The 72,089-nt window shown below is 38.1% G+C and overlaps 3 protein-coding genes across 4 annotated transcripts; 2 read left to right on the top strand and 1 right to left on the bottom strand.

Annotated features, from left to right (window-relative positions):
- The first annotated feature begins 25,903 nt into the window (after positions 1–25,903).
- Positions 25,904–32,073, top strand: LOC149939261 (uncharacterized). Its single transcript, XM_090179083.1, has 14 exons — positions 25,904–26,141; positions 26,781–26,939; positions 27,056–27,498; positions 27,563–28,111; positions 28,564–28,743; positions 28,816–29,019; positions 29,083–29,343; positions 29,413–29,625; positions 29,712–30,150; positions 30,739–31,016; positions 31,098–31,335; positions 31,391–31,641; positions 31,724–32,007; positions 32,052–32,073. The coding sequence occupies exons 1-14, from the start codon at positions 25,904–25,906 to the stop codon at positions 32,071–32,073; spliced, it is 3,759 nt and encodes a 1,252-aa protein (XP_090035209.1).
- Positions 32,045–37,666, top strand: LOC149939260 (uncharacterized). Its single transcript, XM_090177892.1, has 7 exons — positions 32,045–32,773; positions 32,835–33,044; positions 33,659–33,890; positions 34,563–34,639; positions 35,063–35,183; positions 35,256–35,363; positions 35,494–37,666. The coding sequence occupies exons 1-7, from the start codon at positions 32,075–32,077 to the stop codon at positions 37,362–37,364; spliced, it is 3,318 nt and encodes a 1,105-aa protein (XP_090034018.1). The 5' UTR covers positions 32,045–32,074; the 3' UTR covers positions 37,365–37,666.
- Positions 37,667–45,975: 8,309 nt separating this feature from the next.
- On the bottom strand, positions 45,976–63,545 carry Usp30 (ubiquitin specific protease 30). 2 transcript variants are annotated; one of them, XM_090177985.1, is made up of 11 exons: positions 63,455–63,545; positions 61,305–61,442; positions 61,062–61,238; positions 60,356–60,456; positions 58,731–58,835; positions 58,524–58,664; positions 57,102–57,161; positions 56,672–56,824; positions 55,425–55,627; positions 47,046–47,144; positions 45,976–46,406 (listed from the first exon to the last, which is right to left on the bottom strand). In XM_090177985.1, exons 2-11 carry the CDS (start codon positions 61,417–61,419, stop codon positions 46,184–46,186), a joined length of 1,377 nt encoding a protein of 458 aa, XP_090034111.1. In that variant the 5' UTR covers positions 61,420–61,442; positions 63,455–63,545; the 3' UTR covers positions 45,976–46,183. The 2 variants fall into 2 exon arrangements, with proteins under 2 accessions (XP_090034111.1, XP_090034112.1); XM_090177986.1 differs by having other exon boundaries at positions 61,212–61,238.
- Between the last annotated feature and the right edge of the window lie 8,544 nt (positions 63,546–72,089).

Raw genomic sequence — 72,089 nt, 5'->3', positions numbered from 1 at the left:
GGACTCGTAAAGATCTAAAGGAGTGTTAGACTTTACAAAGTAGAAATCTCAATACACTACAGTTTCGTAATCATTTCAGCTTAGACAAAGCTGAAAGCTATGGGATGAAATTGAGTACAGCGTTTGGTATCAATTGATTAATCTTTAATAAGTTTCATAATCACTATAGTTCAGTCAAATCTAAGGGTTGCACAGGGTTGCACATCGATTTCTGCGAGTAATTGGACCTTCTAACCAATCCGAACAATTCGCGAGGGCAGATTTGAATTAAAATGTCGTCAAAGTGCTGCGCTATGAAATCGCGGAACCAACGAAAAATACGCACCTCGGGTGAACCTATAATAAAATCGGCAATAAAAATGCGTGAAAATGGAAGCCAGAATATGTTAGATATAGAAAATGGCCCCGGGAAAAGGAGCTGAAATACAATAGTACGTTTCATCCGCTCTCTCGAAGACTCGATATCATTCCTCGACAGACCAGCGGCCACTAATGCGTCGATAACCGGTTTGGGAGTATGCGGCATCCATTAAGAGGTCGTGCGGGAAATCGACAGCTCTTCTTTCCAATTATTGGTGCTCGCTCTCTTTCCCCAAATCGTCACTAATGACATCCATCTCTTTCTGTTGGAGGATATTTTTCTTGTCGTTAATTACGAATATCGATAACCCATTAAAATGGATCTTATTATTCGAAGTGTCTCTGCCAAGTACTTACGTTCAAAAGTATATGACGAATTTCTTTAGAGTTAATTCGCTTCTGGTCATCATCTGGTTACTCTTATTATACTAAGTAACGTAATGTTAGAGTTTGACGCTATTCCTATTATCCGGATGCTAATTTATTTAATGCTAGCCCGTTTCGTCAATGACCATATAAATTATTACGTTAGACCCACGAGCAATCTAAATTCCAAAATATGAAAATATTTTTGGTTTCGCACAAATCCTGTTCCGAGAAATCGGACTATCGCGATAATCTCCGTACAAGCTTTGAGTAAAAATCCAATAAAACCCAATATTTAATTTTCTATTACAAAATCTTTATACGGAACATCCTTAACAGAATTGACAAAAATTATTGTCACAAGTGTTAGTTTTGGGCAAGTTTGTCCCTGTTAAAATTTTTACGAACTAATGATTTAATTGTTTTTGCTTAGACCAATACTTTACTAACCGAGTTGCCCAATAAGCGTGAAAACGCTCGTAGCCAGATACTTTACTGCAGTGGGCTGTAGCTTTCTGTAATGGGGCAAAATCGTAATTCAGAAATACTTAATGAGAGTATGAAGTTCCATATTTCCTGATTTCTCATTTCTGTAACCACGTTTCACAGAAGATAGTGAAGGGTTGGTCATTCACAAAAATTCCGTAATGCATGTTTTTATTAAAAATCAAGAATTTGAAACCAATCCACAACTATTCCAAAAGATATAAATCTGTTGATTTTCTAAAATACATTTGAATTTTTGAAAATTGCACAAAATTCATCAAGAAATCAACAAATCTTCCAGATATACAAAGCTGTGAAATTTTCAAAACACAGTTGTATTTTCGAAAACATCACAAATCCGCAAAATCCAAGAAAAATTAACAAAATCCAAGTGAAAAATTCATAATTCCTTAAAATCAAAGAGAAAGATTACAATAGGTTCAGTTAATGCTTAAAAAGAGGGTGCCTTGTCGAATTTACGGGGCTTTTCATAGTAAAACGTCATTGATACGTCACCCGTGACTATATAGAAATCAGAGATTAATATGCACAGTTCCCCAAAATCAAAGATAAATATTTAAAATTCCCTAAAATAAAATATAAATATTCACATTTCCCTAAAAACAAATGTAAATATTAACAGTTCCCTAAAATCCAAAAGAAAAACTCACAATTCCCTAAAATAAAACTGAAAAATTCACAATTTCTCTATAAATCCAATAAAAATACAGAAATACTCGTGAAAAATCTACGCGACCACCAAAACAATTCCCTAATTTTTTAAACACATTTGGAATTTTGGAAAATTGGGAAACATCATGCACTAGCGTTGCAAAATCCGTTTTTATTTGGGTGTCGGACCACCTGGAAACTATTGCCCGAACCTTGGGACACTAGGCCGCTAGTTACTTTAAAAAGAAGTTGTGGTTAGCAGATGATTTTCGCTGCGGCGGATTGTCTGAACAGCTTCTTAGTAGCCTAGGGGCCCGGAACTAAATTTTAAAAGAACAAAACGTCTACTTAGCAGACGAAAACCCAGTAGCTTATGAGCTTCTCGCGTTGGCCGCTATGTGGCTCTATGTACACTGAAAAAGGCTAACCAACGCCTTTTTTTTTATTTTTTTTGCGAAGACTAAAGGATTGCCAGCAATCTTTTAATTTCATTAATTAATTTAAATAAATAATATCAGATACAAGTCGTACCTAACATCCCAAAATTAAAGGCTCCGGAGTCTCTAAGGACAACGTCTGATAAAAACAGGCTTGATATAAGCAAGCCCAAAAGGTTCTAAGTCTGAGACAGTACCGGAAGCACTTTGATTGTTTGTTCGAAGACCAACCTACTAGTTTACGGCGAATAAACAAAAAAGGATGAAGGGTAAATTAAATGTTTGACGGGGCACATGGGGCCAATGCGAAATTTTCCTGTAATCCCGAAAACAAAGAACCAGAGTCGAGTTCCCCTCGTCTCCTCGTCGCGAAAGGGGAAACCGGCGCGTGTTTCAATCGCGTCGTAAGACGTCAGCTTCAGGCAACCAATGAGATGTCGGGCTGATTTTATTTTGATTTCAGAGGAAAGAAGTAGTGTTGTAAGTCGGAAAATGACCGAAAAAAAGTTTTAATTCCATGATTATTAAATCTATTAAATTGTTAGCACCACCTTCGACCACATAAGCAATGTAATAAGTAACAGGTGGCCGGGTTACAATGCGTAGGAGGGTGGTGGCAAACCCTTCATGCCACGCGAGCCAACAGCTCCCTACACTAACTATTACCGTTAACCTCAGCAAGTTTTTATGGGAAGGGGAAACCGAAGATCTCGGGGGAAAACCCCTTTAACCAGTGGGGAGATAATTTACAAACTCTACGCAGAAGGAGTGGTTCCGGATTTTCACCCAGAGCCACAAGCTGGGATCGAACCCGGCTGCGAGGCGAAAGTGCTAACCACTCCGCTACCCCACCATATATTAGTCTAATATATTGTTTGCAAATTTAAATGAAGCGTCATTTTCGCCTCTTGACTAAACCTCTAGATTAGGTTAAGCTGATTAACAATGTAACACTATTTATGTTTTGTATTATGTTTACTGCTATTAAACATTTTATGTCGATAAAAAGATAAAAGCATCAAAAACCCTTAAAAAGTTATTTATGTTTCAATTTTTTTTTCCGTTTTGCGGAAAATTTTCTGGAAATTTTTCCGGAAAATTAACAACTCTAGAAACGAGCATATTGTTGTCTCAACCAAGTCATTCTCCTTAAGTAGAAATAAATGAATTTTTGGTATTATATATCAAAGAAAAAGTTGTTTGTTCGCTGACATGATAGCTTACCCAATCCGCTAACGTCGATACATAATCTTCTTTCAGTACCATGAATGAATTAACGTTAGCTGAGAATATGCAAAAACAACTATTCCTCTTTGATATTTTGCGTCTTTTGACTTCAGTTTTAGTAGAATGTGCGTTGAAGTTGCTAATCGTGAATTTGCGTGTTGCAGTTTGAGCTGGATTCGGAGGCGGAGTTGCTGTCCAAGTCGAACAAGGCGCTGTTCTTGGAGAAGGTGCATCAGTCCAACGTGGCCTGCCAGAATGGAGACTTCAGCACGGCCATCCAGCTGTACACGGAGGCGATCGTCCTGGACCCCACCAACCACGTCCTCTACAGCAACCGGTCCGCCGCCTTCATCAAGGAGGGCAAGTACGCCAAGTCCTTGCAGGACGCCATCAAGGCCCGGGAGCTCAATCCCAAATGGCCCAAGGTAACCACAAACACTTTTTTCTTTTTACCCCGAAAATACAATCTCACGGTTATAAAATCCAGCGCGGCTGTTTCTTTGTACAAAATTGTACAGATCCAAATTCGACTTGGATCAAAAATTACAATCCAAAACTGTACAGACTAGGGATGCACCGATATATCAGCCGATATTAATAAAGTCATCTATCATAACAGTAGTGTAAATGATAAAATCATTGTAAAAGACGACTCAGTGCACTGTCATATACCATTTATTTCTAATTTTTCATTAAAAGAAGTTTGCAAGAGCATATCCGAATATGTTTCTTTTCATTTTACTTGAAACATAGTATCTATAACAAATCGATTATCGTTGATTTTATTTGTTTACCTCCTGTCTGAAAATATGGTCTAACTTCTGAAGTCTGGCGTACGGGGCGCGGACAATCACTCTTTGGGCCTTTTAAAAACGTTCTTGGTCTTACGCGCTTTCAGTGGCGAAAAATTCTAAGACGAGAAATGTTTTCGAATGGTGGCGCGCCAATAAAGAATGATTCCCAATTTTTGCCAGCCTTGCTAGAATATATATCTCGGCATCCAGTGTTGAAAGTGAAAGGTTGTTTAGTACAACCGGAAAGCTACTTACAAAATTAAGAAATAGAATAAAGCCAATCCTTATTGAAGAACTTGCCTATTTAAAGGGAAATGTCTGGTTGTGGCAAGAAAATATTATCATCAGGTAGTTAATCGAGTATTTTATTATTTTTAAATGTTTTTCCTGCAAATATTTATCTAATAACGGTATCGGCCAATATCGGTCAATACCGATATTGATCGATACCGATATTAGAAAAATAAGCCGATATATCGGTGCATCCCTAGTACAGATCCAAATTCTACATTGCTTGAAAATTACAAACCAAAACTGTAAAGATCCAAATTCTACTTTGATTGAAAATTGCAAACCAAAACTGTACAGATCCAAATTCGACTTTGATTGAAAATTACAAACCGAAACTGTACAGATCCCAATTCGACTTTGAGTGAAAATTACAAACCGAAACTGTACAGATCCCAATTCGACTTTGAGTGAAAATTACAAACCGAAACTGTACAGATCCCAATTCGACTTTGATTGAAAATTACAAACCGAAACCGTACAGATCCCAATTCGACTTTGAGTGAAAATTACAAACCGAAACTGTACAGATCCCAATTCGACTTTGATTGAAAATTACAAACCGAAACCGTACAGATCCCAATTCGACTTTGAGTGAAAATTACAAACCGAAACTGTACAGATCCCAATTCGACTTTGATTGAAAATTACAAACCGAAACTGTACAGATCCCAATTCGACTTTGAGTGAAAATTACAAACCGAAACTGTACAGATCCCAATTCGACTTTGAGTGAAAATTACAAACCGAAACTGTACAGATCCCAATTCGACTTTGAGTGAAAATTACAAACCGAAACTGTACAGATCCCAATTCGACTTTGAGTGAAAATTAGAAACCAAAACTGTACAGATCCCAATTCGACTTTGAGTGAAAATTACAAACCGAAACTGTACAGATCCCAATTCGACTTTGATTGAAAATTACAAACCGAAACTGTACAGATCCCAATTCGACTTTGATTGAAAATTACAAACCGAAACTGTACAGATCCCAATTCGACTTTGAGTGAAAATTACAAACCGAAACTGTACAGATCCCAATTCGACTTTGAGTGAAAATTAGAAACCAAAACTGTACAGATCCCAATTCGACTTTGATTGAAAATTACAAACCGAAACTGTACAGATCCCAATTCGACTTTGAGTGAAAATTACAAACCGAAACTGTACAGATCCCAATTCGACTTTGAGTGAAAATTAGAAACCAAAACTGTACAGATCCCAATTCGACTTTGAGTGAAAATTGCAAACCGAAACTGTACAGATCCCTATTCGACTTTGAGTGAAAATTACAAACCGAAACTGTACAGATCCCAATTCGACTTTGAGTGAAAATTAGAAACCAAAACTGTACAGATCCCAATTCGACTTTGAGTGAAAATTACAAACCGAAACTGTACAGATCCCAATTCGACTTTGAGTGAAAATTGCAAACCGAAACTGTACAGATCCCTATTCGACTTTGAGTGAAAATTACAAACCGAAACTGTACAGATCCCAATTCGACTTTGAGTGAAAATTGCAAACCGAAACTGTACAGATCCCTATTCGACTTTGAGTGAAAATTACAAACCAAAACTGTACAGATCCCAATTCGACTTTGAGTGAAAATTACAAACCGAAACTGTACAGATCCCAATTCGACTTTGAGTGAAAATTGCAAACCGAAACTGTACAGATCCCTATTCGACTTTGAGTGAAAATTACAAACCGAAACTGTACAGATCCCAATTCGACTTTGAGTGAAAATTACAAACCGAAACTGTACAGATCCCAATTCGACTTTGAGTGAAAATTACAAACCGAAACTGTACAGATCCCAATTCGACTTTGAGTGAAAATTACAAACCGAAACTGTACAGATCCCAATTCGACTTTGATTGAAAATTACAAACCGAAACTGTACAGATCCCAATTCGACTTTGAGTGAAAATTACAAACCGAAACTGTACAGATCCCAATTCGACTTTGAGTGAAAATTACAAACCGAAACTGTACAGATCCCAATTCGACTTTGATTGAAAATTACAAACCGAAACTGTACAGATCCTAATTCGACTTTGAGTGAAAATTACAAACCGAAACTGTACAGATCCCAATTCGACTTTGAGTGAAAATTACAAACCGAAACTGTACAGATCCCAATTCAACTTTGAGTGAAAATTACAAACCGAAACTGTACAGATCCCAATTCGACTTTGAGTGAAAATTACAAACCGAAACTGTACAGATCCCAATTCGACTTTGAGTGAAAATTACAAACCGAAACTGTACAGATCCCAATTCGACTTTGAGTGAAAATTACAAACCGAAACTGTACAGATCCCAATTCGACTTTGAGTGAAAATTACAAACCGAAACTGTACAGATCCCAATTCGACTTTGAGTGAAAATTACAAACCGAAACTGTACAGATCCCAATTCGACTTTGATTGAAAATTACAAACCGAAACTGTACAGATCCCAATTCGACTTTGATTGAAAATTACAAACCGAAACTGTACAGATCCCAATTCGACTTTGATTGAAAATTACAAACCGAAACTGTACAGATCCCAATTCGACTTTGAGTGAAAATTACAAACCGAAACTGTACAGATCCCAATTCGACTTTGATTGAAAATTACAAACCGAAACTGTACAGATCCCAATTCGACTTTGAGTGAAAATTACAAACCGAAACTGTACAGATCCCAATTCGACTTTGAGTGAAAATTACAAACCGAAACTGTACAGATCCCAATTCGACTTTGAGTGAAAATTACAAACCGAAACTGTACAGATCCCAATTCGACTTTGAGTGAAAATTACAAACCGAAACTGTACAGATCCCAATTCGACTTTGATTGAAAATTACAAACCGAAACTGTACAGATCCCAATTCGACTTTGAGTGAAAATTACAAACCGAAACTGTACAGATCCCAATTCGACTTTGAGTGAAAATTAGAAACCAAAACTGTACAGATCCCAATTCGACTTTGAGTGAAAATTGCAAACCGAAACTGTACAGATCCCTATTCGACTTTGAGTGAAAATTACAAACCGAAACTGTACAGATCCCAATTCGACTTTGAGTGAAAATTAGAAACCAAAACTGTACAGATCCCAATTCGACTTTGAGTGAAAATTACAAACCGAAACTGTACAGATCCCAATTCGACTTTGAGTGAAAATTGCAAACCGAAACTGTACAGATCCCTATTCGACTTTGAGTGAAAATTACAAACCGAAACTGTACAGATCCCAATTCGACTTTGAGTGAAAATTGCAAACCGAAACTGTACAGATCCCTATTCGACTTTGAGTGAAAATTACAAACCAAAACTGTACAGATCCCAATTCGACTTTGAGTGAAAATTACAAACCGAAACTGTACAGATCCCAATTCGACTTTGAGTGAAAATTGCAAACCGAAACTGTACAGATCCCTATTCGACTTTGAGTGAAAATTACAAACCGAAACTGTACAGATCCCAATTCGACTTTGAGTGAAAATTACAAACCGAAACTGTACAGATCCCAATTCGACTTTGAGTGAAAATTACAAACCGAAACTGTACAGATCCCAATTCGACTTTGAGTGAAAATTACAAACCGAAACTGTACAGATCCCAATTCGACTTTGATTGAAAATTACAAACCGAAACTGTACAGATCCCAATTCGACTTTGAGTGAAAATTACAAACCGAAACTGTACAGATCCCAATTCGACTTTGAGTGAAAATTACAAACCGAAACTGTACAGATCCCAATTCGACTTTGATTGAAAATTACAAACCGAAACTGTACAGATCCCAATTCGACTTTGAGTGAAAATTAGAAACCAAAACTGTACAGATCCCAATTCGACTTTGATCGAAAATTACGAGCCAAAATTATCCAGGATGATAAAATACGCGAAAAAGGGATAAAATAGCTAAATCCTAAACAAATTTGAAGAAAATTAAAAACTTACTAATAACTCGTACCGATAGGTCTTCGAGCAACGCGAAACTCGGATCAAATAGATCTTCGCGTATTTTATCATCCTTCTCATAGTCCATAGGTGGTTTCTTCTAACCTGAAATTATCCAGGCTTGAAACATATACCTTCACAGGCTCCCGCTTTTTTTTTTTCAGAATGCTTTTTGGAAGAAAACATCAGGAAAATGATTTATTAATTAAAACATATTCCTATGCAGTGTAATTTTGACATTTGACCTGGGTAGGAAAAGTAATATGTGCGGTTAGGCGGAAAATCAGTGTTTAAAGCTGGTTTCACACTCGACGGAAAATTAGCAGCGTAAAGTTGAACGTTAGCGGTATATCGAATGGGAATCAATTTTCAGCTCGGCGTTTATTATCGTCTTTCCGGCATATTTTCCGTCGAGTGTGAAACCAGCTTAATGAAGTTCCCGTCGAGCCTGCGAAGGTTCAAGTTTCATTTTTATAACCACTAATAAAGCCTATTTCTAAAGTATAATTTAAGCCAGATTTGATAACATTATTTTTAAGTTTATTGGAAAATGAAAATTTGGGTTGTAACTCAAATTCTTTGAAATGTTTACGAACATTATTTTTCCGTTTAAACAAAAGACATTCAATTAAAAAAGAAAAACCAATTAGCTTTGACGCAACGACACCATGCTAAAAATGTTCGTCAATACCCCGTTATGTTTTCATTTCATTGTGGAATACGAATGCTGTCTTTTTCGGATATTATGCTACGATCGCTATATTCGGCGAAAATTATGATTCCACGGCTTTATTTAGTGGAAATTATAGTACGAACGCTTTATTTGGCGGAAATTATGGCATTACTGTTTTATTTGGCGGAAATTGTAGTACGACGTCTTTATTTGGAGGAAATTAAAGTATGACGTCTTTATTTGGCGGAAATTATGGCATTACTGCTTTATTTGGCGGAAATTATAGTACGACCGCTTTATTTGGCGGAAATTATAGTTCGAACGCTTTATTTGGAGGAAATTATAGTACGACCGCTTTATTTGGCGGAAATTATAGTTCGAACGCTTTATTTGGCGTAAATTATAGTACGACCGCTTTATTTGGCGGAAATTATAGTTCGAACGCTTTATTTGGCGGAAATTATAGTACGACCGCTTTATTTGGCGGAAATTATAGTACGACCGCTTTATTTGGCGGAAATTATAGTGCGGCCGCTTTATTTGACGGAAATTACAGTACGACCGCTTTATTTGGCGTAAATTATAGTACGGCTGCTTTATTTGGCGGGTATTGTAGTACGACCGTTTTATTTAACCGGTATCCTATAAAGATAATTTTGGTGTTTGTAAATACCAATTAAAGTATCAATATTACTTTCCATATCCATAATATGTGAAAGTAACCGCAGTAGCAAGTTTGGCCACACCACTTCGATTCTGTAATAAACTCCGCCGATTACGCGACCCGGTGAACTATTTTTAATTTCCTTAATTACAATGTAACAACTCCAGGCGCGGCTGTGACGCGGTTTTTGAGTAGAGGCCCCCCTCGCATCCACGCGCAACAATGCAAAGAGATTTCCGAAGTAGCTGCGCTTCGGTCATTGCGAGGTCCTCGGGGAACCCCAACGGGAAACAGAGCCAGATTCGAATTCCGTAAGTAATTCGTCGCGGATGAACAAACACCACCTTTCGTTATTGGTAATTTCAAGAATGTATTTATTTCAACTTAGGAAGAATGAGACGGTGTTGGACCATCATGCTCTAGTTTTCCCCTGACAGGAGCGGAAGTGACGTCGGTTTCGAGGCTTACACTTCGAGCGTGAGGGGGATTGTAAAGTCATTCTCCCCGAGTAGCCATAAATACTTTCCGCCACTATTTCACTTAAATCGCGTGAGATTTCGCCAGTTCGACAAACCGAAAGAAAAAGCTTAATTGCGTTTGGACGAGCGTTTCGTTCAGGAAGTTCTAAAAACTATTGTAGTCGTTTCGCGAGCTATTAAGCGCTCCTTAAAATACAATGAGAAGCAATTTGCCTAGAGAACAAATTAAGCATCAATCATGTATGTTCGAAATAATGATTAGCTATAAATACGGCGAGCGAACCGATCATATCCGAAGTAATTGCGTTTTTCATTGTTTCCAATGTTGCTAGTAGCAGAGTGAATTTAGAATGGCTGTTACAAATTATAATTATTTTCGAACATCGTTTATAGACGGGCTAATTACGGGGCCCGTTTACCACCATTTAAGAAGATTGGAATAATTCCGTAGCTGCCCTAAGAACCTTCAACCTATAGGGACGAGAAATCTATCCCAATAAATATCACTTTGAGGTTAAAGCTACAGAATCACAAAACTTAGAAGCGACCATTTAAGACTAGAACCGTATAATATCTACGACAAATATTGTATTGTCTCCCAAGACCTCAAAGGGAGCTGTTCACGGACGTTTAGATTGAAAAGTCTGTAAGAACCTTTATTCTGAACTTTTAACGACCAATTAGAACTCCTAGCTAACGAGGAGACTACCCGAGGTGATAATCACCGATTTGGTTGAAACTAGGTGGGTATGTAGACCTTATGGTAACATGAAATTTCACCAATGGGCATTAGTTTTGCCATGGCAACCGAAAATGTTTTTGACAACACAGTATGTATATTTTCTCATTGAAAATAACGTGGGAATCTAAGCACTTCTAAGGGTACCTACCCCCTGTTAAAAATTTAAAAAAAAATCAAATTTCAAAACCAAAACAAAATAGATCAAAATTGACAAATTAAATGAATTTTATGATGTTTTGACGAATTTTGGTCAATTTGATCAAAATATGTAAAAATTTATCAATTGTTATCTTCAATGGGACAATATACAGACTGTGTTGTCAAAAACATTTTCGGTTGCCATGGCAAAACTAATGCTCATTGCAACTTTTCCCTTGGTGAAATTTCATGTTACCATAAGGTCTACATAATTACCTAGTTTCAACAAAATCGGTGATTATCACCTCGGGTAGTCTCCTCGTAAGTGGAAGACGATTCGTTCTGACAAGATTCTTCCGAAAGATCCCCACCATGTAAATAAAAGGCTAGGTAGAAAATTCATCGCCGCCCGGGACTTGGATAAATAATGGTAGTTCCTACCTGGATATATCACGCTAACGTTCCGCGTGAATTTGCTAAGTGTTTGTTACGGGTTCTGCCTCGTAGAAGGCTACGTGTTACGGGAGTTTCGGAAATTCTCCGTTCACTTCTCCGAAGCTGCGCTGCTGTCGCAAAAGCCATTTGCTTGTCAGGTTTTTGTCCAAGTGATATATCCAGGTGAGAACTACTATTATTAATCCAAGCCCGGGACAACTCCGTGGTCGCCATTTTAGGGGGCAATGTTTTCTATCTGTTGCTGCACGAGTAAAGTCACGTGACAACACAGTGGCGCTTCTCTAGCTCCTCAGTTCCGAAGTCTGATTGGACAGGGTTAATAAATTAAGCTTTCCGGACGAGTTCTTCGGTTTTCCATAAACACTTGTTGAGGCTAGCGGGACTAGTAAGTGTAGACTGTGTAGGGAGCTGTTGGCGTGGTATGAAGGGCTCGCTACTTATTGTAACCCGGTCCCCTGAATTAATGGCATTAAAAGTCGCTAGATGACTTAGGCCTAGAGATACGAATCGGTAATTTACCCTGGTAATTTACGCGGTAAATTACCCTGGTAACAGTAATTTACAATTTTCTCAGGTAAATTTCGAAAATGGTAATTACCCTGGTAATTACCGGGGTAATTTACTGTGGTAAATTACCAAGGTAATTTACCATCGTATTCGTGTTTCACTGTTTCTCAATTTTCTTTGATCTTTCGGGCTAAAATGTTCCAAAAATACGTCGCACAAGATTACAAAACTCAAAACCTAACGTTATTCGCGTTTTAGTGTATTTTTGCATCGTTTAATAATGTAATTTCACTCCAGCAAACACTAGATCATAGATGTAAACCGCGTAACGGACTAACTCGAAGAGCTAGGCACCGCTGCGCCACCTAGATTCGTTTTGGTTGCGAATTTCCAAGGAGTCGAAGGCCGCGTGTTAGAATAGTTTGATACGTTTAATAGGAAGAATACTTATGGCTAGCCCTGTTTATCCCGGTTCAATTAACTATCGATGAATCTGACGAGGATGAAAACGATAGTGAGTACCTTGAGGAATATGATGATACTGATAATTCATCTCAAAATGAAGATAATTGAACATTTTTGGGCATTAATAACCTATTGTGGTAATTTATAAAATGTATAATACCTAACAAAAGCGTTTCTTCTTTGTATTCCTTGTTTTAATCGTAAAAAAATCATTTAAAAAAAATAAAATTACGGTAATTTACCGCAACACGGTAAATTACGCGGTAAAATACCGCGTAATTTACTGATTTCCTAAATTACGGTAATTTAAGAACTCTACTTAGGCCTAAGGTGGCGCCTCGGGTATTAGCCTAGCTGATTATTATTATTTTTATTATTATGAAACGTAGAGGCGTAGTTAACCTTTGAGCTATTTCCTAATACGCTTTAATGCCTTTCTAGCAGACGACATTCCTCTTAGCAATCAATTTTCTGAAATAACATTGAATTAGTTCAAATAAAATGCTGTATTTGAGGTTGTAATTTGAATTTCTCAATTTGTTTCCGCAGGCGTATTATCGGCAAGGGATGGCCCTCCAATGCCTGGGACGCCATTCTGACGCGCTGGCCGCCTTCTCGTCGGGCTTAGCCCAGGAGCCCAAGAACCTGCAGCTCTTGGCCGGCGTGGTGGAGGCTGCCATGAAGTCTCCACTCAGAGGTGAGCCACATTCTTTTATTTCGTTGCAAACTCCGCAACTCTTTATTTATCGGAATAAAAACATTATTTTTGGGGGAATAATGCAAAATTATGTTTTAAGTTTTAGGCTTTATAAATACGCTTTAAGTTCAAGGGTGTTTCCAAGATTTTTTTTTGAGTGATGATCAAACCCTTCTTGAACCCCAAAAAATTGCAAACTCCGCAACTCTTTATTTATCGGAATAAAAACATTATTTTTGGGGGAATAATGCAAAATTATGTTTTAAGTTTTAGGCTTTATAAATACGCTTTAAGTTCAAGGGTGTTTCCAAGATTTTTTTTTGAGTGATGATCAAACCCTTCTTGAACCCCAAAAAATTCACCCTAAATACGTCCTTTGCTAGAAGTATTGGTGAAATAATTTTTGACAAAAATTCCATAATTTTTGTAACGTGCGTATCATAAATTATTCTTGAACATCTTACAACGCTGCCCGTCAAAAATATACGTGGCAGAGTCTGCTCAAACTGCATAGCGACACTGTACTAACTTCAGCAGGGTTGCCACACGTCAGGGAAAACCGGGAAATCAGGGAAAAGCCAGGGAATTTAAAAATGGGCCTAAAAAGTCAGGGAAATGTCAGGGAATTTTAAGAATTGGTAAAAAGTCAGGGAATTCAATTTTATCTTGGCACTTTTTGAAGGTAATTTAACTCTAGATCTATGACAAATTCCACGATTATCATTTATTTGCTTGAATGTTTGGCTAATTTTTCAACATTGCAATAACCTTTTTACTGAAATATAAGTTAATCTAAATTTATTAACTTCTGATAAAAGTAAAATATAAAAGAAAAATTTGGCCTTAATCAGTCTGGGAAAATCTGTTAAAATGGTCAGGGAAAACAGGGAATTTGAATCTGAAAATTTTGTGGCAACCCTGTTCAGTGTCCCGGTGCAATTTAACTAGTTCACAGGACGTTTTAGACAATAAAAGTAAGTCACCCACAACGAAATATTGCATTTCTGTGGTAAGGTCTGTTACCAGGATTTTATCACAAATATTCGCGAAGATATCACCTTATTTGAAATGTTTGTATACCTTCAATATGGTGTACTCTTTCAATGATGTATTACGATATTTTTCGGAGTTACATGGTTTTTGCTTTCGTGCAACGTTTATTCGTTCTCATTCACACGATTAAGTTCATTGTACTATACTTAGTTTTTTAATTAAATCTCGTAAATCTTTAAATTCACTCGAAAATTCTTAAGATGTTAAACGTCTTAAAATTTACTTGAAAATCCTAAAATAAAAAAGATTTTAAAAATCTTAAAAACAACTTGAAAATCCTGAAAAGGTGAAAACCCCCGAACGTCCGCACGAATATCACCTTAAAATCTGAAATAATTTTTAAATTTCGGAAATTTTTCCGAAGTTTGGATACGTTTGTGGTAAAATAAATAACGAATAGTAATTGAAGTAATTTCGGTGAGGTAATAAGCGTGGTAACGTTATAAAACTAGTTTCATTATGTTTGTTCTACCTTTCAATGAAACTCGGGGGAACAATACAATCATGTAATTGGGACTTGTTGAGCAAATTGAAGCCGACGCCCTGTTTAGGAACACGCTTGTCGTCTCATCCTCCCATCATTCAATTTTTTATTCTGTTGATATCATTAAATAGCATTAGATAATTGGACGTAAAACTTTCGTCACGAAAATTAAATTTAGAAATAAACGACTACGTTTTAAAAGGTAAATGATCTCAGACAAGTTCAAAATGGAGTACCTTAGAACGACTCATTTTTCGTTCTTTAGTTTTACTGTTTTAGTATGGAATAGTGACTAAATTCCGTTAAAAATGGTGGAAAAATCGGAAAACCTACATCGGGGTGCAAGTGGGTTCTTTCAACTAGTGTTACCAGAAGTGGATAATAAAGATCCTTGAGATAAATAGTCATTGACCTACTTTGGTAAATCTTGTTCTTCGTTTGAACCATAGATATATGAAATAGTATAGATCCAAAATTCTACGAGGGACTGATACGGAAGTGACAATTAGCAGAAAATGGTTATTTGCTGGATGCGCTACTTTATAGCGCCATCTTTCCATCAAAAGCAAAAAAATGACATTTGACTTCCAACTCCACGTTGCTATAGGGCTACCAATATTATTAGGCCTAATCTACCGCGTTCTTTTTTTGGGCACCAATAGATGGCACTATTACGTAGCGCATCCGGAAAATATTTTCCACATACTAATTTTGGTCACCAATAGAAGGCACTATTACGTAGCGCATCCGGAAAATATTTTCCACATACTAATTTTGGTCACCAATTGATGGCACTATTACGTAGCGCACCCGGAAAATATTTTCCAAATACTAATTTTGGTCACTTATCGATGGCACTATTACGTAGCGCATCGGGAAAATATTTTCCAAATACTAATTTTGGTCACCAATAGATGGCACTATTACGTAGCGCATCCGGAAAATATTTCCCAAATACTAATTTTGTCACCAATAGATGCCATTATTACTAAGCGCATCCGGAAAATATTTTTCAAATACTAATTTTGATCACTAATAGATGGCACTATTATGTAGCGCATCGGGAAAATATTTTCCAAATACTAATTTTGTCACCAATAGATCACTAATAGATGGCATTATTACTAAGCGCATCCGGAAAATATTTTCCAAATACTAATTTTGATCACTAATAGAAGGCACTATTACGTAGCGCATCGGGAAAATATTTTCCAAATACTAATTTTGTCACCAATAGATCACTAATAGATGGCATTATTACTAAGCGCATCCGGAAAATATTTTCCAAATACTAATTTTGATCACTAATAGATGGCACTATTACGTAGCGCATCGGGAAAATATTTTCCAAATACTAATTTTGGTCACCAATAGATGTCACTATTACGTAGCGGATCCAGAAAATATTTCCCAAATACTAATTTTGTCACCAATAGATGGCATTATTACTAAGCGCATCCGGAAAATATTTTCCAAATACTAATTTTGTCACCAATAGATCACTAATAGATGGCATTATTACTAAGCGCATCCGGAAAATATTTTCCAAATACTAATTTTGGTCATCAATAGATGGCATTATTACTAAGCGCATCCGGAAAATATTTTCCAAATACTAATTTTGTCACCAATAGATGACATTATTACTAAGCGCATCCGGAAAATATTTTTCAAATACTAATTTTGATCACTAATAGATGGCACTATTACGTAGCGCATCGGGAAAATATTTTCCAAATACTAATTTTGTCACCAATAGATCACTAATAGATGGCATTATTACTAAGCGCATCCGGAAAATATTTTCCAAATACTAATTTTGATCACTAATAGATGGCACTATTACGTAGCGCATCGGGAAAATATTTTCCAAATACTAATTTTGGTCACCAATAGATGGCACTATTACGTAGCGGATCCAGAAAATATTTCCCAAATACTAATTTTGTCACCAATAGATGGCATTATTACTAAGCGCATCCGGAAAATATTTTCCAAATACTAATTTTGTCACCAATAGATCACTAATATATGGCATTATTACTAAGCGCATCCGGAAAATATTTTCCAAATACTAATTTTGATCACTAATAGATGGCATTATTACGTAGCGCATCGGGAAAATATTTTCCAAATACTAATTTTGGTCACCAATAGATGGCACTATTACGTAGCGGATCCAGAAAATATTTCCCAAATACTAATTTTGTCACCAATAGATGGCATTATTACTAAGCGCATCCGGAAAATATTTTCCAAATACTAGTTTTAGTCATCAATAGATGGCATTATTACTAAGCGCATCCGGAAAATATTTCCCAAATACTAATTTTGGTCATCAATAGATGGCATTATTACTAAGCGCATCCGGAAAATATTTTCCAAATACTAATTTTGGTCATCAATAGATGGCATTATTACTAAGCGCATCCGGAAAATATTTCCCAAATTCTAATTTTGGTCATCAATAGATGGCATTATTACTAAGCGCATCCGGAAAATATTTTCCAAATACTAATTTTGGTCATCAATAGATGGCATTATTACTAAGCGCATCCGGAAAATATTTTCCAAATACTAATTTTGATCACTAATAGATGGCACTATTACGTAGCGCATCGGGAAAATATTTTCCAAATACTAATTTTGGTCATCAATAGATGGCATTATTACTAAGCGCATCCGGAAAATATTTCCCAAATACTAATTTTGTCACCAATAGATGGCATTATTACTAAGCGCATCCGGAAAATATTTTCCAAATACTAATTTTGGTCATCAATAGATGGCATTATTACTAAGCGCATCCGGAAAATATTTTCCAAATACTAATTTTGGTCATCAATAGATGGCATTATTACTAAGCGCATCCGGAAAATATTTTCCAAATACTAATTTTGGTCATCAATAGATGGCATTATTACTAAGCGCATCCGGAAAATATTTCCCAAATACTAATTTTGTCACCAATAGATGGCATTATTACTAAGCGCATCCGGAAAATATTTTCCAAATACTAATTTTGGTCATCAATAGATGGCATTATTACTAAGCGCATCCGGAAAATATTTTCCAAATACTAATTTTGGTCATCAATAGATGGCATTATTACTAAGCGCATCCGGAAAATATTTTCCAAATACTAATTTTGGTCATCAATAGATGGCATTATTACTAAGCGCATCCGGAAAATATTTTCCAAATACTAATTTTGGTCATCAATAGATGGCATTATTACTAAACGCATCCGGAAAATATTTCCCAAATACTAATTTTGTCACCAATAGATGGCATTATTACTAAGCGCATCCGGAAAATATTTTCCAAATACTAATTTTGGTCATCAATAGATGGCATTATTACTAAGCGCATCCGGAAAATATTTTCCAAATACTAATTTTGGTCATCAATAGATGGCATTATTACTAAGCGCATCCGGAAAATATTTTCCAAATACTAATTTTGGTCATCAATAGATGGCATTATTACTAAGCGCATCCGGAAAATATTTCCCAAATACTAATTTTGTCACCAATAGATGGCATTATTACTAAGCGCATCCGGAAAATATTTTCCAAATACTAATTTTGGTCATCAATAGATGGCATTATTACTAAGCGCATCCGGAAAATATTTTCCAAATACTAATTTTGGTCATCAATAGATGGCATTATTACTAAGCGCATCCGGAAAATATTTTCCAAATACTAATTTTGGTCATCAATAGATGGCATTATTACTAAGCGCATCCGGAAAATATTTTCCAAATACTAATTTTGGTCATCAATAGATGGCATTATTACTAAGCGCACCCGGAAAATATTTCCCAAATACTAATTTTGTCACCAATAGATGGCATTATTACTAAGCGCATCCGGAAAATATTTACCAAATACTAATTTTGGTCATCAATAGATGGCGTCGAGCCTTCGAAGGTATTATTAAAACCTTCTGTTATTAAAAATATTGTATTAATTTCGATTTATTAATTTTGGCGTTGCTCCCAATCTCCCTCGTGTGACGTCCCCCCCCCCCTCCTTCTGTTGCCGGTGGAAAACTAGACACCATAATGCCTTCTTGGTTAACAAAATTGTCACTGATTTCCTAGTTTCTAAATATACCCAAGCTACTACCAAAAGTGGCATAATTAGCAAAAGTGCGTCAATCGTACCTTTATTATTTATCAAGTAAAAAGGGGGAGTGCAAAGGAAAGCGTAAGAAGTTAAAAAGTAGAAATAATGCCCCCTGTCAAGAGCTTCGAGAACTAAGGAAACACTGAAGAAGGCTAGCAGGCGTATTGATTTGGCCACTCGTCAGAAATGCTACCGCCATCTATCTACGTTTTACAACTGAACAAGAAAAAACCTACAACACTAGAAGCAACAAACACAAGGAGAACGTAGCTAGCCTTTAAACACGCTAACGCTGCGTTGTGTACAAATTTCATTAGACGTACCTTTACGCTGAACGTTTTACGGAAAGGGGGAAGACAATTTCCGATTTTTCCCCTTCCGACGGCAGCAGGCGCTAAAGTGTCAAACCAATGAAAACTGTACACAAGAAAATGCACGATTTTTGACGGGTTGCGTTCTCCTTGTGTGGGGTGCTGTTTTTGTTGCTCCTAGAAAAACAAACCCGAAAAAGGGTGCACCGTCCATCCTAGCCTAGCCTTCTATGTGGTCTATCTCGATAGCAGCATACAGTAAATCTTAAGCGTTGGAAAGTTCGGAAAACCAATTAGACACCGGGTTAATTTGATTGATTTTAGGGAGGCGGAACTTACTGCTAGAGCATGAGGGGATTGGAAGCCACGCTAGAAATTGCCCCAACATTGTCATTATCCTTACATGTAAATAAATACATTGATATTACTCGGTTCAGTTGCAAGTTCACGGCGGAGTTGGGCGAGTCTCAGAGTCGAAAAATGTTTGTCAGTAAATTTGCAATGAATCAGTAAGAAGTGTCATTTTTATCATATTAATAGCAATAACCCTCAGTAAGTCTCTCGAAAATCCTTTCTGATAAGCAACTTGAAATTAGCAATAGGCGGTTAAATAAATCCCTCTCTGACTGTCTTGCCCCCCTGTTGAAAAATGCTGCCAGATCGATGCATAGAAAATTCTCAACTTTGGCAGTATAAAGATAAACCATAGACAAACTACTTATATGTCCAGTCGCAGCAGCACTAACGCTATAATCGGCTATGTATGATCTTTTATTTGAAGGACTATTTCAAAGTTCACCGCTACTTAGCAGTACTCCCAATAAGTATAAATAAATACGTTCTTGAATAATATTTTTAAAAATTAGGCGAATTAAATTATAATTGTTAGCCTCTCCAACGTGTTTGTTGATTGACGATTCATCCTGAATCCCGAAAGATCTATGATAGTTCTTTCAATTAATGAATAATTGGAATTGAGGAGGAACCATTCTTGATTATGATTATTACAAAGTATAATAATGATCGTGACGTTTCTGGGAAGAGGAGAGGGAGCAAGCCTGTCCGAATCGTCGTTAGAAATGGCTCCGTGAAAGAAAATGCTTCACGCTAATTATGCCAGCCAAAGAAGCTAATTTGCCTAATTAGAAATAATTATAATTATCTCCGAAGTTGGCGCAGCGTTTGGGAGTAACGTGCTCGCCCAATTTGATGCCATTCATTAAAATCCCAAAAGAACTAGAACCACCAAAAGGCGGGACGGATAACTGGCTTCTCGCGGTAGGAAGTCCCAGACATCGGAGGATGTTCTCTGCGTTAAAGGGAGTAGACAGTGCTTTGGAAATTTCAGCCGGAGGATAAGTTTCTAATATATCTCTTCAAGGGCCACAGAATCAATTAGAAAAATCGACCCGAATTTCAATTGGCCTCACCGCATGATGGAGAGTAGACAAAAAAGCTAAACTCTCAACAAATTTGAAGAAATTAAAAAACTTACAAATAACTCGTATCAATATAGGTCTTCGAGTAAACATAAAAAATAATTAACTTCTATGATAAAGAATGATAAAATTACCGAATAAGTAGATTAGTCCATTATGAAAAGGGATAATAAACTAAACCCTAAACAAATAACTAAGGGGCGATTTGTACCTTGAAAATTATTATCTTAACCTTCAAATTCGTTTCGTTTTGATGGCGTAGATGGATATACTTATTTCGTCAGAGATATATTATAGGCTTCTGGAAGTAGTAAATTTAATTAAAAATTTATCGTGAGCGTTGACGTAGAATGACGTCATGGTTGCTGTTTTAAGGCGGGGCTTAACTATGACGTATGCCTACAGTGCTACGAGCAGCCAATGAATAGTACGAAAGTTTTTCTAAAGTTTCCACATGAGGCGTTTAGCTGATTCTTTTTGAACGAATTATCTAACACTGACTCTTACATACATTTTAACCTAAAACACAATCAACAGTGCTCCTACAGGGTTCATACGGACCTGGAAAACCTGTAAATATCAGGGAATTAAATAGTCAACAGAAAAGTCAGGAAAATTATACTTATTTTGTAAAAATCAGGGAAATAGGGGAAATTTATAAGGGTTCAGAAAGTTTGTCTTAAAAGTACAAATTTACATCAATAAATTATTCTTAATTGAGATTTGCCTTTATTACGTCTTTTATATATAATAATGTGGAAGCAAGTTAGATTAAATGCCAATCTTGAAAATAGTGACCCTATACGTCTTCATGAAAGATTGGGTAAGTTAAATTAGGTAAATGTTTTCTACATAGTGTTTATTGAGGTTATCTTAAAACATCACCTGGAAATATCGGTGGAATCGGTTTGCCAATAGTCCTAATGGCAAAAATATAAATTTCGTTGATCCATAATCAAACATTAAACTTAATACTCCCTTTGCGTGGTGGAAATTTTAGCTTCTTCAAACAGGTTTCATTAATATCAATTTTAGCATTAAATTGAAACCAGTTACTATTAAAACAAATGAACTCGAAATCTATCATTTCATTGTCATCGTGGAATTCAAGTTGTCATAGAAAACTGATAATTTTAATTGTGAGTTATTTTGCATGATATTTTCTGTCGTTTGATCCGTGTGAATTTAAACGTTCATATTTATTTATACGATACGAATAAGCGAGTTTCAATAATATCTGATACAGTGAGACGGTAATTTGACGTCATAGCTCAGCGTGACCTCGTTGAACTATGACGTCAGCTTTAAGCTTCCCATTTTTGTGACACAGTAAATTGAAAGTACCACCCTAATAGTTATTTTTAAAGCCGATAGATGGCGGTGTGGTTATTGAAAATCGTTTATTAGCCTCTTTAGTGTCACTAGAGCCACTTAGTGGCCATCGCTAGAAGCTCAGTAGCCTCTAGATTTTCGTCAGCTAAGCAGAATATTTAGAAATTTAAAACAGACGAAAATCGAGCTTCTCACTTTGACTGCTAGGTGTCTATCTGAAAAAGCTAAATTACATTCTTCAAGTGAAATCTTACAACAAACGCCATCACGCCAACGTGTTGGTCGAAAAGGATTCGGACCTTGGAAGGGGTTAAAGCTTAGACCAATATTTCTTCAATGCTCGAATATCATATTGCGTAATTTATTAACTTTTATCATATAATAGTAATATTCAACGACACGTTCACACGGAATATACAATTAGTGAACAACAAATGAAACATTCATATATTATTTGCGCTATTGAAAGGTCACCATGGAAACAAAATCACGCTATCACTAGGCACGAGCTAAATTATAGATTGTCAAATTCAGTTTCGTATGCATCTATCAAGCTGATGACGAGTTTTTCGTCACGAAGTTGAAAGTGACGTAATATACGTCATATCCCGTGAACAAGGTTTCATTAAAGAGAATACCTTTCTGGCTTACTTATCAGTGATTATTTTACATTGACTATTATTGAAGGTGTACGAAGCAAACAAGCATAATCAAGCGTTCAATTACTGAAGCTGTGTCGGGTGACGTACAATTGACGTCATATCAAAAACAATAAGCGCCTCTGGGGATAAAAATACGCAACTTTAAAAGAAATTAGCACGCGCGGCTCCTACGTAATAGAATAGGGACTTAGCAGCCGTACCTTTGGCTATGGCCACCATGCTGGTATGCATTTTTTACCAATTGGAAAAAGCATTGGTGACGTATTATCTACGTCATGCTGCCCTGTCCCTATTAGGCCTAATGGCTTAGTCTGAAGTCCATCAAAAATGTATGGTCATTCTAAAAAGCGTCGTCAGTAAAAATGTAACACGCAGAAGATGTGGTACCGACACACTTATGTAAAACAAATTAACAAAAGTATGATGTAAGGTATTACAAGTACCTTTTGTTAGCTATTCATTTATCAAAAATAAATAAAATGTCATGTACAAATACATAAAAACTTGCTGAGGTTAACGGTAATAGTAAGTGTAGGGAGCTGTTGGCTCGCGTGGCATGCAGGACTTCAACGCATTATAACCGGCCACTGGTAATTAGCTTGATAAGTCGCTAGTGTACTTAGGCCTATTTTAGTGCCTTGGGTATTAGCTAAGCTGATTATAATAATAATTATTATTATTATTACATACACATCGTGACTGTTTACCAAATCAAGGCACTAATTACTTAGTAGTAAGTCTACAAAAAAAGATATAATTCCTGAAATGTCTGTAAGTAAAGTACCGAACTTACTTACGAAGAAAGTAATTATAAACTTTTGTAACGAAGAGCGTAGAAAGTGGTTGAAAGCATCAAAGAGAGCGAGATGAAATAAATAATTCCTGCAAAAGAAATGTGGCCCCGCAGTGAACAGAGCGGGCCATGAGAAAGGCCAGTTCTGAAAACGGGTTAACGACCATTAGCTGAATTGAAACTCGTATTGTTCCTGATTGTCGAGGGTAATCGAGTAGCTAAACATCAAATGCCTTTTACCCGGAGATAAAACGAATTCACAAATAATTGGCAAATCCATTCAGTTTTTGTTTACGGCACCTGTATAGCGGCAAATGTTTCGCGCACATTTTACCGTAAGTTAGTGCAAGCTTGTCTCGCGTCGATCATGGAGTGCAAACATTTTCCATTCGTCAAGTATGGTGAGTTCATTTTTTAACGCCAAACGAATTGGAGAATTGTTTGTGTATTAGTTTCACGTATCGCAAGGCTCCCACCAGGTCCCTAAAATACCTAAAAGCCCCTACTTTTTTTCGAGGTCCTTAAACCACCTTAAATTCGGAATTTGGTCCCAAAATCCCCCTATTTCTATTTAATTTGGTGAAAAGTACCATCGGCTTATAATTTTGAACCAGAATTGTATCGATTCACGGTTATAGCTATAATTTACTACATTAGGTGGCGCCACCAGCTCGGCTAAATCGAAATATTCGGTGAAATTCATAATGAGCCTCCATGTCGTAAAGTTGAACTGTTTAATTAAGTAATTTTTCTGATAAAATATTTTAACAAAATATCCTATTTTAAAAGTCATTTTTGTAAAAATTAGAGTTTAAATAAAGATCTCATTTCTTATTAAAATGGTCCCTATTTGGTTCCTACTTTTCAAAATTTGATTCCTATTTCACCTTATTTCTAGCATGAAAAATCCCCTATTTCCATAATTTTTTTCAGACTTTGGTGGGAGCCCTATACTATCATGTAGGCCACCGCTGCCGCCGTATTGTACTAAACTCTTCAACAGTTAAGGGTATAATAGTAAATGTCAAACCCTCACTTCGCAAATCGAGGGTCTAAATCCCTTTTGTGAATGAAAGATTTTCGCCTAAATTAAATTTGTTGAAAATTATTATCAAAGTTATGACCTCTGTTTAACATTTTTTATAACGTTGTTAGTGGGGTGGAGGAGTGGCTAATACTTTCTCCTCCCAAGAGATCCCAGCTTGTAGCACTGGGTGAAAACAAGAAACAAATATTTCTGCATTGAATTTGCAAGTTCTCTCCTCACTGATTAAAGGGGAACCCCCGGAGTTCTTCGGTTTTCTCTTTCCATCAAAACTTGTTGAGGTTAACAGATATTATGATTGTAGGGATTCGGGAACTGATGGCTCGCGTGGCATGTAGGGTTTGTCACCACCCTCCTACCCGGTATAATTTATGGAAGTCGCTAGCTGACTTGGGCCTGGGTTGGTGCATGGCTGAATATTATTAATTGTTACCCTGCATATCCGAACATTTAAATTCCTTTTTAACAAACTTATTGGCTGCAGGATCCGTAGAAGTATAATGAGAAACCCTATTTCATTTCTAATGTCATTTCACTACTGTTGGCGTTTACGGCGTATGTGAACTTTGGGGTATTGTTCAGAAGGTTATATTTTTTTAACTAAGGATCAAAACGGATAGCAGTTTAATATATGTTACTACATCAGTATGTGTGCGTTTATGAATGTACACGGTGATTGATAAAGCTCGCGCAGGGCCGTGGCAATGGAGGAAGGGGTAGCTATCCACACAACATTATCAAAATTGGCCAATTGTAGTGGCGCTGGCGAAATCGAAATTTGAAGGACATTTTTATTGTTCGGTTATGTTTTGACCTTCTCTGCCTTATCCCGATTTCGAAACTTTAAAAATTAAGCCTGAAATTCCCCGTCTCGGTTCAAGTTGGATAAAAGTTAATTTATTGCCCCCCTCAACAAAAGAGACCTACGCCCCTGGTAATAACTGGTATCCCAATTAACTCTATATTAAAAAAAAAGGTAGGCCTAGGTTATAGTACGTTACTCGAAGGTCACTCATTCAGCGTGACGTCAAACCCGAAACGCGAAAAAGCGTTCAGTAAAAAACCGGTGTCATCGGTGAGAGCTACCCTACGTAGCCTATGACTGTTGTAAAAATCGTTTTTCAAAGTTAGTAGTAATTCTATGGGTTTCAATATATTGGATTTTGTTTCAAATTACTGAAGTACTCAATATTATTTTTCCGCAGCAACCTTGGAGCCAACTTACCGGCAACTCCAGACAATGCGGCTGGATAAATCTCCGTTCGTCATCACTTCAGTCATTGGTCAGGAGCTGTTAGCATCTGGGCATCACGCGGCGTCCGTGGTTGTCCTGGAGTCTGCTTTGCGTATCGGGACTTGCAGCCTGAAACTGAGAGGATCCGTCTTCTCCGCTCTCTCATCCGCCTACTGGGCGCTAAACAGTTTGGACCGAGCCATCGCTTATATGCAGCAAGACCTAGCCGTTGCCAAATCGTTAGGTAAGTTCTTTTACACTGAGGTCGGCAGTAACGGATTAACCAATAGGCTGAGCAGGCTCGAAGGTCCGCAAAATTGTTTGAAAAATTCGGGTCTAATTATAGGTAGCTCCTCCCCTTTCGTGACGTGACTTGGCTATTCCATCACGCTTCCCGAAACACGTTATTCTGTAGCCCAACTGTCAAAATTGAAATTATTATGTGATCCTTTAAGCCCAGGGGCCCGAGTAGCAGTAAATCCGTCATCAAAAACCCCAAAACAATGAATATTTGCAGAAGTTTATAAGATTCAATGGATGCAGTTTTCCTGCAAAACCGCGCTTGCATACACCACATCGCGGTTCCAAATTTATGGCGTATAATATTCCATTTACCAATTTAAAACTACTTCTCGTATGGATAAATATTAAGGCCATGTTTTTCCCATAAAATTAGCTTGTGACTTACTTCTTCTTCAATATTTTAATAAATAAACGGGAACCAACGTAGGCACATGTTTAACACGAATAATATTAGCACGATAGATAAATGGATACTTTTTTCTAATAGATGTTATATACTTCGGGTATTCGACAAAATTAAATACGGCATTTCGGAGTCAAGAAACTTAATGTAATTTTTGTTTGAATTTTTGAATAACAGGAGATCAGCTAGGAGAATGCCGAGCACACGGGAATTTAGGGTCCGCTTATTTTTCCAAAGGAAACTACAAAGAGGCGCTAACGAGTCACCGTTACCAACTTGTATTGGCTATGAAAAGCAAAGATACACAGGCGGCTGCTTGTGCTTTAACTAGTTTAGGTAGGTGTGCTTAAAGGGAATATAACTTTTAGTATTTTCCGAAAAGCCCTTTAAGCATTGAGTTTAAGCCAATTCGAAAACTTTTTGCAGTATTTACATAGTTTTCCATTTCCTAGGACACGTTTACACTGCGATAGGGGATTACCCTAACGCTCTAGCTAGTCACAAACAGTGTGTTCAGCTGGTTAGACAAATGGGTGATCGACTTCAAGAAGCGAGAGAAATCGGCAATGTGGGAGCGGTATTTTTGGCCATGGGCGACTTTGACAAAGCTGTTGAGTGTCATATGGAGCATCTGTGGCTCGCGAAACAGCTGGGGAATAAAGTTGAAGAGGCCAGAGCTTACAGTAATCTTGGATCGTCACATCATTACCGACGAAATTTTGAACAAGCCATAACCTTTCACAATCACGTGTTGCAAATAGCCCAAGAACTTCGGGACCGAACAGTTGAAGCTCGCGCTTACGCTGGACTTGGGCATGCTGCTAGATGTATGGGAGACTATCAACAAGCCAAAAAATGGCATGAAAGACAACTGGATATGGCCTTAAGTATAAAAGTAAGCCATCCGATAAATGTCAAGTTTCTTATCGTAGTACCCAATTAACCTTGAACAATTCCAGGACAAAATGGCCGAAGGTCGAGCGTGCTCAAACCTGGGAATAGTGTACCAGCTAACAGGGGATTTCGATGCTGCCTTAAAGCTTCATCAAGCTCATCTTAACATCGCGAGAGTCCTTAACGACCGAGCGGGAATGGGAAGGGCATACGGTAACATTGGTAACGCGTACAGTGCTATGGGACGATACGAGCAAGCTATCAAGTTCCACAAACAAGAACTGACGATATCGAAGGAAGTCAACGACCGAAGTGCCGAAGCATCCACCCACGGGAACTTGGCAGTAGCGTATCAGGCCCTGAACATGCAAGAAATGGCACTACTGCATTATCACAGTCATTTATCAATCTCCAGAGAACTGAAGGACGCTGCGGGAGAAGCGTGCGCCTTACTTAACCTTGGCAACTGTCACAGTTCGCGGGGCGAATTTTCGCAGTCAGCCCCTTATTATGAAAATTTTCTTCGATTATCACAAGAGCTTCAAGATGTGGAAGGGGAAGCTAAAGCTTGCCATTTCTTAGGATACGCTCATTACTGTCTTGGCAACTATCAAGTAAAGCATTTTGTATATTTAAAAATTGGGGAAAGCATTTTGTGAAGAAATTTCATACCATACTTTCTCTTCAACTTCTTCTATTACTTTTTATTTTCGTAAACGAAGCTATAGCCTTAAAGGGACAGGGAGTCATTTGAATTTCGGAAATACGGCTTGGAAAATGTCAAAATTTTATTGATCGTTTGTGCTGGCACGAGGGACGGAAGCCGAGGAACTAGCTGAAATTCGGGTCGAATTTTTCAAATGATTCTGTGGCCCTTTAAGCTGTTTCGTAACCTGCATGCTAGTGCCCTAGCTCCGTTTGGTGACGTCCCTGGTGTGGTACTATTTTTCCAATATATTTAAACCAATGTTTGTTGATATTAAGAGGCCCTCATGAGATTTCTTGAAAACAATTTCAATATCGATTATTTAACTTTATCTATATTATCGCTATTTTGTATTAATAGGAAGCCATACGCTATTATGAAAGAGATTTGGCTTTAGCTAAAGATTTACAAGATAGAATGAACATGGGAAGAGCCTACTGCAATTTGGGACTGTCACATTTAGCTCTTGGAAATTACGATGCTGCTTTAGAATGTCAAAAATATTTTTTGGCTATAACACAAATGATAAAACATGTGCAAGTGAGTATTATCAGGTTAGCTGGTGTTTATATTATGATTGAAACTTGTTAATTTTGATTCAATTATTTTAAGGGGAAATTTAGAGCTCTTGGAAATCTAGGCGACGTGTTGATGAAAATGAAAAACATCCCAGAAGCTGTGCAAGTTTATCAAAAACAGTTACTTCTGGCCAAACAAAGTAACGACAAATCACTAGAAGTGGCCTCCTATGGAGCGTTGGGTCTTTGCCATCGTCAAATGAAATGCTTTGACAAGGCATTGGGTTATCATACACAGGTTGGACCAATTTGATAACAAGTTTTTGGAATTGTGTATTAATAATGTTTTATTTATTAAAAGGAATTAACCATACGTCAAGAAATGGGAGACCTAAAAGGAGAGTGTAGAGCTCATGGTCATTTGGGAGCAGTTCACATGTCACTTGGAAACTACACGCACGCGATGAAATGTTACGAGGAACAGCTTGAGAGAGCGAAAGAACTACGAGACTGCACAATGGAAGCGCAAGCATTAGGAAACATGGGCATATCTCGTTTGAATATGGGACACTATGAAGACGCCATTGGATTTATAGAGCAACAACTAGCACTACTCGAACAAGTAACAATTTCAGCTGTAAAAATAATATGCCGTCTTTAAATTTATAAATTTTTCCAATTTGTATTTCAGTTGGGTGGAACTAGTACTCTAGTGGATAAGGGTAGAGCTTTTGGAAACCTAGGAGACTGCTATGACGCCCTTGGTGACTTTGAAGAGGCAGTTAAGTGTCATGAACAGTATCTTACAATAGCTTTGAAAGCACAGTCATTACGAGATCAAGAGAGAGCCTATCGTGGACTTGGAAATTCTCAGAGATGTCTTGGCAATTTGCAACAATCTTTGGTTAGTATGAACTGTTTCAGCAATCTGAGCAATGGCATATTATAATTTAAACAATATATCTGGACTAAATTGAATGAAAATTGCAGGTGTGTTTTGAAAAACGACTCGTAGTAGCTCATGATTTAGCTAATGCTGCTTCAAAAGCAGCGGCTTATGGAGAGTTGGGTACAATCCATAGTCAGCTGGGTAACTTCGAGCAAGCAGTTTCCTGTTTGGAACATCAAAAATCATTGTCTCGTGAGATTGGTGATAAAGCTGCTGAAGCCGATGCAGCATGTGGTTTAGGAAATGTCTATCAACAAATGGGAGAACATGATCAAGCTCTTAGATATCACCAGATGGATTTAGCTATCGCTGAAGAAACTAACAATATGGCTTCACAAGGAAGAGCTTTTGGGAACCTAGGGGTTGTCTACGAATCACTGAGGAACTACGAACAAGCAGTGTTATATCAAGAACAACATCTTAGTATCGCTGCTCAAATAAATGACAAAGTTGCCAAAACACTTGCTTATGGAAGTTTGGGTAAGCAAAATTAAAAATGGAAACGTAGTCTAGCTACTGTCAGTACCGTTTATTCCAATAAGTCGAGTAAACAGTAGATATAATGTTGAAAGGAATATTGAAATATTCGTTCCGGCACGCAATTGGAAAACCAAATAAACAATTCCAAGTTATTCTCAAATTATTAAAGCTCGCTACTTAAAATCTGGTATGGTAAATTAAAAAGGCATAATATAATTAAGATAATAATTAACCACTCGTATTACAAATTGATTAGTGGCATAACCTGAAATAAGCGTTTTCGGTTTACATAGAGTCAAAAGCTCATAAAGCAAATTGTCTTATATAATCAGTTGAAAATCCAGCAGTTTATGAACTTCTCACACTGGCCGCTACGTGGCTCTATGTAATCTGAAAAGGCTAATTCGTCAAGTCCGATTATCTGAACTTAGAAATCCCTCCAGAATTTTAGTTCAGGGGCATGTAATTGCAAAAATTAAAAAAAATACAACAATACCTTTTCAACTGCTAGAAATACAAAGATATATTAAAAATAATAAATACACTGAAATGATTGTTATGTGGTACTAAACTGTTCTTATTTTTCAGGGAGAGTTCACCATGCTTTGGGAAATATTCCACAAGCTGTTGCTTATCTACAACAAGGCCTTCAAATTGCAGAGCAGCTTAGCAGGCGGGAAGATGAAGCGAAAATTAGGCATAGACTTGGCTTGGCGCTCTGGGGTCACGGAGATTTAGAAGCGGCTCAACAACAACTCTACCAAGCAGCTGAACTCTTTGAAAATATAAGACACGAAGCCAAAGGATCCAGTGAATATAAATTATCCTTATTCGATATACAAACGGCGTGCTATCAAGCTTTACAGGTAATTATATGAAATTTAGTTCAAACTGTAGCAGTCTATCAGGTAATGTATTAATTAACATTATTATTATGATTTTGATAGAGAGTACTAGTCAGTCTTGGAAGGCACGAAGAAGCTCTAGTTGTGGCAGAAAGAGGAAGAACCAGGGCATTTGTTGATCTGTTGCTGGAGAGACAAATGGGACATGGTCATTCTTCAATATTTACTCCAACATCGGTTGAACAAATTGTCGAAACGGTTTCAAAACAAAAAGCCACCGTCCTATATTACAGTCTCGCAGCTGGTTTCTTATACGTCTGGGTTATAATACCAGGAAAAGGTACAATTACAGTGATTTAAATTGATTTTGTGTTTATAACTATGATTTTAAATAGGGGTTGTAACATTCCACGAAAGCAACATAGGGGACTTAAATAATGATACCAATGGCATTGTTGGAAATGTTAATGAGAGTGACCCGTCGTTACAAATGCCGTCTCAATTAGAGCATTACGTTGCACGGGTCCGTGAAGCTTTAGGAGTTGAGATTCCAAGTGCACCTGGTGGTACTCTTAGTGAAACCGAAAGTGAAGCTGGTGATATTTGGCACCAACATCTCGAAGAGTTGGGAGATAAAATGCTTCAGGTAAATACCTTTTCTGAAAGAATAATTATATTTATGCCATTTCTTGTGAATCTGTTTCAAATGTTATTTTATCATATTTTAGGAGAATGATAAATCTGGTTTCTTAAGAATGGTCAATCGTGGGCATCTATTCAACAGCAGCAATTACAGTCTGAGTAGTTTATTTAGCGTGGGTAGTGTTACTGGCAGCATTGCCAGTGGATCTACAAGTAGAGCAGGGAGCACCAGATCAAGAAGGTTTCACTGGCAAGGTCCAGCGCCTCTACATTTCTTATACAACCTGCTGATTGCACCTGTAGAAGAGTATTTACCTTGCGGTGGAAATGGTCAACCTCAAGAGCTCTTATTCATACTGGATGGTGATTTGTATTTGGTACCTTTCGCTATGTTGAAAGGTGATAACTCGGAAGAGTACCTTTGCGAACAATATAGCATGTGCATGGTACCTTCCATTAGTGCTATCAGAGCCAGTCAAAAGGCTAATCGTGCGGGACTCTTACAACCAAATCGCGACATAGTATCCGCGCTAGTTGTGGGCAACCCTAAACAACCCTCAGTTGTAGCTGAACAATGGGGATGGAATGATATCCCTCAAGCTCAACAAGAAGCAAACCTAGTTGGTGAAATGCTCGCCACTAAACCGCTCGTTGGAAATGAAGCCACGAAGGAAGCCGTTTTAACCCAGTTAGCTACGGCAGAATGTATTCACTTTGCAACGCACATCTCTTGGAAATTATCCGCTATAGTTTTATCGCCGTCCGAATTTGTTGAATCTCAGTCGCCGAAGTACTCGCAAAACGATAGTCAAAGGACGCCAGATGGTGTTGGAATGCCAAATGCGTTGGAATGTTGCGAAGATTCATCTTTATCCTCAGCATCTCAAGCGCCACCGTTGTCGGACTTCTTACTGTCAGCGGCTGATATACTTAACCTACGATTATCGGCGCGATTAGTTGTAATAAGTTCTTGCCATACAAGGAGCCATCATGGAAGAGTTCATTCTGATGGATTGGTTGGATTGACCAGAGCTCTACTAGCTGCTGGAGCGCAATGTGTTGTGGTATCTTTATGGCCTGTTCCAGACACAGCTGTCAAAATACTTCTGAGGACCTTCTATTCGTCTTTATTACAAGTAAACTACATAAATATTAATTTTAATAATTGCCGTGATTTTTAACTGTTATCTTATGCAGGGTTCGCGAGTGAGTATTGCGCTTGCAGAAGCCATGAGAACCATTCAGACTACCAAACATTTTGCTCATCCTGCAAACTGGGCCAGCTTCATCTTGGTGGGGAATGATATCAAGCTAAGCAGTCAAGTCGCTCTTTTGAGTCAGTCATTGGCTGACCTTTTGAAAACACCGGATAAATGTAGAGATGCTTTCCGAGTTGTCTTACATTTGGTAAGAATATTTTTTTGTTTATTAAGCTTTCAAATTTCCATGCATTGCCTAGTTCTACATGTATATCTTATTGAGATTTAATGGAAATTACAGTACAGATAACCCAAATTGTCTACCCAACCCCAATGGAGTGCTTAGAACCGTAGAAACCAAAGTCCCGATTTTCAGAATGATCCAGAGAAACATTTTATTTTATGACATTTTTACCTTGACCCCAGTATATCTTTCGGCGGAAATGAGATAGGGTCATGGGGTTTACATCGTTTTGTAGATAAAGAGGAGATAAAATCATGAACTGAGGTTTCGCAAGGGCTCTATTAAGAATATATCGGTTTTAACATTCAGACATTATTAATAACCATAGAAATCTTTATGTACGGAATGATGTAAACCGCGTGTGTCTGTAAAGTGTCAACTCATTCAAGAGATTCAACTGGGGCCCAAATAATTCGGGTTTAGGTAAAATTTTGAGAAATGGAGAAATCGGCGCTATTGATCTTTCTTAAAATCGGGAATTCAGCCATGAGGGGTCAAACTGCTCCCGAATTACCTAAACGTGCATATAACCAAGTAGTTAACACGTTTAAACAATTTCATTTCAACTACTCACACAGGTGGAAAAATCTCTTCAACGAATACACCGAGGCCACAGAAATGCAATGTATACAACGCAAAAAAGCATCGAGAATAAAGTTGGAAATGTTACAGGCTGGAAAGAGCTTCTAATATCTGTGGGTTTCCGGTTTGAGCCAGCCTCCAATGGTCTGCCAGCATCTGTATTCTTCCCACAATCAGATCCTGGAGAAAGATTGACCCAGTGCAGCACGAGTTTGCAAGCCCTGCTAGGTAAGATTTTATAATAATTTAGCGAAATAAGTTTCACTGATATTACAATAACACAATGAAGACTGTGACTGTAGATTATGCCCTTCATTTAAGCAAAAAATGCAATGGATGTTTATTTACAAAATATGTCCAACCTTGTTAGCCTTTGAGGGGTATCACTTTTTGTTATTACTTGTCATATTAATCTACGAACAATAAAATTAACTTAAATTTGAATAAAACTAATTATGCTTAAAACCCAAATAATTATGAATAATAATAAAAATAATTGCGAATAATAATAATAATTATTATGAATAATGAAATTAGATAATTATGAATAATAATAAAAATAAATAATCACGAGTAATAATAAAATTAAATAATCATAAGTAATAATAAAATTAAATAATCATGAGTAATAATAAAATTAAATAACCATGAGTAATAATAAAATTAAATAATTATGAATAATAATAAAATTAAATAATCATGAGTAATAATAAAATTAAATAATCATGAGTAATAATAAAATTAAATAATCGTGAGTAATAATAAAATTAAATAATCACGAGTAATAATAAAATTAAATAATTATGAATAATAATAAAATAGTAATAATTTTCGCTTGATACTTATTTAGTATCCTAAATAAGTTATCAACTAAATGTTTACATATTACTTCTATTCTAGGGCTTTCAACAGTTTCCCTTCACGCCGTTTCAAAGCTATTATCAAGTGCTGATTGCGCCGAGAGTATAATACAATTAGTAAGTTTTTATCAGATCAATAAACATTTTGGTAGATATTTTTGGACGAAAATGATTTTAACAACATTTCATCATTATCATATTTCTCATGATACTATTTACTACTAGTAATATTTATTATTTACTGGGTCTAAATAAAATTCGGTTGGACAGTTCTGTTTTAGAAATTGAAGTTAAGATTTAAATATATTTCAATCCCTTTTTAAACATAATTTAATTTTAACACACTTCTGTCCTAAATTTTCTCTCAGCTCACTACTGTGAGAGTATTTAACCATTTGCATATAGTAGTAGGTAAGAGATGTTACATAGAAGAATGTGTATAAAAAGAGTACATTTTCTATGTATCGATGGTAGAAAAAGAACATATTGATATTTTTCTACAAATATTTTGTATATCAACGGAAATTTTTGCTTTCACAGTTGACTAATGTTATAAATCAACTGCCTCAAAAAGAACATGGAGAGACTGAAAATATCGAATGTCCAGTGAGTGTTAAACTGTGGAGTGTTCCTGGATGCCATGAGCTTCTGGCGTCACTAGGTAATCCATTTCGACGAGTCTTATAAAATATTTGAGCCTAGTTATTAAAATACATTACTTCGCTTTTTAAAGGGTTTGATCTAATGGAGGTTGGCAGGGATGAAGTAACACTAAGAATGGGTAAACAAGCCAATCGAAGAACAGTTCAATTTGCTCAGCAAGCTCTGCTAGCAATATTTGGTAAGATCCACAAAACAGTTTTTTATTTACGTTTGAAGTAATTTTTAGTCAGGCTTTTAAAAATTTCAAGCGCTGATTACCCATGATACAAAGCTATTTTGTAATATTTACTCTTCATTTGAACTTGTAGCGGACAACCAAGAAATGAAAACTGTAGCATTCGAAAATTCAAGTTCACTGGAAAGTTTAGACAGCGAACCGAGTGAAACGATGGTTACGCCTCCTCCATCCGTAATTTACCCTCCGCCACATACATCCTTGGGTAGCTTAATGCTAGGAATGAGTACAGGCGCATTTACAAGCTACGTTAGAACCCGAGGAGAGCCGGACGGAAGAACAGCTACATCTGGAAACGACCAGAAAAGTCGAGACAGTGATACGTTCACACCTAGTCCAGTCGATACGCTTTCGAAATGCTTTACCACTCCAAATGCGAAATTAGTCAATAATGGGGCTAACGCTCCTCATTTAGCACTAGCCCTGGCGCACCAACGAAAAATAAGAACAATGTACGGAAACGAAAGCCCTTCTAGTGACGGTAACAAACGCCCGGACAGCAGTTCATCGGCTAGCTCCGTTACCGATTGGGATAGTGGTCAAACTACAATAAGAAGACAAGGAAGAGACTACGATACAATCGGTTATCGGAGTCTCGCTTCTGATTTAAGTAGAAAAGATATTATCAGGAATGTTCCTCAGTCGAGGTTTATGCCACCGGAACTAGGAAACAGGCCACTACCGCCACCCATACCACGAACTAACGTTAACCTGGATAGATTCTCGAGATTTGAAAACCAGAAATCCGAAATGGCGGAGCGCGCGTATCTTCCAAGCAAGCACAACGTAGAGATTGTTTCCGCGCACAGCTCCCTCGCCCCTAAAACCAAAAATATCTCTCGATTCCTAGACTCTCTAAGTCATTACGAAGAAATAAACCCAAAAACAACAATACCCATACATCAAGGATTTTTACCAAAACCATCGCGTAACATTGAACCATCCGCATTTCATCCAGTGGGTGAATACGGTGAAATGAAATCGCTTAAAGGATCGTCTAAAAACCGTAGTGCCAAAATGAAAGACGATTTAGTGTTATCCGCTGATGTTATAGATATATGTATTCCATCAGGTAGTGAGAAGCCGGACTGCTACAAGTTTTCAAGTCGTTCAATCAATAAATATCCTGTAAATAGGTTAAGTAACTTAGCTAATGAACATGTATTAGGAGATACCATCCTTAATCCACGAATACCATCAATGACTAGAGAACCCGCGATAACGGAAGTGTACCATGACAGAACTATGGGCCTGGGCTTAGCCCCTTCTCTTTCTAAGTTATTAGCTTCCGATAATGCTCAAAATTTCTTAGACGAATCAATTAAGGAGAACTGTGTAGACATTGGTAGTCATCAAGAGGCCCATTCTTCACGAAATGTAATCGGTGTGCAAGCTACGAAGAAAAGTATGCCAAGACAAAAACCACAAATATTAAGTAAAATAGCTTCGAGAAATCAGACTTCTAAAATGCCGCACAAACAAAGTGATATCGGGTCAATATCGGATGCCATGTCAGTCGACCGCAGTTGCTTCAGAGAAAATAAAGAGAGCTCTTTGAGTTTGGCAGAGTGCGGAATCCGAGACGAAGGTGATGGGGGTTCATTCACGGAAACCATGTGTCCTAGCCAAAAACCCATTCGTCCTATGTATAGTTTCACGAAAACTGAACCGCGAAGTTACCAAGACACTATAGAAACCTCAGCTTCGGTTCCTAGATCCGAGAGCCCCGTTATGTACACTTCAAACCCTAATTGGCATAACATATTTACTTCGCGACAACACAAAAATCCATCATTTGCTTTAGAAACTGACGGTATTTCTCAGAGCGGTGCTTCAGAGAGTGAATGTAGTGATATAGATAGTAATTCTTCCCAAAAAATGATTTCTACAGTACGGAGAAACCCAAGGCATTCGCAAATGAAAGACATTGAAAAGGGTGATTAAAATATATATTTTTTTACTTTTAAGCTTCCAGATAGATTTGTGTCTATTGTCAATCCAAGTCCAAGGTAGTGGCGTAGCCAGAGGAAACACACGTGGGACGCTATCCTCCCCCCACCCCCTAAATATATGGTTGTATGTAAATTCCGTGACACCGAAAAACCAAAATCCTGGCTACGGCCCTGGTTCAAGGGTAAAAGGACTATTACCCAATAATACTAAAGAAATGTCCTCAAACTCATTCTTGGACCATATAAAATTTGTTGATGTGTATATGAACTACTGTTAAAATATGTTAATGTTTATGTTGAAATTTGCATTCCATGGTTATTTCTTAATATTCCCAATAATGCAAAACTAGATTTTTTACAATGTTCAAAAATTGTTATTTTTTTAATAAAGCGTCACAATTCACTAACTGTAAAACTTTCTTTTTTCAAAATAAGCAATATGACTCGCAATCTCTTTCTCTAAAACTAATAGTAATGATACATTTACCGAAGCAAATTACTTGACAAAAGAACCTATGAACTCCATTATGATAATCAGCTAGGCTAATACTCATGGCACCACCTTAGGCGCAAGTCATCGAGCGACTTTTAATGCCTTTAAATAGATGGCCGGGTTACAATGCGTAGGAGGGTGGTGGCAAGACCTTCAGGCCACGCGAACCAACAGCTCCCTACACTTGTTATTACCATCAACCTCTACAAATGTTTATGGGAAGGGAAAACGATGATCTCGGCGGAAATCCCTTTAACCAGTTGGGAGATAACTTGGAAACTCAAAGCAGGAGTGGTTCCGAGTTTTCAGCCAGTTTTTTTGTATTTGGATTTGTATTTCATGCTTGATTGGTACCTACATGTAGATTGGAAATGATGTCAAATTGAGCCATAAATCCAAACAAAAAGTTTAGAAAGCTTTAAGTTTTTTAAATTGGTTCATGGGCTATGAAATTCTACTAGCAAATTATCGACGATCCCGTTTGATGACAGTGTCACTTGGTCAAGGAATTTATAAAAACGTAGACACATTGTCCATGAACTTCTATAGGCGATTTCTACATGGTTCGACTTTTTCAAGCTCACTATCTACGAGCTGGGCTACCGCGCTCTAACATCAGTATTGTCGTAGGAAGGCTAGGATTCTGGCTAGATTCCTATAACTAGTTGTACTGGTAAGTAATACAATACTTGTTAATACATAATATTTTACTAGGAATATAATTACGTAATTATAGCAAGTAAGTCGTTTATCAAAGATCCCTCTTGTAATTAATTAGCATGTCAGTAATTCTTGCACTTATAGCCCAGTGAAATACGGTTTTGACACGAAACTAATTTGTTACAAACCAATTTCTGTGGAAATATATTGATCATAACGAACTATATGCTGACAAAAAAGTAAACTGATTTTTCGATAAGGGAACCCTTTTAAAAATAGTCGCCATTGATGTTTTTGTTTTGTTGAATTTATTAAGGAAGCGTGAATAACTCTTCTTCCTATCTCTCTATCTGGAAAAATAGGCGGAAAGTATTACACGCATAGATGGGCGTTTCGCGAGTTATCAGTATCTGTTTCACTCCTTCGCTTGAGTGAAAATCACCTAACACTCACACATCACAGCAGAAATTAATTTGGTCTAGCTCAATAATTCCGTGAATGAGCATGATCACTATACAAATAACGGCGAGCGTGTAAGAGTGATCGTCCTTCACTGATATTAGCGTGAGAAGAGCCGTTCCCTCGTAGATCTTAGAACCGAAGTTAAGGAGTGAAATGCCACCTAGTGCTCCATTTTAACAGAAAACAAACATCTCGTGTTCATTAACACAATTTTCGAGATACCGATAAAAACATAATTTAAGGGTTATCATCTCTCAACAATTTAAACTGTTGGTTTAAAGGGCAACGCAAGTGAGCTGGCAAAATGTGTGTAAAGTCAGTAAAGTGCGAAATTTACGGTTGACTCTGCCCGCCTCAGTCAAGGCCGAGTGGGGGGGTTGGGGGGATGAAAAGCATGGTGCTTTCTCTTTTTTTTGCTAGCTCACTTGCGTTGCCCTTTAAAAAAGGAACGGATACATAAGATAACATTCATTTTGTGTTTTGGGCTCAGAGGTTTTTTCAATCATTCCCAAACCGTTCGATTTCATAACTTGAACAATATCTTAATATTTTATTCCATTAGGTTTTTTCGATAGTGGAATTTATATAAAATAGACTACCGATAATTTAACACAACGAAATAACGAACAAACACCGTTCAAAATGAAGAGCGGTTTTATCGGCTTATACATGGCGTGAGTAACCTTGAAATTCTGAATTCAAGGTTATTCACGGAAATTATCAGTTCCATATAAAAAAGTTATTAAGCTGATAGTATTCTTCACTTATTTTCAATGAGTTGTACCATAAGTAACATAATACTGTATGAATGACAATTCCTATTCTCCCAATGATAATTTTTTTAATAATAGTTTGTCTCGGCAATGACCAGTGACGTAGCCAGGGGGGTTCCGTGTCAACCCCCCCCTTGGGCCTACCTTTGACTGTACAAAATTTCCGCCCCCTTCTCGACCCCTCTTAATATTCACATACTTGACGAATTTCGGGCTACGCCACTGGCAATGACCATTTAAATCATTACATCCTAACGACTGACAACTCTTCGCGGGTTCAATCGGAACGATTGTAGACCATTGGACCGAAATCCCATTCGTCCGAATGTACCATTCAACCGAATTCCAATCGACCGAAAACCGCGTTTTGCGCGGTTTTCATTCAATATACCATTAGTGATACATATTTATATATCGTAGGTTACGTGACGATAGTATATCTAATTTGGACTAAACTATGTCTTAAATATTTATTATTTCGTACCGACGTGTATTTCTAGACCTTTTTCCCTTGAAATTTGATATTTTCCGGGTTTAATTTTGGAAAATAACCTTGATAAGACCCGACGTGAAATAGTTCCCTACCATATCTAACCTAACCCAACCTAACCTAACCTAACCTAACCTAACCTAACCCAACCCAACCTAACCTAACCCAACCCAACCCAACCTAACCCAACCCAACCTAACCTAACCCAACCCAACCCAACCTAACCTAACCTAACCCAACCTGAACTAACCTAACCTAACCTAACCCAACCTGAACTAACCTACCCGAAGTGAAAACGAACCAGATTTAAATTTCCCATTCTACTGAATCCCGCCATGTTGGGCTATAAACGAAAATACTTTTCGGTTCAATGGGATTCGGTCAAACGGGATTCGGTCCAATAGTATACAACCAATCGGAACACATTTGAAACATTTTTTTGTTTCTGAAGGCAGTTTTGTTCGAATTTTAGACCCGCACGCGTTTCGATTCGTATATAATGCCGTAAAGATGTTTTTCGGTTTGGAATATTCCGATTACGCTTTTCCGTCCATTTTGTCGACTTCCGAAAAAACAATGATTCCGTGGACGTAATCACACACTGGCTTCGTTGACGTGTCATTGTAGGTTATTTACAACCACCAGCTGTAACGTGTGAGCTACGCAGGCTAACCTGTTCCATTTTGCTTTCGTATATCTTGGACTAGAATCCAACTCTCATCATTCCACGCTAAAACAAGGATTTAACGGTTCGACTAACTAATCTAACGGAATATGAAATGAAATGAAGTTTACCATCATCTAATTGTTCATAAGAATCGTCATCAGACAATTGATCCTCCCAGGGTTCAGAATACAGTGCTTGAAGGTTAAACGCCTTTATCATATTTCTTGCGTTGTCAACACAAACTGTGACAATCTATAATAATTTTAGGTAGTATCATAAGTAACATATTATAACAATAAGTATGACAATTAACGTGATTTGCAACGGAACTGATTTTCATAGCAATCAAGATGTTTTATCATCACAGAGCCCCCTAGTGTCTAAAATACGCTAAACTTCCGCCTAAGCCGAAATATCTGGTTTCCGATAGATCGACGAAATGTTAGGCTTAACTGATAAAATGAAAAAAGTTTTTCTTGGCGGAACGAGCCCAAGTATATTTTTTTGGCACGCGGGCTTTAAAGCAAAGGTGAAGTTCCTCGCTTAAATTCTTAATGAACAGTATTCACCGAGGACGGTAAGTTGCGAGTCCAAGTCACAGCTTCAAGAGAGTATCAGGGTCGAAAACAGGTTCGATTAGAAAATTAACATTAAAGCAATATATCAGTTATGTTACTTATGGTAGTATTAACGTGGATGATTTTATCAAGGTCTAGGGGGTGGAAGTAAGTAATTAACGCCAAAACATCCCCTAGATAAAAAACCAAAACTAGAAGGTATTTTAAATTAATACAGTACTACCTGGGTTGACGAGACGCCTAGGTTTCCAAGAATTTCCTCAAGTTTAAGAAGTATGTTCTCTCCAGTGTGTGATTCCTGGAATTGTGTAAAAGCCAGAGTGTGATGTTCAAGTGGGAATGCGTCATTAAGGAATTGACACTTTACCCCTATTACCGATTCTTTGGTCCGCGAACTCCAAATGTCTAGCGTCAGGTGAAGATACGCTACGTCACGCGGTATTTCCTTTAGCTTGAGATTAATGTCGTTAGAAACGAAGTTATTTAAATCTCTTGTTATTGTTCGGCGACTTTGAAGATTAATTTGCGGTAGGAACATGGTAACGAAAGATCGAAAAGCCTTTATTTCAATGAAAGAAAGTGGAACGCCATCAACCGCAACTAAATCCACCATGCATTGCTTAAGATAGCGTAAGATTTTAGAAAATCACGGGTACTTTCCTGGCACTCGAGGCGTAAAGAGAGAGACATCTTTGTGTCGTTTCTGTAAAAGTAAAATCAACTTAGAATGCGAAACAACAAAACACTTTGTCTTAATTTGATCGGCCCAGGCGTTTGTTGAGCTGTGAAATTATCAGGATATACTCTCTCGGGGAGGACCCTTTTCTTTTAGAATGTTCAGAAAAATCGTGAAAATTTTCACCGTTTTGAAATTTTTATTTTTTGAACGATAGGTGGTAGACGAAAATTTTCAATCAACAAGTTGTAAAATTGATTTGGTCAAAAACGGACAATTTTTCATTGAAATAAAACGTCATGAAAAAAACAAGTTGGTGTTACCCAAAAAGGTTTACGTCTCATGAAAAAGAAAGAGAAACCCATCTAATTTGAAATGATCGTATGTTTGCAAAGATAAAAAAGGACTGTTTTTTAAACGAAATCATTTTAAATAATTTTATAGAGAAAATACAATTTACATAGCAGAATTCCAGAATTCACGCGTCTTATTTGGGGCAAGAATGTTGCAAGAAGTCCACGAAACCGTCTAATTTATAAAAACTTAATTTCCCATGTGTTTTTTTATTTTGCACTACTCTGTCGCTTAAAGTGAGGCTCCATTTTAGTATTTAAAGAGACACAGCTTCGTTTTAAAATCATTCTCTGAACGTACTCCAGTGAAATAAAATGATGCCTCATTATACCTGTGAACAGCGGTCCAGGGTGGTCGAATTATACTACGGAGATGGTCAACGAAATGCACGTAAATTGAGTCGATTATTTCAAATGTTGTATCCTGACATGTGTCAGATTTATAGCCCGGTGTACGATCATTTCAAACTAGATAGGTTTCTCTTTCTTTTTCATGAGACGTAAACCTTTTTACGTAGTACCAACTTGTTCTTTTCATGTCGTATTATTTCAATGAAATATTGTCCGTTTTTGACCAAACCAATATCATTAAAGGTTTTCGAGTACGCTCTACAACTTGTTGATTGAAAATTTGCGTCTACCACTTTATCGTTCAAAAAATAAAAATTTCAAAACGGTGAAAAATTTCACGATGTTTCTGAAAATTCCAAAAGAAAAGGAGATAGAGTATATCCTGATAATTTAACATTTCTAGCAACTATAGTTTTTGAGAAAAACGCCTGGACCGATCAAATTAAGACACCCTGTATATGTATAAGAAAGTTGAACCAAAGGTATCACTTGGGCCATGATTTAATCGGTTTCAGAATAACTCCGCGTGCAGCGCGCTTGAACTAGAAACGGTTTAAACCTTTAGCGCGCGCCGCACGTGGTTTTTTGGGGCGGAGTTATTCTGTAACCGATTGCATTTTGGCACCAGGCGCCAATTTGATCGTTCAACGTTCTTATACATATATACGTTCTTGGTTGGTGTTATTATTTCGGAGGAAAGGGTGGAAATTGAGACGAACCGTGGGGGGTGACGGAATTGGAGGTGGAAAAGAACCCGCTCCTTTATAGGGACGAAGCATAGGGTGGATGATTTACCAACTGACTAGGCTTATATGGGTTTGTTTGAGGAAAGGTCCATAGGGGGAAGCATTGTTGTAATCCTATGCCCATAGCATAATTCATTGCAGAACGCGAAGGAACTGAGTCTGGTCGAAGTCAAAAAGGGGTGTACGCTTGTTGGCCTGCTGGTACTAACTGGGGGATACTAGACGATGTTTGAGGTTGACCTACTGAGGGTATGCCCGACGAAAATACTAGTGGTATGAGTTCCAGTCGCTGCCGTTGTTATAGAAACAGCGACAGTCACCGAATTGGATTGAACTGAAAGCCACGCCGTCGTACCAATACACACAGCGGTAGGGTGCATCGAGCTAATAGGAGAGAAATGCATCGCTATGTTAAGATGTGACCCACCTATTAAAGGGAATATAACCTCGGGTATTTCTTTGCCCGCTGCCTCCCATGGCTTTTCACAGCTGCGGCGCTGATAATCGCTGATTATGAAGGAAATTGATCGGGTCTTCCATAAAGAACGCGTTGGAGGTTCTATTCCCTTTAAGGCATTATGGTAAAAAGATAAAGTCCTTCCCGAATATACTGGACGGAATCTTGGCCGTAAATTAATGGAGGGTATGGAATGGTGACTCGGATGAACGTTCGTAGTAGGTCTAAATTCGTCATGAGTCGAGGGGCCAGCCACGTCTTTAAATTCTGTACACCGATATCAGCGAGTACAGCCTTTAGTAATGCTAAATCTGTAATCGATTATGTAATCACTTTAGTACAGTACACCGTTCCGTTCCATTGGTTGGTTTAAGAAAACTAAGGAAAGATGGTCACGGAAACATTTTGTAACCGGTTAGGGGTATCTGAGTATTAAGAAATTATAATACATAAGGTGATTACTAAGTTATTCAAATCATTAAAAAACGAACTATATACTATACAATTAAAAAATCCAATCTTCCCTGCTATCTTTCGCGGATTCAAGGATATCACCAAGAAGTAATATATCCGAGAGCCAGCATCTGCAAGTTACTGCCTATTTGGTGCTTAATGAAACAATGGAAACTATTCACTAACCTGAAGAATTTGGAAAAGCAGGAATAGAACCTCTGTCGCGTTCTTTATGGAAGACCCCATTAATTTCCTTTATTTCCTTCATTATCAGCGATTATCAGCGCCGCAGGTGTGAAAAGCCATGAGAGGCAGCGGTCAATATTGGAACCCTCGGAGGGCGACAGAAATACCCGAGGTTATATTCCCTTTAATATGAGATTTTTATAGGAAGTCGCTAAAGTTTTCGACATTGTACGTTTCTTTGATTTTCACCATCTAACAACGCTGTTACTCTTCGAAAATGAGGCGGTGTTAGAGCAACGCCAAAATCATCTCGACAGTCATTATCCTTAAGTATAAATAAATACACTTTCGTGGTTACCAAAAGCAACATAAGACCCAAAAGTGTGTCAGCAACTTTTGAAATATCTTCTGAAAGCTAGTCTCACTATCGACTACTAAGCCAACTAGATGGCTATGTATTGGAAGCGTTTATTTTAATAGTCGCTGGTGGTGCTGGAGTGGCGAAATTTTATAATTTGATGATGTATACTTTACTTTCTTCTTACTTCGCGACAAGCTCTCAAAAAAATCTGACCCTTTAGGGTATTATGTCACTTTTGGTGTTACGTTCATGGCTTTTGTCAATCGATTTGGTCATTGAGAAAGCAATGCGATTGATTTTTCACAGGATGATTATAATTGTTCTTAAGCACTAGGTGGTTTATAGAGCGCTGTTTTAAAAAAAATATCTTAGGTTATTATAGTGTTCTTAACAAGTTTATAGTGATTGAAATAGTGTTCCTAACGGTCAGGGTGATTGAGAAAGCGTTGTTATTATTATTTTTTTAACTCTTAGACTGACAACGGAATCCCTACCTCTACTTGGAGTGCTTATCCTGCCGTATCGCGTATGGTAAGATCACTCTGACGGCTTTAACCCAGCTTACGAGAGAAAAAATCCCCTCTGCGCGCGCTCCTCTCACGCTGTTGTTTGTTAATTTCACATAGTGACGTCAAAAAAAACCGTCAGCCACACCGAGACGAAAATCTACTGCGATAAGCATTCCAAGTAGAGGTATGGATTCCTGATTGAGATTATGTCATTAATGGGGGTACAGGGTGGTTTTGAGGAAATGCTCGTTGTCGTTAGAAACTCCTCTTACGTTGTTATAGTGCTCTTATTCAGCAAGATATACATAACATATTGGAGGATAGTGTACATTCAAATATCCTCGTTATTGATTAAATAAAAACCCTAAAAATCAATACTACCTTTTAATTATTTATAAATTTTACAAATGTAAAAACCAAATTTTGCATTACACATACAATTGTACTTTTATTATAAAACTATATAAAACACAATGACTAACGAGTTGGCAATATTCTAGGATTCATTTGAGCTTTAAAGGTTTATTCCACACAAATTATATAATACTTATCTATGGCACAGGTTGTGTAAAAATGAAAAGTAAATCGTACATCTTCTACTCAGAAAACACATTCACACGTTCATAAATAAGCATGTATGCATTGGATTTCATTACTTCCTGAAACTTCACTTGGTGTACAGTTGTATCGGATGTATAAAACCAAGAGTTGCAAAGTGTCGAGTTCGGTGGCCCTCTTCGGTACGTTACAAAATGCCCAGAAAATGTGTCACCAACATGAACCACAACAGATTTCAAATGAAATACATGATTCCCAAGACTGCAATGAGCAATGAAAATATCATTACATTAAACAAATCTTTATAATAGCTGTTAGGGTTTACTACTTTTAAACAATTCTTTAGACAGCGAATTCAACTAAGTTAATTGCTTTAAAATTTGGGTGGCACACAATTGCATTGAAAATGAACTATTTTATACTTTGATTTAAATAAATTTCCAAAAGAGTACTTAAGATTTTTAAAACACTATTTGAAACAAAAATTGACATAAAAAGGTATAAGACTAATATACGTGTTTTTTATATATTGTTGTGCAAATTAGCCCTTTGTGACAGCTTCGCCACTTCCTCCATGTAAACTCTTTTATACTCTAATTAGTTGCAATTATATTAATAGATTTTTTATTTTTTATTTAAAATAAATTCATGCAAATTTTTTAATTAATGTTAATTTTTGGTCAGCCTTTTTAGTAGTCATATTTTAGTAACAAAATACACCACGGATGACTAAATCACAACGAAAATGTCGACCAGCACTGACTATTAACCAGTCAATGGATGGTTTTGGGAAAAGAAGTGCACTGTAAAGTGATACCATTCAGCCTACTTTTTTGAACAGCTATAATTTAAGCTGTAAATAAGGTAAATAAAAAATTGGTATTACAGAGTTTTGCCCACCTGAAAGTTGTTGCGATACCTCGATTTTCAGCATCACCACCTTCGTTGGCTGTTACCAAACCATTCTCACTTAGTAAATCACAGATTTTTGATGGCTTTCTGGTAATAATAATAACAATACTAATACAAAATCAAGTTATAACTTCGCAAATCATAACAGTATTATATACACTAAAACTTTCATGAAGTAACCAATTTTATTACTCTTTTTATTTAAACATACCAAAAAGGTTTCCCTAAATTTCAAAATTAAAAGTGCTTAAGCAAGCAATAATAGTTAATTAATAATATATCATTTTCCTAAAAAACGAATTCGCCATACTGACTGGTTACCCTCTTCCCACGCCTTTTGATACTGCTGATAATCCGAAGATGATAAATTCTACTGTCGTTAGAAATTTCCATTTCCTGATCATAATTACCATTGATTTCGTAATATTTTATGGAATTTCGACCAAGCCTGCTGGGCTGTAAATAACGTCAAAAGCTGATACAATCTGTCTAAGGAAGGTAGATGGTTTGCGATGGTCGTGCTATATCTATTCTTTAAATTTATCTTCATTTATTCCTGGTACTTGGAAAAATTATTTAGTCAAGGGCCATTCTGACCATAATTTCAAAGAACAAAGTTTTGACAAAGCACAAACAGGTGGGCTCTGTTCATAGAGGGCCCCCAAGAAGCAAGTTTGAGCCCTTTCTCTGCTGGGCCCATCGACTTTGCCCTCATTTTCACTACATTTAATCTTTTCACTTCCTGGAATGACGCTATCGGAGTGGTTTTTTAAAATTTTCAGGATATAGTTATAATAGTTGTTACTTGTGTATATTTTACTCCAAGTTCTCACATCGCCAAGGGCGACAGTGCCCCTAAATACGGCTCTGAGGACTGGAGGTAGGCACCGATGTAATAAGTAGTTTGGCACATTAATTTATGGTCAAGGGTACCAGAAGTGTATAAAATATCTCTCAAGAGAAGTATTCATCTAGGCTATTAAATTAATACAAGTACCAGTGCAGGCTCATGCATATTCCTTTGGGCGCTAATTTCCCGAAAAATTGCTAAAATTTTAGTTTTAGTTTATAACTTTGCTTAAGATGTAAAAATCTAAAAACTACACTGAGTAGGAATATTTAACTATTGAAGAATGACATTTCACTGATGAAAATCACCCATCCATAAACTGCAACCTTGTACCTCTTCGTGGTGGAAGGGAGTAACAGGTGGAGGGGCAACCCTCCATGCTGGCCAACTAAGGCTCTACTTCTTCCTTAAGAAAAGGTGTAAGGTATCGTGTTGAGGGTTGAATGGTACCGGGGAAGCGTAAATACGGTATCAAGAACGATCCCCTCGGGGAACCAGGCGAAACCCCGCTGTAATTAGCCTTCCGCCCTGACAGAGGATTAAGGGCGGTGACCTTTTACTTTCCTCTTTTCTCGTGGGACCAAAAATTTAATCACCAAACAAACAAAAAAAAACAAAAACCGGGCAAGGGTTCGAAAGAACCCAACCCAAAGCAGGGGGAGGGTTCGAAAGGACCAACCCAAAGCAGTAGGAGGGGGAGGGTTCGAAAGGACCCAACCCAAAACAAGGGGAGGGTTCATCTTCGGATGTTACCCCCCCCCCCCCCTGTTCTTAACCTTGAGGGGGGACTTACCCCTACAGGAACCCGGCCAAGCCTTCAAGGGTCTGCCTCTGGCAAGAACCAATCGGTGAAGCAAGGGTTCGAGGGGGATAACCCCTTAACAAAACCCAAAGGCGGAATCGTCGCCGCAGGGAAAAATTGAGGCAGGAGGTCTGGAGGTGTCTGATAAGGACGACCCCCCGCCATCACTTCCAAAACGATCTAGGGAAAATGACCCCCCCCCGCAGAAGAGATGGGCACCATTCAGTGTGAGATTCGGAAGCGTTTTGGGAGCTTTCAGCTGATTGGAGGCGCCGTTCACTACCTCTGTAAGGATGGGTTTACAGCGGATTGGTTGGTGGGAGGATTTGACCAGAAGGAATTGGTATCCCGGGGGTCGCGGCTTTTAGTAATGAAGGCCGCCGACCTACCGAAGCCCTTCAAGGTAGCCTTCCGCAACAGGGATGTCTACACAAAGGATGGCACTGTCCGCCTTCGTAGACTCAGGACCTACAACAACGCGCTAAATACGCAGTGTTGGAAGGTAAACAAAACCGATGTGCCGACTGCCATCCGCTGTATCTTCCAGGTGGATGGAGATTCGGTTAAGGCTATTAAGGAGGCAGGACACAGAGCCTTAACGGGCCTGAACAGTGGTATCTTTAAGATACTTCATGAACCTGACCCGACAGCTCCAGTGGCTCCGGCCAAGGAGGGTGTTTCAGTAGAACCCTCTGCTTCGGAGATCTCAAGGATGGAAGATGAGACTCTGGCTGGTGGGGACTCAGGAGAGGACATTCCTTTGGAAGATACTCTCGCGGAGGACCTAAAGGCCTTTGGCTTGTCGGACACCGACCAGAACAAAGAGGTTGTACCACTGGAGGGGGCAACCAGGGGGTCAGGCTAGGGATGCGAGTCGGACCGGTGGGAGTGTTGGGGTCTCCACAACCACCACTGTGTCTGACTAGTCATCTCTAGCCAGCAACCAAGCTCACCTTGTAGCCAACTTAATCAGTGGCAGCCATATTTGTTAGTAGGCCAAATGGCCAAAACCCCTTATTTTATCAGGCGTAACTCCCAAGGGCACCGGTGGTGGCGCCAGTGTGGGAGTTAGTATAAAAGGAGGTAGGAGAGAGGCATTAATAGTCATTCAAGCAGAACTGTAGAGTCAGTGGTTAGAAGCAGTCAGGAAATAGTATGGGAGTGGTTAACTCCCAGCTAGCCCACTAGTCAGTTGTAGTTGGTCCCCCAGTGGCTGCTTGGTTGCATTCTCTTCCCTTGGTGGGAATATCTAAGAAATACTAGTATCTCATTATAATAGGATAATTATTGTATAGTTCGCTCTAAGGCCTCCGAAGGCACGTTACCCAACCTTCAAGAGTAAGAGTGGCTATATAATTGGTGGCAACGGTAAACGGAAAACGGAAGCAATGACATGGTGGCTTGCTTCAGAAGGTATTTATAAATTTCATCTGAGTTCTCTGGTGGTGTTCTCAGTAGTCTCCAGTAAGCGGTAAGTTTAGGTGTAACTTGTTAAAGCTATTGGGCGTTTAAGATATCGTTTTTTTACTGAAAATTTTCAATACTCGGTTTTTGATGGCTGTGCCAATTGCTAGTTCCCCTATTTTTGATTATTTACGGTAATTTACGTTTTCCTTTCACTATGGCTTTTCCAAGTCACTGTTCGTCCGCGTTAGGCTTAGCTTTTGATTAGAATATTCATAGCCAATTTATGCCAATTAATCGGGACATTTTATTTCGAAAACGTAATAAATTTTTCGAGTATTACGCATCGCGGATCGCGGCGTGATTAGTTTTTTGGCGTCCACACGTGGCAAAGTTTACATTATTTTCCCGCCAGTTCTTAAAAGGTGTCAAAGCAATGGCGTGATTGGCGTCTGCTAAGTCATTACCTTCTAAATACTGCTTAGTCATGTATTTAGTCGCTTTTTAGTAACTGTCCATTTGTCTATTTTTCACGTCTTAGTTCTAAATTAATAATTAATTTTTATCGTTTTTTTTCTTTCGCGTAATTATTATTTTTCTTTTAATATTTGCGTCTTAAATACATCGCGTTTGTAATTTTCAACATGGCGGTAAGCTGTGCCACTTATTTTGAATCGTTGCTTTCAAATATTAATGATTTAGTTCAAAAGCGAAATGAGTTAGTTAAAAATGTTGTTCCCCTTGCTTTGAATAAAGCGAAGAAAAACGTCATTTGTTTGCGGTGTTCGACCGAAGGTCATTACGCCAACAGATGTCCTAACAAGCAGTGGAAGCATTATGGTGCTGGTGACCCTAATGCCAGGCCATTTGGCAATAAACGAGTGAAGCATTACGGGCGTGGTGGCTTGAATGCTGAGATTTATGCCTATGGAAGGCGGATGCATTACAGACCTAGTCATTCTGAGGCAGTGTTCTCTAAAGACGAGAGCCTGATAGTGTTACTATCTGATATACTAAAAGAATTTGATAAATTTAACTCTGTATTGTCCAAGCAACAAGTTTCGTTTCAGTGTGGTCATCCCTCAACTACTGATGTCGCCGTGTCATCCGCAGAGTCATTTGATCCCACTCATTCCTCTCCTTTGGTCAATACTTGCGAGGTGTCATACCAAGTTCCGGCTACGGTTGCTTCTGATGAATGTCAGACAGAAGTTATCGCTACCAGTCAAGATTCATCATGTCAGACAGAAGTTATCATTAGCAGTCGAGAGTCATCCTGTCAGACAGAATTAGATGTCGATAATTCATCAACTCAGACTGTATCCAGCTATCCTGAGCTGACCGATATCGCTGTACAAGCGGGTAATTCATTTGTCCAACCCAAAGACAAGCAGACTCAAGTCAGTCATTTCGCTTCACGACGAAGGCATCAGGATGAACATGCGTCTGAAATGTCCAGTTGCTCTGAAGTTGCTTCCAAGCCAGTGGGGTCATCACAAGAGGAGTCAGTTGCTGCTGTATCAGATTCTCCTACAGGGCAGGTTTGTGGTTCCTGGAAATGTTTCAAAGCCTCCAGCCATCGCGACTGTACCCCTTCAAGATGACACTGGTGTGGTTCTGTTACCAGACTTACCATTACGAATTAACTCTACAGATATCGTGACTGATCGTTTCCTGTCCACAACCCTGTTGCGCCTTAATGAACTTGCTGACTTTCCGTATCGGCATTTCAATGATATTCACCTTTGTTATAGAATCTTGCCATTCCCTGTATTTAGAGACCTACAGCACCAAGATGAGTTGTGTCAATCCCTCATTGAACGTCTTGTCACTAGACAGTCCGGAAAAATCACTGGTATGGAGTGCTTTTCCTTGCGTCAAGGTTTCCTGATGTGCGAACCATCTCCTGGGGTTTTCAAGGTCATGCTACCCAAGAAGCTAACACACCGGTTCTACGATTTATGTCATGCAGCCGCTTGCCATAACCGGGGTCAGCTAGCCGACCTTCGTCGCGATTTTTGGTTCCCTACGATGCAGAAAGATTTGGAGGTTAAGTTATTGCAACTGAAATCCAGCTGTGAGCACCGAGCAAGGATGTGTCCATTCTTGGACAAGGATCTCGAATTTGACATTTAACTTAACTTAAACTTTTCTTGTACTATTTTTTACCTTATATTGTGTTTTAGTTTTGAAAAAATAAATCCACTCTTGCAAAGTGGGGGGGGAATGTAGCCAACTTAATCAGTGGCAGCCATATTTGTTAGTAGGCCAAATGGCCAAAACCCCTTATCTTATCAGGCGTAACTCCCAAGGGCACCGGTGGTGGCGCCAGTGTGGGAGTTAGTATAAAAGGAGGTAGGAGAGAGGCATTAATAGTCATTCAAGCAGAACTGTAGAGTCAGTGGTTAGAAGCAGTCAGGAAATAGTATGGGAGTGGTTAACTCCCAGCTAGCCCACTAGTCAGTTGTAGTTGGTCCCCCAGTGGCTGCTTGGTTGCATTCTCTTCCCTTGGTGGGAATATCTAAGAAATACTAGTATCTCATTATAATAGGATAATTATTGTATAGTTCGCTCTAAGGCCTCCGAAGGCACGTTACCCAACCTTCAAGAGTAAGAGTGGCTATAACCTTACCCAAAGATGAGTGTAAAGGTGCTGCAAATTAATTTGCATCACTGCAAGGCAGCCACTGCAGTTCTCTGTAGGAGGTTTGCAAAGGAGGGCTTCGATGAAGCGCTCATTCAGGAACCGTGGACAGCCAATGGCAAGATACTTGGTCTCCATAGTGCAGGTAATATATTCTTTGATTATAACTCTGCAAAACCAAGAGCCTGTGTGCTGATACGTAAGGGCATTCATGCCCTTCCGCTCTCGGCATACACCTCTAGGGATATTTCTACTGTTCATCAATCATTGCTTCATCTATGGATGGAAGCGGTGAGTTTACAATAGCCTCGGCATACCTTCCTTGTGATGATGCTCTTCCGCCTCCCCCGCAGGGGCTGATCAGTCTGGTTAGCCATTGTGAGGGTTTGGGGGATAGACTGGTCATAGGGTGTGATGCCAATGCTCACCACGATATTTAGGGTAGCTCAGACGTGGTAATGACTTAGTGGAGTACTTGGTTGGTACAAAACTAAAGGTTTTAAACAGGAACCATGAACCAACTTTTGTTACAGCAAACAGAGAATGTCGCAGACAAAATTATGAACTGGCATGTGTCTAACGAACCGTCTCTCTCGGATCACAGACACATTTGCTTTAACATATCGGTCAAACCCATTCGGGCTAGTACCACCATTCGTAACCCCAGGAACACAAACTGGTCCGGTTACAAGGATGACCTTGGTATGTTCCTAATGGATGACAAACCGAGGCTCACTTCGGTGTTGGATTTCTATTTGGCTGTTGATCGCATGCAACATGCCATTATCGACTCCTATCACCGCAATTGTCCCGCGAAGACTGTCAACCGGCCAAGGTTAGTTCCTTGGTGGTCTAACGAGATTGGCGGTCTCCGCAAAGAAACTCGTAGGCTCTTTAACAGAGCAAAGAGGGGAGGTGACTGGAATGCTTATAAAAGCAGCCTCACTTCCTACCATAAGGCCATCCGCGATGCGAAACAAGCTTCGTGGAGGAACTTCTGTGAGAACATATCTGATGTTCCCAGCACGGCCAAGCTAATGAAAATTATGACACATGAAAATACCAAACATCTAGACACCCTTAGGTTGAAAGATGACAGTTTTTCCACACCCGGAAAGGACACTAACACACATGTTAGATGTACACTTTCCGGATTCAAGTATCACGAACAGCTGCGATAGTGACCCCCCTCCCTTTAAGAATCAAGCGTACTAAAAGGGAGGATTGGGCGGTGGCTAATAAGGTCGTCACGCACTCTAGACTTATATGGGCTATAAAGTCCTTTAAACCCTATAAGTCCCCGGGTCCGGATGGGGTAATGCGCACTTTACAAAGCCTGGCTTGGGTTGGCATCACAGGAGCTATGAGAACAGCCCCAAGTGCTTCTCTTGAAATCCTCCTGAATATTCTTCCCCTGCACTTATTTATAGAGGAAGCGGCAGTTTTGGGTGCCTATGGGCTTAACCAAAATAGGTGGTGGAAGGCTAATGATTGGGAAAATGGCCACACCAAACTCAATAGAGACATCTCTAGTCAAATACCGATTCTTACAATGGGTTCTGACATGATTGTTGCTAAATTACACTTTAGTAAACCCTTTGAGGTTAGCTTCCCTAGCCGCACGGAGTGGTCCTATAGTACCCTCGGTACCAGAGGGGAGGTTGTCTGGTTTACCGATGGGTCCAAGACTCGCCTTGGGATATACTCGAGTGTATTCTAGGCTGAAATTTGTGCTATTTGCTTCTGTGTTGACTATTGTCTTAAACAGGGCTTTCGCGGTATGGCTATCCAGATTTATACGGATAGTCAAGCCACCCTTAATGCTTTTAATCAGTGCAGCATTTCTTCAAAACTGGTTCTTAGCTGCCTAGATCTCCTACATGCTCTTGGGACATACAACAGAGTTTTTCTCTGTTGGGTCCCTAGCCATAAGGGGTATCAGGGCAATGAGAATCCTGACGCATTGGCTAGGGACGGTGCAAGGTCTGGGCTAATTGGGCCGGAACCTGCAATCCTCATTTCCCCGGGTTTGACGCGTGACTTGGTTTCCAAGCACATGGCAGGTCGCCAACTCAAGCTTTGGCTTGAGATGAGTGGTCAAAGGCAGGCCAAAGAGTTCACTCTAGGCCCGACTCGGAAGAGGTCGAGAGAGTTGCTAACTCTCTCTAAGACCAACATTAGGATGGTAACTGGCCTACTTACAGACCATTGCCAACTCAACAGACACTTAAGTCTCATAGGGGTTAATTATAACCCAATCTATAGGGCATGCTTTACAGAGGAGGAAACCGCCTCTCATGTACTCTGCAGCTGCGACTATTACGCCGTGCAGAGATTCGAGCATCTGGGTATGCATCGGTTGGAGACACAGGATGTCTCCAACATTTCGGCCAAGCAAATCCTTGATTTTGTCTCGGCAATAGGACTCTTCTAGAGTCAGGGCTCTGGGGATGCACAATGGACCTTAGGTCGAAGTGCTTGGTTCAACCACCCCGTTCAATAATAATAATATCACTAATCAACCAAACCACTTCGTTTTTACCTACAACAAGCACACACAGAGCGCATTTAAAAAATTTACGCATTAAAGTACTACTTCAAGATAAATTTCACTTTTACAGCATGAAACCAAAATCGTTATATATTTTAAGCGACTAATAAACTTACTTGGTTAAATTTCCGCCAAGCAAGCCATTACACAAATTCGTAGCACCCAAGCTATTTCCAGCAGTTTTCTTTTTGTTTGACAGTAAAAACAAATCCATGGCCAGATATTCAGGAAATGACACATGGTCATATTTCTTTTTTGGTACTCCACTACTTCCAAGCCACAATGTTCGGACAAAATGTAAACACAAGCAATCTGGAAGCTAAATCAGAGGAAGGGTTGCACTTTTTAAAGCATTAAAGAAATACCCTAATCAAAACCGCAACAAAAACAAAAATGAAGTCCTACAATTTCCTGATTAGAGGTTTTTATAACATCTAAAAAATGGGAAACTTAAAAATATCTATGTATTGGTCTACCAAATATTCTAACTTTAATTATTCTAAGGGATTGAAAATATTATATAGGCGAGTTAATTTGGCATAAACTGAATCATTAGACTGAGAAGAGTTTGGTTGCATAATTTCAGGATGAGGCAAATTATCATTTTGAAGTAAGTGGTGGCCCCAGAGAAAACTTAATTGATACATTTGCGTAATATTCCCAGATTTAGGTGCCGTGCGAAATATTTTAATTTTATCACCCAATGTGAAGGTCCAAAAATTTATCATTTTAACGAGAAATATATTGTTTGAAGATAATGGGATGTTGACTTCTTAGTTTTAGCGTTAGCGTTTTTTATGCAAATTAAGATAAGGTCAATAATCTAATTTGTTTTACTAATTGTATATAAAGTCAGTCACTCCGTGTAAATATATACATGTCTGTATATGGAGTCTCTCTCTCTCTCTCTCCAGTCCCTGTATTCTTAATTGCCTTTTTGTATTAATCACTACCTATTTTATTAGCTCTGCTAGATATTTATATCCAAAACTCAAAAGCTAAGATAATTACAATTAACTCTTTAAGACATACTTAATCTGTGGATAAACAATGAACGTAGCTTTGTACCTTTTCATATTGTCACTTATTTTTGTTCAATAAAAATTTTTATTACAATTTAAGATTAAAATTATAAAATTTTAAAAACCTCAATAATTAGACGGTGAGCTAGTTAAATTTGAGAGACTAGGACTAAGCCCCATTGCAAATATAAAGCAGATAATTGGTTCCCATTCATTAAGTTAAATATAATTTATTATTAAATTAAATCATAATAATAATTATTTTCACATTATTATATTATAATAATATTATTATATTATAATTAAAATATTATTAATCTGCAAGAGAGAAATTTATTTACCTTTGCGATACTGAGCTGCTTTGAAAATGTTGATTTACATATTACCGCCTTTCCAGTTGGAGAATGAAGTTTGGAACAATTATCACACGTTACTCCATGAACCAATTCTGAAGAAGACCAATGATTTAAGCAGTCTTCAAGTCTCAATAAACCCTAAAAGAATATTCATCATCAATCTGATCTGATTACTGCCAGTGACAGTGGCGTAAATAAGGCCCCCGCATACCCCGCAATGCAGGAGTGCCACAGGGCATCAGGGGGCCCCTAAACTCCTGTTAAATAATATGCTAGATAACAACTAAAACCCCTAAAAGAGTTTCACAGGTTGGCCTATAGTGTCTTAGCTACGCCACTGTCCAGTATTTAGAAATTTTAAAACACTACCATGTGATTACAAATACAAATATTATATTTGTTCAAAATAACTTACCCAATAGTTATCTGGAATAGGAAGTGAAATACTGTCAAACGAATCGTAGTGGATAGGATTCTGTAAAAAAATTAGAATTGCATTTTTTCAAGCTCATAGGTGAAAAAACTTGGAATTAAGCACGAAACAAGGTAAGGCATTATAAAACTTGATCACTACACATCTTAATATCTAGCGAAATAAATAAACTAAAGATAAGAACTGAGTGATTTCCACCTCTCTTCCCCTTTACTTAATTTTCGCTGAGTGACAGCTTGCACATCTTGAGTGACTGCTTGAACTGTTCTGGCTATTGTACCTCAACCCTTTCCTTGTTGTTTGATTTGAATATTCTATTCAAGAACAGTTCGAGACGTCGGTCAAGCTGTCCCTACCTCAAAAACTTGATAAGGTCCTCAGCCTTTAAATACTCAATTAACCTAATTGCGTAAACATTTGTCTAAAAACAATACAAACTCACACTTTAATAAAGTATTGTAGAAAGTTCTTTATTAATATTTTAAATGATCTTTACTAGATTTTACAGAGAAACGTACTACCACAATGGTGATTAAGGCAGGCCACTTACAGTCAGGGCCCTAGAAATTTTTCATAAAGCAAAGGGGTTTTTAAGGGCTTGAAAGAAATGGGAGGTCATAGTTCTCCACTCATTGTTTAATCATGGGCCAGGTGATAGAGCCTCTCTATGCAACTGCTGAGAGCAATAGTAAACTTGTAAAGGCATTAAAAAGTGAACATGCATCATATTGCTATGATTAAGGACTAGGTGGAGTTGCTTAATAGTATGAAAGACCATTTTGTCTTAACTGTTATGTGCTATGATGCTTCCAGATTTGAAAGTGTTGAAGATTTCATAACAATGACTATTTTAACACTACGCCTTGAAGTCTAACGTTTGTACATAGTGTTTTAACGATAAAGGTTGTTTTTTTAAATTTCTGTACACATACTCGCACTGTGTAAGCTATATTCAGTTCGCTCAATTTAGTTAATCTGGTACTCTTATAAGGGACTAAATTTCTACTACTGGGTATCCGTAAAATAAATAAATTCCACTAGAAATAATTAGCATTACTTTTAATATACTCGAACAAGAGATCCAATTGTCTGAAGGTGATTCTACAAGGAGGGAGCACCTAACTACTCAGGGGGACTCCCCACTACAACTGCCCACGTTCTGCCCCGTGCTACTGCTTTACTCCCTCCTTTATACTAAGGTTATAGGGGGCGCTTTAGTCACTATTGGCTTGGCGCCAACTTTGGGCCTTACACTCTACAGTATTCTGTTTCTTCACAGAAAGTCGAGTGATACCACAAGAGTCATGTCTATGATTTATATCTTTTATTTGCCCATGGTTCAATATGTATGGTGTTTATAGTGATGAATTATTTTCTAATTTAAAAAATGTATGAATTTCTTACCTCAAACCCACAACTTTTACATGTAAGGCGACTTGCTATTAGTCCTTTAGTTGAGAAGCCAATAATTTGCTTTAACTTTGGTATTCTTATAGGCGACTGCGTACGGAATGCTACATTATTGCTTGAATATTCAAGTGGCTCCTGAGAAAAAAAAACTAGTTTATTTGTATCTAAAATAACACTATTTTTGAAAAGAACTATACTCACAGAATACTCCAGTCCTCTAATATCAAGCAATGATTTAGTGAAAGAATTTGCATGATATTCTTCTTCGAGAGTAGTTGTTAAAACATGAAACAATTCATGAGCATCCTATATAAGAGATATTTCAAACACTTGATATTAAACTGCTATTAAGTATAAAAAACAATTGTAATATCAATAAAAATTCGGTTAACACCAATGTTTCCTATAATTTTTCAAAGCATCTGTGTGCAAATAAATTCTTTAGTTGTAAATCCCTTACCAAAAATTAAGTGGTCTAGGAACTTGGTTTTAAATTTGTATTTGGGACAAATACCAACTAAATACTAACTAAAACCATACATAAAAACAACTTATTACCAACTAAAACCATACTGCCAACTTAATATCCACTTATTACCCGTTTAACTAGTTTATTGAAAAATGCTGACAACTTAAAACCAACTTAATACCAACTAAAATGTGTATGCCAACTTATTTTTTGGTAAGGGTTAACTCAAGGCAGAAGGAGTGGTTACGAGTTTTCACCCAGTGCCAAAAGCTGGGATCGAACCCGGCTCTCCTTGCTGCGAGGCGAAAGTGCTAACTACTCTGCCAACCCACCTAAGCCACTAGAAATTCCGCATTTAAAAGTTTACTATTAATTTGTGTATGTAAATTTGTCCTATATTTTCATTTAATAAGGTGGGTTAGATCGCAGATTGTGGAACTTTCTGAAAACTTGGAACCAACTCCTTCATAGAGTTTGCAAGTTACTTTGTTTTCATTATCTTAAGATATATTTAATTTTTATGACCCTTAAAACAAAATTGATGATTCTTTTGAAGAATAAATAAAAGATGTAGATTTAATAAAAGAAAGTGATAAAAATGTTTTCTAGACATCATGAGCCCAAGATTAAGTGAAGTTTCTCAGCATGTGTGATTCTCGAACTTTCTTTAAAATTTAAGGTCCATCACAATTCCAGCAAGCACTTTTTTGATTTTTATTGCTTAGAGATGTATTAGCTTAACCATCCTCGTGTAAAGTGCTATTGTTAAATAGTGAAGCTGGTAAATCATTGTTCCAATCTGTTTCTTCAGGTGAACGAGCATCCAAATCTGTCACATTTAATTCTACAAAGGACTGAGAATATCTCCTTTTTAAAATTTCTCTCGACTGACACCTGCTTACACCTAGTCTTTAGCTTGAAATTAACTCTAGCTCATTTGACAGGCAAATTTAGCATCTCTTTTCATGCTCATTTGCGAGGTGAAATCGCCACTCCTCCATCTTGACCTTTTTTAAAAGAGTCAAAATTGCTCATCTTTTAGCACTAATTTTAGAGGCAAAATTGTTACTTTCCTCATCTCCATATCACTTTTATTAAACATAATTATCTACTGCTCAATTTCACTAAAAACGACAAAAAACCTCAAATAAGTTGAGCAGTGCCCATCACCGCGTATAGTTCGAGATAAACCACTTTTTATAAGTTCTTGTGATTCTCACTGGGCGACTCTTTTCCTAAGTCGAAGTACACTGCTTCCCCAATGTTAACCTAACTAATATATAAGTATTGACAGACATTGTTAGTAATTAGAGAACTTTGGGTTTATATACATTTGAGGAAAACTACAATATCTCACCTGTTCATCACAGCTTATAACCCAGCCTTTAGACCTTAAGGCTTGTAAAACTTCTGCAGGGCTCGATATAGATCCCAATAAATCGTCATCATTGTTTAGTACTGAAAAATTAACAAAAATACATGCATTATGAAATGACGTAAAAATATTCCGTATTTCAAGTTTTTGATATTTCCTATTGATTAATGTTTCATTATTAATTTTGGCCCCAACAGTACCAGAAATACTAAATGGGCCCTACGATTGCCCAAATTGGCTTTGCAACCATGCACTAGGCTATTTCCAATTCATTGATTTAACATGAAATGTTTAAAACATTCTTAATATGTTAATGTATTGAGTGGTCGAGTTTCACTCTCTAAGCCTTCATTTAATTTGATAAAAACCAGGGGATAAAATGCAGACCACCATATAAAACATTAACCCTCTTAGATACACCACACACCAGAGGAATTACTAAATTTTACATAGGTGAAACTCCTTCGTACTTGTGTGGCAATAAAGCAAGGCACATGCCAAGAGCCCCTGATTTTAACCACTCAGTATGTTAAATTTTTAATAAGGCTCAGGGGGGTGCAAAACAGCCTGAAAATCATGTCAAAAGAGCATAGCAATGGCCCTTGTTAAACTTTTACTTCTGATGGTATAAATAAATTCCTTTAGCTAAGCTTATCATAAAATATCAACTTAAAAATATTAATCATACTTTTAAAGATTTTCAAAAGAGCATGAGATAGGCTGTTATTAGAAGATAAATTGGAGTTTATCTGGTAGTTTTCAAAATTAGATAGCCAGTTCAAGAGATTTATGCTTGGAGCTAAAGACTGGAGTACAGCATTCATAAAGCACCAATTACCCAAATTTTCAAGGCCAGGAACAACATCTAAATTAAAAAAACTGAGTAATGAATGATTGTGAATGTTGACTATAGAAATATTATGTAACTAACCCTTTCTCCTCTTCTTTGGTTTTGGTGGTCCAAAAACTACATAGGCAAGAGCACATGCACCAAATATTGCAAAACTACCAATAAATGGAATTTTTAAAAGGCCTTTCCAAGGCATTTTAAGTAGATACACAATTAGACCTAAAAAAGGTTGCCATTAGAAATTAGCAATGCTTCTGGTGATAAGTTGTATATGTAAAAATGAAAGAATAATTGAAAAAACTCAGGAAAACACTTCGTTTCCCCACATTTCCAGACACCCCTTTTTGAATGTATTTATTTTTATTAAAAATGAGTTTGAAGTATGTTGAGGAGATTTTTAGCAATTCTACCAATCCAACTCATGGCATACTCCTCCCAATCCACCTCATGTGGTCTGCTCCTCTCATTAAGAGCCGATTAAAACAAACAAAACTTGGTAACTTTTTATTTCCCCAGCTTGTCATATTGACATGAATTCGGATCGACCCAACATAAACATTCTTCATTAGCATAGATTTTTTTTCACACTTCATAATTCAATTCTTAATATTAATACAAATTTAAAATAAAAATATTTTTAATATCCAAAAATAATGTTAATACAAAACTTAAAAATAATAAACAATAGACCTTCCATTCCATAACTTCCCTAATACAGCGCTCCCACAAAAATCAGGAAAAAAAGGGACTTTTCGCTATAAAAATAAGTTAAAATAGTGTTCAATGTAAAACAAAAGTTCTTTATTTGAACCACATTCCTGGGATTTAATAATGTTTTCAAATTTATGGCACAACCTTGTGTACTATGTTCTAAATATTGTATCATTAAACCTTGGCTGATTATTTTGTAAACAGTACTTAAGCAGATGTATAAACATATTTTAAGCCTATGGTGGATTAAATAAAAGATTAATTAGAGAGTCGAGCGCGGTTCCTAAGGGGGGGGGGGGGAATATGTCAAAATCATTACTACATGCCAAACACATACAATATTGGATGCTTTCGACTGTATTAGGGTCTACGGGATAATAACGTAATTAAAAATGCAGTTTCTAAGTTAAAAGTTGAGATTGTTGCGAACATCATGAAAATGTTGATTGAAGTGGTGCGAAAGTGGTTTCGGGTGAAATGCGATTCTTTCTAGTCAAAACCTCATCATAGCAACATGAATATATCATCGGAATTACAAAAAAAGAGATGAGGGCAGGTTAGATATGCAGAGGTGTACAAGGTGGATAACAGCTTGGATTAACAATAGTGCCTATATAGTGGATATATCACTTTTATCGTTCCGTGTGCATTTTCTAAGTGTTTGTTACGGGTTCTGCCTTGTAGAAGGCTATGTGTTACGGGAGTTTCGGAAATTATCCGTTAACTTCGCCGAAGTTGCGCTGCTATCGCAAAATCCATTTGCTGGTCAGATTTTTTCCAAGTGATATATCCAGGTAGGCACTACTATTGTTAATCCAAGATAACAGCCCCATTGTCCAGTCTTTGTACTTCTTGAAACACATAAGTGGTAAATACGGAATACTTTAAAGATGAACATATATTGGCTGGCAGAAATGACGTAAAGCACCCCTCGTTTACCTTCAGAGGGGCCTACATTCACATGACAAAAAAAAACATTTTAACCGCATTTTCTCCAGCTTAATGCATTTGAATTCTGAGTACATTTCACATGTAGCAACCATTTAAACATCAAAATAGTATTTTTCTACTTCGTTTGCGTATTTTGGTGCTCTGCTAAATAGCCTTTGAGAATGAAGAACTTGGGTCAAAATTAGGGCCAGAAAAGTTACCATGTCAAAATTATAATAATTAATTTTAATAAAAAAATTATTTTAAACTATCAATAATTCTTAGATAAATTTTAGTGCAATTTCTAAGCCTTCATTTAAATTGATAAAAACCAGGTGCTCAAATACAGACCCCCATATAAAATATTAACTATCTTATACCGGACACTAAAACTAATTCTTGGGACAGAATAAAACGGTAAAAATATAAGTTTTCCAGTTAATATCTCAATTTAAAATCAATGACATTGAAGATGAATCTCTATATGATTTTAAGTAGTCTAATGGAATTATGTGATTCATCATGGCCATGAGTACCAAGTATATTTTTTATATTAAGAGATAAATTACTGCTTTTAATTGTAATCTTACCTCATTTCATAAGAGGAGGAGAATAACGTAAACGCATTACTTGTCAAGGTGTCATTGCCCTCGTAGCAGACGACATGAATACCAAAATCCGATATAACAAATTTTAAGATAAAGTAGAACATGCGAGGGAAAAGAATGAGAGAATGAACTTAACTACATAATTCACCGTAACTTGGAACGAAATTGGGAAGAATTAATTCAAAGCATGTAAATATGCCCCCGAAATATTCGATTTTGAAATAAATTAATTTTTGGAATTTCCACTGTTTTTTACATCTACTTAATTTTGTCCAAGTTTCTACAATTCAGGCACGTCTTCGAAGTTCAAATATATGTTTACTTTTTTTTTTATTCAAGGAAGAAAGGCTGATTGAGTCTGAGAAGACCGCGAGCCCGGCGAAACACCATCTGATTAAAGAAGGCGAGATATGTGTAACGGCCACGCGAACGGGGGGATACGTGGGGACAGGGGTGGGGACACCCGTGGCGGAAGTATTCCGACCACCCGTTGGGGAATTGGTAGTCGTCCTCACACGACCATCCACAAACTCTGCCTCCCGGACGCCTGGGATTACAGGAGTGAGCCACTACTCCCGGCATATATATGTTTACTATTCAAGAACATTAAAATTAACAGTATCGATGCCCCCCCCCCCATGTTTGTCTAAATCACACCATAAGGGATATTCTGGATCAGATAAAATTCAAAACGTTTCTAAGTGCACTCTATCGGCAAGAACACCAGTTATGCGCGGCGCGAAAAACTGTTTGAGATAAAAATTATAATGACTTTTCTAACACTACGAGAGAGGAATACAGATATTTTGACGACAGCAAAGATGGAGAAAAACTTGTCATTGGGTGACTGCATTCTCATCGCTTGCATCTTGGAGTCATTGCCACATAACGAGTATCGAGAGTTTGGCATGCACATTCTACCAGAACAGAAGCAGACTGTTGTAGAACTCATAAGACTACTCTTTGGTCACAGAAACGCCTTTGAGGAGCAGATACAGTATAGGGAGTGCGGATAAAGCAGATATATTATTATTAGTAGTAGAGTTGGGTGGTGGGGTCAAGCCAAACCAAGCACTTCGACCAGAGGTCCATTGTGCAGCCAGTGTCGGATACAAATCATCAAGCCACATGGCGGGAGCGCACCCTCCACTTGCCGTGAACCGCGCTTGGTGCTGGGCCACCCGCCTCAAGAGGCGGGGGGCAGGCACCCCCTTCTGTCCCATATGTATCCGCCACTGTGTGCAGCCCCAGCCTTCTAGACATGGAAAAGCCCAGTCTCCAAAACGAAGCGTAAGATTTGCTTCGCCGAGATATTTGAAATATCTTTCGTTTCCAGCCTGTACATACCAAGATGCTCAAACCTTTGAGCTGCATTAAAATCACAGACACGAAGGACATGAGAGGAAATTTCCTAAAATAAATCTTTAAAAGAAGAAGATCAGGGATTGACAAAGACCTTTCGAGGCCGAAAGCTCTCTCCGTTAACCCGGACATTTTACAGTCAGGTTTCTTTTAAATTGGCAATCCATGATTTTAAAGGTTTTAGTATTTAGGAAATTTGCTCCTCTGCAAGGCATGCTCTGCACTTAATACTCTCACTAATGCCAATCAGATGCAGATGTCTATTTAGCTGGCATTTACCTAAAAGTAGGCAAGTAAACACCTTATACTTAGAGAGCGAGAGCAACTCAGTTGCTCTTTCCTTAGAAGCCCCAGGAATAAACTCCTTGGTCTGCCTCTGACCATCCATCTCAAGCCAAAGTTTGGCCTGTCTCTCAGACATAGTGCTGTGCACATGGCTGCGAAGTGCGAACTATGCCATTGGGTATTGGAATAGCAGGTTCAGCACCCAAGAACCCAGCCTCCACATACTCCTTGGCCAGAGTGTCAGCCATTACCATGAAGCACCTTATGACCAGGCGCCCAATAGGGTTGAACCCTATTATGGGTGCTCAGTTTTGAAATGAGATCCAAACAGCTAAGAACGAGCTTAGAAGTGATACTAAACTGATAAGAGCCTTAAGGGAAGCCTGGCTGTCCAAGAAAATCTGAACAGTCTTGCCCCAATACTTCTTATTAAGTCAGAAGCATAGAAATCTCATAGGTAACTAGAATGCTGCCGCCTACGGCTGAGCTTGACGCCAGTTCGCCTTGAACCTTCAGCCAATGAGAGGCCGTAGAGTGGTTCCGCCAAGGAGGATAATAATCCTCCTTGGATCCGCTACTATAGCGGGAGATAGGTGACGTCATTCTCTCTGGTGACATTAAATTCTTGGCAGAACCACTCTTTGAGCTCTGATTGGCTGAGATCTGGCTATGGTCTGCCACGGCGTTTGGCCCATTTGCCAGTTACACGGCAGCATTCTAGTTACCTATGAGATTTCTATGGTCAGAAGACTACACAAAAGCAAATGGCAGAAATCTCTGCCTGAAAAACCGTAGCAAAAATGCCGAGGCTCTCAAAAAAGCCCAACTTCTTAGTCTGACAGTAAACTCGAGCTCTCACCCCTGAGTGAGTCTTGGAGCCATCCGTGAACCAAACAATTTCAACCTTGGTTCCAAAAACTGTGTTGCCAGTCCATCCTAAGCGACTTGGAAAGTAAACACTAAACAGATTTTAAAAGTGTTACTTTGCAGGCATGTTGGTAGAACCCATCAATAATTAGATGTACATGACCAGAATATTGCCGAAACAATTTTTTGTGGCTACATACCCAATTAGCAGACCTCCACCATCCATTATGTAGTAACCGATAGGCACTCATAATTGCAATCTCCTCTATATAAAGATGGTGTGGTAGAATATTCAGAAGCACCTCAAGAAATGCGCTTGGGGCTGTTCTCTTAGCTCCTGTAATGCTGACATAGGCCGGCATTTCCACAGTGCGTAGTTTATCCTTAACTGACTTAAGCACTACCCTCGACCACCAAACCACTGCTGCATAGTAAACAAACTTTTGGCTAAGACCCCAAGACTTTTATGGTCAGAGTAACATTTTAGCCTTCCTGATACTAAGATCAAGATAAGGCTTCCATGTTAACTTACTGTCGAGAATGACACCAAGGTATTTTACCTCAGTTTTCTTGACCAAGATGGTCCCAAAGAAAGAAATATCGTTAAACAAGTCCTGTACCTTCCTCCGAGTGAAGGGAACCAGGCTGGTCGTATCAGGGTTGACGGTGAGGCCAACCTCCCTGCACCAGCATTCCACAGAGATGAGGGCTTTTCTCATCATAGCCGAAATAGTTCCTGGGAACTTCGAAGTAATAATCATTGCGACATGGTCGGTGTAATCAAAGCCGTGACAGCCATCCCTGTTTAGCCTCACCAAGAGTTTATCCACAAACAGGCACCACAGCAGGGGTGAGAAAACACCCCCTTGAGGGCTGCCCCGGGTGATGGTGACCCGCAGTGATTCGCCAAGCAAGGAGACCGTCGCAACCCGATCGGTTAAAATAGAATCGATCCATAAACACAACCATAAGTGTATAATATTGTTATAGTGTGACACTTCTTATTCTTCACATGAAAAAGTTTTACTGAGAGCTATTCACAAGACTGATGGCATTACGGGCTTCATCGCCATTTTGCGTCCGCTTGCAAACTTGTCACACGTAGCCTCTGACAGCGCCTCGCTAGGGGGAGATTTTCTTCTTGTGATGACGTATGACACAACGTATCATTGATACCGAAACGCTTAACAGCCTTAAGAATGAAAGGCATAGATAATTTATCAAAAGCCGCCTCGAAGTCCATAAAAACAGCTAACGCTATTTCTTTGAACTCAATTGCACGTTCAAGGCAATTATATTTATGTCGTGAAATGTAGCCTCAGTAGATTTGCCCTTTTGATAGGCATACTGAGCATCAGAGAGGGGTTTAACACTAAGAACCATAGAGATAGAAAATAAGTAGAGGCCCAGACAGGGGGAAAAAAGATCTTCTTTCTGTTATGGAAATTTCTCCCCCCCCCCCCCCCAGTAGAATGCGTTATAGGGAAGAAGTACGTAGCGCCACCACACCGTTCTGGAGGAACTAGAAATAAGCGTAAGAAACCATGGAAACCAACTACAGCTTTTGAAAATCCAACTTTTTAGGCTTAAGAAAGTTTCTGTAACTTGTAAATTGTAATAGGCTTTAAAGGGGCTCCAAAGGGTGGAAAAATGTGTGTAAAGTCAGTAAAGTGCGAAATTTACGGTTAACTCTGTCCGCCTCTGCCAAGGCCGAGTGAGGGGTGGGGGGAAGGAAAAGCATGCTCAATTTTCTATTTTTTTTGCCACCGAACTTTGGAGCCCCTTTAAAGGGCAACGCAAGTGAGCTGGCAAAATGTGTGTAAAGTCAGTAAAGTGCGAAATTTACGGTTGACTCTGCCCGCCTCTGTCAAGGCCGAGTGAGGGGTTGGGGGGATGAAAAGCATGGTGCTTTTTCTTTTTTTTTGCCAGCTCACTTGCGTTGCCCTTTAATATATTACTTTTTTTCATACAATTTTGAATGAATTATAATAATTTAATTATAGTAATTATGTAAATTTAAATAAATTTTAAAATAGTTATAAAGCTTGTGAAGTTCCAAATTGGAAAGTACAATTTTAAGGGTTTAATAATATTAGTGATATAAGAAGTACTTCTGGTGATATCGGTATATAACAGCTAACATATTGATTTGGTCTGTTCGGAGACACTCGAGATTAATAATATACATCTAGCACCTACTATTGCACGGAAAAATTAAAACTCCCAAAAACGTCTTTGGATATCCAATATGAAACTCTCGAGTTAAAAGTGTCATCCTCGGATACCCTCATAATTAATATTCCATGATTAATGTTATTTAAAATTTGTAGTCAGTATGGATGGATTTTGAATCTACTAAAATTGACGAGATTAAAGATGATACATCTCTAAAAAACTCTCTTCATGAAATGAGAAAAGCTTTTATTGAATTTAGATAAAAGATTTGGTCCAACTTCAATAGAACTGTTTAAAGTTTTACACAAAACTGGATTGAAGAATAAAAAATAGCAATACCCTCAGTTACTACGAAGCTTTGTCATGACAGTTCATTTTTATTCTCCGAAAGCATACGATTTCTTGAGAAAACACCTTTGTTTACCACATCCCAACCCTCTACGAGAATGGATAAACAAAATCGTTCCAAGTACTTTTAACTACATTAAAAATGAGAGACACAAATCAGATCATCAACTTTTAATAGCATTATCTATTAATGAAACGTAAATCAAGAAACATACTGAATGGACAGGAAATTAATTTTCCGGATTCGTAAACTCAAGCCACTGAGGAAATTGAAACATCAGCCCTTGTATTTATGGCTATGGCTATCAACGGCCATTGGAAAGTCCCCATAGGATACTTGTAAATGATTAAGAAAAATCAGCAGATACATCAACGATAGCATAAGTGGCATAATTATATATAATATAATTCTGCAATGATGTCATAGAGCCCAGCTGGTTGCCACAAAGGGAGTTTAGTTTCTCCCTATAACGCATAGCTCGCGAAGGGGGATAGCACCGCGGAACAAACCCTAAGATTTCATTGGGCCTCTACTTATTTTCTATCTCTATGCTAAGAACCTCCCAGATTTTTAGGAGAAATTATTATTGATTATTATTATGAATTCCCTCTTGCAGTAGGATGGGTAAAATAACTTTAGAGCCCACATAAGCTTGGAGTGACAACTGGCTTTGCCACATCCCAATCTAGTTTTGCGAAGTCTACCAATCTCATTATTTCACCAAGGAACTACCCTTTCCTAGTTGGTAGATGTTGCCGGACAGTTTTGGTGTAGTAGTCGATTATGTACTGTTGCATGTAATCAACAGTCATTTCGAGCTCCAGCACCGAGGAGAGTTTAGAACAGCATCCTTGTAAATGAAGATCAAGTTGATCTAGTATTGAGAATTTAGGTAATTACCTAAGGAGGTTTGACCAAAACAGAAAAACATATTTGTCTATGATCCGAAAGTGACGGTTCATTAGACGCCGGTCATTGTGTCACAGAAGGTAAACATTGTCTCTGCACAAAGTTAAGTCTATATAACCTCACTCCTGTTACTTGTAACAAAAAATGGTATATTATGTTTAATAAGAATATATAGTTTAGTACTAGCCAAATATTCCATAAAGTCATCACCACGTTGGTGGCAGTGAATGCTGCCCCATGCAACATGGTGAGCATTGGCATTACATTCAATGACAAGCTTCTTGCCCAGTCTTTCACAGTGGTTCACCAGATTGGCAACCTACTGTGATGAAGGGGACAAGGCATCATAAGGAAAATAACCTGAAGCCAGCGTTAACTCATCTTCTTGATCAGCTGACGAGGAGAAGATTTTTATGGTGGAAGTGTCCCTAGATTGGTATAATGAAAGAGGAAGAACGTGAATACCCCTTCGTATGAAAATACATGCCATGGATTTAGCAGACTTAGGCTGCCTTACAGTGAATCACCTTCATACCCAACCATATTTGCCAGTGTTGATGCTGGGTTACTCGCCGGCAAAGGGGGGGGGGGTGTCAGCTATAAGCAACAATCACAGCACCCCACACACGGATAACTCAACCCGTCAAAACTCGTCAATGTTCTTATGTACAGTTTTCATTGGTTAGACGCTTTAGCGCCTGCTGCTGTCGGAAGGGGAAAATTAGCGTAAAAATTCGTCCAATGAAATTTGTACACAACACTTCGTGTTTAAAGGCTAGCTGCGTTCTCCTTGTGTTTGTTGCTCATAGGTTACACATACCACAAACACGTTAAGTTTCTTGGAATTTGACGACGTCCGTGAAGAGGACCTGAAGGGAGATTGTCTCTCTTTCTCTGAAATGAGGGGAATAACCAGAGGTAAAGCCCAAGAATATTACTTTAATAGGAGTGGGTTATTCTGTCAAATATTGGGTGATTTGGGTTTTCCCTTTTTTCCACTCTTTCGAAGTCATATGATTTCAGAGACTACCGAGTGGGGTCCGTCGGTGACTAGGGCCTCGCGTTTCATCATTTCGTTTTCTTCTCTCGACCAAGATAGTTCTCAATTTCGAGTATCTCCCAACCAGTATTTTAAATAGCTTTAATCGTTGATTTTTCAATCGCCTTTTTAAAGGATATAGTTACTAACTATTAGCTGCTTGACCCAAAAAGCCCCTTTCAAGGCTAATAAGCTATTATATTTATATATACTATAGCTCTGTTTTACCCAAACAGTCTTTTTCAAGACTACTAAGCTATTACGAAGTCTTTTTCAAGACTACTAAGCTATTACAAACAATCTTTTTAAAAACTACTAAGCTATTACAGTCTTTTTCAAGACTACTTAGCTATTAAAAACAGTCTTTTTCAAGACTACTAAACTATTACTAAGTAAGTTTTAAAATATGAGCACCCGAAAATTTTTATCTGGGGCCCAAAAAGGGCAGAAGCGGAAGAGAAAAGATAGTTTTGTTAGTAGTCGGAACATTTTTTGAAATCGTCAGGGGAAAGCTTGGGAAATAAAGAGGGGATCATCTGGGTTTCTTCTCTTGGTACGGCTAGATATTGGATGATCAACAAGTGATTTGAGGGTGTTGAGAGCATTACTTTTCCCGGGTTCATAGCAGCCTGGACCATGCTCTTCTGGTCGGAATGCTCTGGAATCTCATCTGGATGGTTGGCTATGAGGGTCTCATCCACGACTTTGCACTAGGGATTCAGCGAGGGGTTCTTTTAATTTAAGTTAAGTTAATAGGGATATCCGAGCGCGACTTCATCGCACATTCTTTTGTGCTTATTCCGACATGGTCTCTCTCTTGGTTCGAGAATCAGAAATTTCTGAGCATCAGAAGTCTGTCCCAAGTCTATCTTGAGAATCAGAATTCTGTCCCAAGACTATCTTGAGAATCAGAATTATAAAGTCTTGCGCTTCTGCCTCCTGGGGGAACAAAAACAATTGGTGACCTGCCATTTTAAGTGGATCATTGGTGCACCTAAGACTCGTGTCCTGTGATGGTACGGATGACATCGCCTGACCTAGGAAAGTTCGCTCGGGGTTGTGGGGGGGATGCCAGGGAGTCTCGAGGTTACCTTCATTTTGTCTCCAAGCGGAAACGTCCGGACGCCTTTTCGACCCTGTGGCCTGGCCTTGGAAAAAGCGCGCTTTTGTTGGGATCTGGTTACTTGGTGGTGGGCTTGAGGCCCGCGAACATGATAATGGTTCCATGGGATCGCTGTGAGCTGAGGGGATATTACTGGTCTAGTTCGGAAAGTTTTGGGAAAACCTGGGACGAGACGGCTCGGAATGTATTGCACCATGGTCTTGTGACAGAGAGAAAACGCTTTCATTAGCAATTCAATTGAGAGTCCAAATCTACTTTCAAATGAATTCCATATTTCCAAGTCCTCATCAGTGCATTGTTTTTGGCCATGCAACACATTTTGATTTCCATTGTCAGTCAGTACGTCTTCATCTGGTCCAGGGGCTGCTGATTTAAAGGAATCAATATTCAAAATGAACTCGTCTAAGTCAGTAATTAAAAAGGTGGTTTACTGATGCAACTCTGTATGCAGCTGGAAATTAGTGAGGGTTTGGGTGATCCCTGTTACCTCCTTTCTGTCTCAGGGAAC

This window comes from Leiobunum rupestre, chromosome 6, assembly GCF_980474605.1.
Source record: "Leiobunum rupestre chromosome 6, qqLeiRupe1.1.hap1, whole genome shotgun sequence".
NCBI classification, from domain to species: Eukaryota; Metazoa; Arthropoda; class Arachnida; order Opiliones; family Sclerosomatidae; genus Leiobunum; species Leiobunum rupestre.
The sequence above is the reverse complement of the archived record's forward strand: the minus strand, read 5'-3'. Positions and strand labels throughout refer to the sequence as shown.

Bases quoted from the DNA above. Each gene is read 5' to 3' on its own strand.
- Usp30 (XM_090177985.1), bottom strand. From the start codon at position 61,419: ATGCCTTGGAAAGGCCTTTTAAAAATTCCATTTATTGGTAGTTTTGCA. The intron at 61,239-61,304 runs GTTAGTTACATA...TTTTTAATTTAG, and splicing joins ACCAAAGAAGAGGAGAAAGG to ATGTTGTTCCTGGCCTTGAA. The intron at 58,665-58,730 runs GTGAGTATAGTT...TTTTTTTCTCAG, and splicing joins TTAGAGGACTGGAGTATTCT to GAGCCACTTGAATATTCAAG.
- LOC149939260 (XM_090177892.1), top strand. From the start codon at position 32,075: ATGTGCATGGTACCTTCCATTAGTGCTATCAGAGCCAGTCAAAAGGCT. The intron at 33,891-34,562 runs GTAAGATTTTAT...CTTCTATTCTAG, and splicing joins GAGTTTGCAAGCCCTGCTAG to GGCTTTCAACAGTTTCCCTT. The intron at 35,184-35,255 runs GTAATCCATTTC...CGCTTTTTAAAG, and splicing joins TGAGCTTCTGGCGTCACTAG to GGTTTGATCTAATGGAGGTT.
- LOC149939261 (XM_090179083.1), top strand. From the start codon at position 25,904: ATGCGGCTGGATAAATCTCCGTTCGTCATCACTTCAGTCATTGGTCAG. The intron at 26,142-26,780 runs GTAAGTTCTTTT...TTTGAATAACAG, and splicing joins AGCCGTTGCCAAATCGTTAG to GAGATCAGCTAGGAGAATGC. The intron at 31,642-31,723 runs GTAAATACCTTT...ATCATATTTTAG, and splicing joins TGGGAGATAAAATGCTTCAG to GAGAATGATAAATCTGGTTT.